The following is a 61,064-nucleotide window of genomic DNA, read 5'->3' as shown; positions in this document are numbered from 1 at the left end:
TCGGTAGTGAAATCGGTCGGCAGAAGCAAGATTGGAGATGGAATAAATTGATTTGAATTGAATTGAATTGTGTTGAAAATGATGTTCAGTTATTTTAAAATTGAAATACTTGCATTGTAATATTGTCTTGAAGTCTGATATCTCCTGTAAAATACATATTTTTTCTCTAGTGTTAATTAAAACGTTTTTTTATTGGATCAATTCTTCCGGGAATGACCAGAAGGCTGACGATGAAGAAGTACTCCACTACTTTTGATCTGGTACACACCAAACAACAAAAAAAAGAAGAAAAATAGCAAAAGTCACTTTTGAGCTTTATATGTATTTCACTTTTGAATGGAATAACATTATCGATACATTCGTCTAGCAACAAGATATATATACATACATTTCCAATCTCGATACAATTCTTTATATATTCTCAATCATTATTCTTTTTATTAGTATTATTTTAAATGTTTTTTTTTTTCTTTTTTTTGGCATAAATCGAAGATGTGTCTTGCGGGGTGATTTAGAGAGCACCCTTATCTCTTTTTTTTCTCTACCATTTAACATTCAAATGTTGAGTTTACTTTTGCATTTTTTTTTAATAATAATAGCCTAATTAGGAAAATAATTAGGAATAATGTGAAAAAGTTTACTGAAAAATTGTTCTTATTGATCAATGAAAAACATTTGTTTTTTTTTTTGTTGATATAGTTTCTGTAATTTTTTTAAATTTAAATTTTAATTCTAAAATGAGAGAATAACTGTGTGGTAAGGGGGATGTGGGGCACCTTTGAACGTGAGGAAGAAGTAGGAGAATTCCCTGTCCAGATCTAAGAATATCTAACAAAAAAACTTATAAGAATGTTGTCTTATAGTAATCTTATATCTGTAACAGCATGACAATATCATGACAAATTTAATTTTTTTTATTTAGTAAATTCGGAAAAAACTAATTAAAAATCCGATTTATATCAGTTACTGAAAGCTTCATATTTAGTACTACTTGAGACATGGGCGTACCCCAAGATGTTTCAAGTATAAGGTGGGCCAAATCGAAGTGCCAGTGACGTAGATACTTTTACCCGACTGGTACAATGTTGACAACTCAGATTTGTCAAACATTTGTAATAGAAAAATAAGAATCGAATAATTTTGCAGATTAATTAATTTTCTTCATAAATGAAAATCGGGGTTCAGCCGGGTTCAGGCAAGTACAAACATACACTTTTGTTGTGCTCCTGAGAATTTTATATTTTTCTTACCGAAATTTGTTTTAAGCCAAACTTGGCTGATATTCTAGGGTACAGGGAGTTCACGGACACACACCGAGCGTGAAGAACCCTATTTCCCGTGAACTCTTTGTGCTAAAAACGCATTTTTTCATTATGCCTGAGAACGAGTGGCCGTTGACACTCAATGACGAACCTTCATCGCTGAAGACAACTGTCAATCGGATGGAGGAGAATGTTGACTCTGGGTCACAATGGCAACAAGCAACTGGGAAAGGACACCGATCCAGCCCTCTGAGAAAGGGTGAGAAGCCATCGAAACAGACTAAACTGGGTGATTACTGGTTAGGAGTACCCACAGCTAACAAATTTAATGACCTGGAGGTTGAAGAAACCTCCGGCAAGCCTCCAGATGGAGAATCTTTGACTGGCTCAAAAAGCTCTGAGCCAAGACCCCCACCCATATTTGTGTACAATGTGGAACAAATTCAACCGTTGACAACTCTTTTGAATGAAATCGCCCCAAATAAGTACACTGTTAAAATTCTTGGCAATTTTCAAGTGAAATTGCAGTTACAAACTATTGAAGCATATAGATCTGTAATGAAGACCCTTCAAGACAGAAATACAGAACTTCATTCTTATCAAGTAAAAGGAGAGCGAACATTCACGGTTGTCCTTAGAAATTTGCACCACTCGTCTGACCACGATGAGCTAAAAAAGGAGCTACTCGAGAAGGGACACACGGCTGTAAATATTTTTAATGTGAAACACAGAGCTACCAAGCAACCCCTCTCTATGTTTTATGTCAACCTTGCACCTAAAGCAAACAATAAGGATATTTATAATATAACAAAACTGATGCATTATGTGGTAAAGTTCGAAGCCCCAAACAGTAAAAGAGAAATCCCTCAATGTACTAGATGTCAGAGTTTTCTGCATACAAAAGCTTTCTGTAGGAAAACCCCTAGATGTGTTAAATGTCTTGCTAGTCATCTCACCAAAGATTGTAGCAGAACTGATAGAAATGACGCTGTAAGGTGTACAAATTGTGGGCAAAACCATCCAGCTAACTATAGGGGATGCCAAATATATAAAGAACTACAAAAGAAGCTCCACTCTAGGCTCAGGCATAGAGGAAACCAAGATTCCAATAACTTGGAACCCACGCATATCACAAGGGGCTCTACTAGAACTCAAATCAGTTATGCTGATGCTGTGACCGGATCAGAAAGAGATCGCACGAATCTTAACACTGGACTCCCAAGAGTTTCTACATCTACAGACAATGTCTCTAGCGATATGCATGAGCTAAAAGAAATGATGAAGCAGCTGATGGGTCAAATGTCAACCATGTTAAATCTTTTAACAACTGTCGTGTCCAAGTTAAAGTAATGTTGATTGAAACTCTCAAAATTGCTTCTTGGAATGCCAACGGCTTGTGTAATCATACACAAGAAGTTAAAACTTTTCTGTCTCTTCATGATCTTGATGTGCTATTAGTTTCAGAAACACACTTTACCAGTAAAAGTTATTTTAAAGTTCCACATTACAATCTGTATTTTACAAATCACCCTAGTGGACGTGGTCATGGAGGAACGGCAATTTTAATCAGAAGCTCTATACGACACTTTGAGAATCAGAAATATGCTAAAGAAAATATTCAGGCCACCTCTGTGACAATAAGCGACTACGCAGGAAGACTGACAGTGAACGCTGTCTATTGTCCCCCTAGACATAACAACAAGGCCGAGCACTATTCAGATCTCTTTGCTTCCCTTGGGAATAGATTCATATGCGGGGGTGACTTTAATGCAAAACACACCTGTTGGGGTTCTAGACTGATCACTGCTAAGGGACGGGAACTTCTCAATGTTATGAATGATATGTGTCTTCAACCGCAGTCTACTGGCGAACCTACGTATTGGCCCTCTGATAGGGCAAAGATTCCAGATGTCATAGATATTTTTGTCACCAGGGGTATTGACCAAAAGCGTTGTGTATTGAAGTCCTGTTTAGATATGTCATCTGACCACACACCCATTATATTGTCCATCCACTCCTCGGTTCAACAAAACGCCCGGCCACCAGCTCTTTGTAGTTCTCGCACCAATTGGCAAACTTTCAGAGATATACTAAATGAGAAGGTATCACTTGATGTGTCTTTGAAAAATGAAGCTGAGTTGGAGGATGCTGTGGAGCAATTCACTTGTGCTGTCCAGAGTGCGGCGTGGAATGCCACCCCGCAATTCTTCACTAAGGAGAGTAAAAACCTGCCTCCTATAAGCGTAAGAGAGAAAATAGCTCTGAAACGTAAGCTCATAAGGCGATGGCAGAAAACCAGAAGTCCTGAAGACAAGCGGATATTAAACAAATGTACACAGGAACTTAAAGTGCTACTGAGGGAGGTCAGAAATGACTCTTTCCAAAGGTATCTGTCCGATTTGTCTCCGTCGAAGGACACCGACTACAGTCTTTGGAAGGCAACCAGGGGATTCAAACGACCTCAACAATGTAATGCTCCCATTAGAGACCGCAATGGCGCTTGGGCTAGAAGCAATGAAGAAAAAGCTAAAGTTTTTAGTGAACATCTAACGGAGGTCTTTCAACCATGGGATATGACTCAAGATGATGCATTTGTGGCCAAATTAGAGAATTCTCTCGACAATCCATTTCAAATGGAACTTCCGGTCTCAAACTTTAATATTTCTGAAATAATAGACGCTATCTTTGAAATCAATCCTAAAAAATCTCCTGGTTTTGACCTAATCACAGGAACAGTGCTTCGTGAGTTACCAGTGAAAAGTATCAAATTTCTTCGTCTTTTGATGAACGCTATCCTGCGCCTGCAGTATGTGCCAAGGCAATTGAAGGTTGCCCAAGTTGTGATGTGCTTAAAGCCTGGGAAAAGGCCCGAGGAGTACACGTCCTATAGACCTATAAGTCTTTTGCCTGTATTGTCAAAATTGTTTGAAAAGCTGCTTCTCATAAGATTGATTCCGATTCTGGAGAATAAAGCCGTCATACCAAATCACCAATTTGGTTTTAGAAGCCAGCATTCTACAGTGCAGCAGGTGCATAGAGTCGTCAGTAAAATCAGTGACGCCTTAGAAAATAAGATGTACTGCTCGGCACTCTCATTGGATGTGAGTCAAGCTGTCGATCGGGTTTGGCACTTGGGACTGTTTTACAAACTGAGGTGTATCTTCCCGCATCAGTTGTATTTAATACTTAGATCGTACCTTGAGGACAGATTCTTTTTTGTAAGAGTTCAGGATGAAGCTACTAGTCTTGGGCAAATTTACTCTGGAGTTCCGCAGGGTAGTGTGATTGACCCAGTGTTGTTTTCTGTCTATACTTCTGATATGCCGCGAGCAATGAGACTATGATTGCAACATATGCAGATGACACGATGCTTCTGGCATCGGATGTGTTGCCTGAGGTAGCTTCTGAGAAGCTTCAGAGGTGTGCTTCCGCGGTGGCGGATTGGATGCACATATGGAGGATCAAGATTAATGGGCTCAAGTCTGTGCATACAACATTTTCCACAAGAAGGGGTCATTGTCCCTCAGTAACCATAAACAATGAGGTTGTACCCTCAAATGACTCCATTAAATACCTGGGTTTCCACCTAGATAGACGCTTAACATGGAAGAAGCACTTGTGGACCAAAGGATTGCACCTAAGTGAGGTATTAAGGAAAATGTATTGGCTTATTGGCCGAAACTCACAACTTTCAACTGAGAGCAAGCTCTTGCTATACAAGACTATAATGAAGCCCAAGTGGCTCTATGGTATTCAGATTTGGGGTTCAGCAGCTCCATCAACAATTGATATTATACAGCGCTTCGAAAACAAGATGATGAGAATCATTGTCAACGCTCCATGGTACGTGCCCAATTCCGTCATTAGAGGGGACCTACAGCTGCCCACTGTCAGAGAGGAAATAGTACGCTACGTAATTAAGCATCGTGAGAAACTGTCAGAACATCCTAATACTTTGGCTACAAATTTGATTAAAGTTAGAGCCAGAAGGCGACTCAAAAGAGAAAGGATTTTAGATTTTGTTAATTTGTGAGATTTGTGTGTGAATCTAGTATTTAAGGGGACTAGCCACTGGGTAAATGCCTCTCATGTCTTTTTCTGCATTGGTCATAAAAATTACTTATTGTATTAGAATACAGATTGTAATAATAAAGGGAAGTCCAAAAAAAAAAAAAAAATGAAAATACATTTATTGTTCCTCGGCTAATGAACTTCAAATAAGTATAATATGATAAATTTTGATTAAAAAAAATACTTTTTTACTATATTTTTTATTTTTTGATGAAAAAATAAAAAATACCTTTTTACTTATATTACCACATTGGGTGTGATATTAAAATTGCCTAGGATAAAATATCGTCCATGTAGGGTAAGTGTGCCAAATTTCGGCCAACTTCTAATTTCGGCCATTTTGAGTGTAATTTCGGCCATGCAAATAAATTAATTAAAATTATGTATGTAATCTTCGAATAGTAAATGAATTAATTTTGCTTTTAAATATTTATTCATTTTAGGATGTATTAACACAAAAACAGTTAAATTTAAGGTATAATTTGAATTTAAATTGCGTTGTAAAAACTCAGTGTAGAAAGAGTCTTACAAAAAATGTGACAGATCGCTTGTGTTTCTAGCAGTCTTGTGATTTGTGGTGAAGTGCAAAAGGTTTTCCTTCGGTGTTTTTCATGAAAATTGATTAGTTTTCATTAAAGATTGTTTCTATTTATGTTAATAGTGAATCAATCTTTAAATTTCGGGTAAAATTTCCCAGCTGGATCCTGTATTTCGAGTAAAAAAAGTATATACTTTGTGAGCGTCTCTCCGGTGAGGTAGTGTTGCTAATTCCGGCAACATCTTTTGCTTTCCTAAATTTCTTATTCATTTTATGTTTTTTTTTTTCAATTTCTGAGTTCTACAATGTCCAGAGAAAAAAACCATCTCTTCTATGAAAAAGATGATGTGGAAAGGCCTTGGAAGAGTTCAGGAAGTGCAAATTGCTACGGGAATCTGCGCGTAAATTTGAGATGCTACTCTTCAGGTGTTTAGGACAAATTACAAAGAAGATCTCAGGGATTGTGAGTCATATAAACGTATTAAATTAAATATTAAACTCGTTCCGTTTGACGTTTTGAAATTTTCTATCCGTTCCGTCACAAAAGGTTGTCAGATAAAAGGTGGCCGGAATTTCACACAAAGTGGCCGAAATACTACCCAAAGCAATGTCCATATTTTTATTATTTTTTTTCAATATTTTAGGAAGTGATTAAAAAGAAAACAAAAATGATAAACTAGTCTTGAAGTTTCCACACAATCCTCCCGAAAAGGAAGTAACAAAAAATATCAATGTGAATTAAAAATATTGCATTTCAAACTTAGGACTTCGGTGCTTATATGCAACTATGCCGAAATTTGGCACACTTACCCTATATGCCATTAAACTCAATAATTTAGTTAAATCGATTTTGCATTGTTAAATTTTATAATTTGATCATATTTTGCAGCTAATATCTTTAAAGATTACATTCAAAATTGTACACTTGATAGTCAATTTTCAATTTTATTAAGTTTTTTTTTGAAAAATTATAGACTACACAGAAAAAAAATTTACAGCTTTCTAGGCAAGGCTAGCCATTACTGGCCAATCTAATAATAATAATAATAATAATAATTTTGGAGTATCACATTTGTCTTTTTGCGTCGCGTTTCCATTTCGATGAAATGGTTTTTCCAAAGGAAAAGTAACACTTCAGAAAAATTGAATTTGTTTTGATAGGTTGTTTCACTACAATGATAGTTCCAATTAGGTCTCAGGCTTATAAATAATACCTCATTTGATATTTCGACAGCAATATTTTCAGAAACTGTTCTAGATTCAGAGGCATGTACTTTCACATTTGAAGGCAAAATTGTACCATATGTCTTGGAACAAATCCAGATTGCTTTTTTATTTGTCTTGTAACAAAAAAATTAAGAACTTTTAATATTAAATGAGGTAGGCATTGGATCTTAATGAATTACAGATTTTATTTGTGTAGCAAAAAATTAAGGTTTATTTTCGATTTTCCCGGAAAAAGATGGTAAAGTCTGAACTGCAGAGAGCACTTTTCCCTTGTATAGAATATTTAATTAACTCTCTCTTGTGAAAAAATTATTTAATAACATTTTTATGATTTAAATAAAAAAAAATAATAGACCAAGAATCAGAATATTGGAATATCATTTTAAAGTGCGGTAAAGTGCCATAAAGTTCCACATTTTTTATACAGATTGTAACATCATAAATGAATTAACAATTGAATGGGTTTTACCACAATTAAGACTACGATTATCAAAAAAGGTCACGTTTCAATCCAGTATAGAAATTATGAGAATAACGCAATTGATTCTCAAAAATTCCGAATATCTTAAATATATTTATCTCTCAAGTATTTCAATATCCAAAAAAAAACTCGCTAAAGACGAGAAAATGCCAAAATTTGTTCTAATTAATTCCCCTCGTTGGCAAAACTTCATTAGGTGATGACAATTTATAGGTTTCGTAGCATGAAAATTGATTAAAAAACACAAAATAATTGTAAATGTAAAAATAATTAATAAAAATTAAGTAATATAAGATACAAAATAGTCGTAAAATAGTACTTAAAGAACCATAAGTTGAGAATACAAATATCATCTTAAATTTTTTTTCTGAATTGCTCTTGGCAGTTAAATAAAATTTTCTGAAAAAACTAATACCTGAGATAGATTTTTAGAAACTCATACCTGATAGATTTTGGAGGAAAGTATATTGGTATGTGTGATAGAATTCTCGCTACTCGTACTTGAAATTCCATGGAGAGCTATGATTCCAATGGAATTTCCTGCTCCAAATTCCATAGGGAAAACTTAGTGGAATTTTTGCGTCAAATTCCAGCGAATTTTGCAATTTGTACGCTAGTTTTTCACTGGAATTTCCGCGGAATTTTTGCTATGGGGCTGTATCAGTTACAGGAAAGCTGTCATATTGTTACCGAATTCCCTTATATGAACGCCTCTATTCAAAGGTACTCCACATCTTCCCCCTTACACTTAAATGACCTGCTTCAGGTTCTTCATTTTCTCACAGGAATACTAATAAAAATAGTCAAAAAATTTTAGGATAATGAGAGGATCTACGTGTCAATATCTTTTTTTGTAAAGTTTTTTTTTTGTGGCAGTGAAAGGGCTTAGGGTCCACAGCTGATGCATGATGGTCTTTTACTCATTCATAGCCATTTGATAGGCTATTTCGAAACATTGACCAATTGTTAGGATAATTTCTGTTGCAATATCCATTGATTGGGCACTAAAAACATGACATAGATGGCGTCCTTCGTTGGTGATAAAGGCAAAATGGGAAAAATCATCAGCATCTTGACATGCAAAAGCTATATCACGCATACTGTACTCATGAACACCATTTTGATCATCATCCGAATGTCTCTGTTCAATACCACGATGACTTATTGTTAGACAAATGGCACTACGTGGTGCCTCTTTGCGTTTTAGCGTGACAATTGATTCACGTGTCTGTGTAGCTGAATGGGTTGTATCAATTGGTGTAGCACCAAGATAGATGGCTCTGTAGGTAATAGCACTACTAACAAGTTTAATTGATTGATGACGCCATTTTGCACTACCAACAACACCAATTACTTCCCATGGATTCCGCATTTCCAGTGGTTTGACATCGCAACATTGACCATTTGCCACTAAAACCGGTTTAATGTGTTCCAATGACACTAAAATCCTCCGACGATGACCAATTTTGTCAATTTCCAGCAATGTCTGCAATTCACTTTCCCATATTCCACTAATACGTTCCCAATTCTTCACAAGATGGCGCTCAAATGTCTCAATATACCCAACAAGATGGATACTCTCTAACCATTTTCTCAAGTCAAATCCCACAGAATCACAATAAGTAAATGGCGATGTATCCTGTTTTGGTAGAATCCCCAGCAATTTCTCAAAATCCTCCTTAGCCATCGCAATATCATCCATTCTGAGAGTATCTTCAATAAATGGCAAACTATCGAAGCCATTGTCAATGAAACTATCTGTCAAATGACCCAAACCAATACTATTCAATATGGCTGACAATTCATTGTCATCATTTTGACATTCACATTCATCATCACCAAATAATTCAAGTGATTTTGACAAATCACGCCATTCTTTCTTCTCCATCATCCCAGCCAAATCCACAATGTCACCTCCAATTTCTTGTCTCGCGCCTCCACTATCCACTTCATGATTGTCATTTGTGACAGATGGCACCACTTCACTGGATCCCAGACGTTCACGGTCAATGACATCAAAACGCTGATGGATGATACATGTGCGGGATTTCTCATGATCACGCCGTGACGTACTGGTAAGGACAATTGTCCCGCGAAATAGTGTGTCACTGGTATCACTGTCACTGTCACTGTCACTGCTAGTGGCGCTGTAAGCTGAGTCAGGTGACGTAGCGACATCGCTAAAGGCCACACTGAGGGGGCGCATATGCAGATGAATGGTGGCTTCGGCAGTGGCTGCACTTGGGGGCGCATGTTCCGGTGTTGGTGGCTGAAGGTAATTCGTAGGGCTGAGGGGGCATCTAGCGGCGCTGCAATCAACAAGAGGAAAGGGGTTAATCAATTGATTTAGTTTTGGTCCAAATCGAGATTTTGAAAATTTCCTCAATGAAAATCAAGAAGTAGAACCCATTTAGGCTAATAGCTCACCCCATGGTGTAACGAACCATTGCCGCTCTGAATATGGATAGGGAAGTGAGCGTGTACACGCTCACTTCCCTATCCATATTCAGAGCGGCAATGAACGAACTAAGAAGGTGTGCTCACTATATAAATAGAGAGTGACAACACGATATCTTTTGTTTCTGTCTTCTGGTATTTGAATTCTGATTCTAACGACATTTTCCTGTTAATTTGAGTGGTGTGAGTTGAAACATTTTCGGCGGCGACAAAGCTAAATTGCGCCGGCTTTTTCAATAAAAATGATTTTTAAGGCATTGTGATTAAATTCTGTTATATTTGAACGTATTATCAGATGATTTCTCTTCGGTATTGCATAAACGAGCAGTAGAAAATAAAAATCTGCTTAGCAAAAATTCAAAATGGTCAGAAAAAAATAAAAAAAAAATGCTCACTAGAAGATTAAAAAAGGACAGCAAAAAGTTAAAATAAAAGGTAGTAAGAAATTAAATATGGCAGTAAAAATTTAAAAAATGCTATCAGTAAAAAATTAAACATGATCAGGAAAATATTGAAAATTGATGAGCAAAACAATTAAAAACGAGTAGTCAAATAAAATATTAAGAATGACCAGTAGAAATATTCAATTTAGGCAGTAAAAAGTTTAAAAGTGGTTAAAAATAAATTAAAAATTTGGAGAAAAAAATAAAACCTAAATGATAATAAAATTAAAAATGATCAGTAAAAGTATTCCAAATGAGCAATAAAAAATTAAAAAATGGTCACCAAAATTAGCAATATAAAATAAAATATGGTAAACAAAAAAAAATTAAAAATGAGCAGTAGAAATACTCAAGTTGATCAGTTAAAAATTATAAAAGAGATTGGCAAAAAATAAAATGTGAATACATAAAAATCTATCAGAAATTTTGGATTGTCTACAAAATTGTCTTCAAAAACTAACAAACAGACTAAAACCAATTTCAAATTTCAAAGATATTTTTTATGAAAATTTCATAATATTTTGCAAATTTCAAAAATTTTCATGAAATTATCCCTATTCATCGAAACTATATAAAAGTCTCAAAAAGAGAAAGTCATCCGAGAGATAGAAATCTCAATATCTACATACATTTAGAGCCTCCTTTAGGTTCGTAATATGTAAAATTTCATTTGAAAATGAGGAAAACTCGATGAGAAATACATTAAAATATTTGAAAAACTTTAAAGTCAAATTTTCTCTTAAACTATGGGAGATATAGGCATCATACTCAATAGGCTCGAGATGTGCGAAAGTTCATTTGAAAATTAGTAATATATCATGAGGAAACTTTGAAGTCGATTTTTTCACTTGTCTCGCAAATGAAATAACTTCAAAATGGAACCGGATTGAAAAAACTTAGTTGCACTAATTTGATCATTTTATACAAAAACTGAACTTGAATGATGAAACTTTTGGCCGATGAAAAACGGACAACTTTTGGAAGAAGCAAATGAAATAAGTGATATCGCTGAGGGGAGCGGGGCATTAAAATCCACTTTTTATCATCCGAATTATTAAATTTGTTTAAAACTGTAACCTATTACTAATTATATGAATTTTCGAATTATAAAATACAAAATTGTGGCTGCAAAATAAAACATGGAATTGTTTTTTGACATATATTATCAAACTCTCCTTCATGAGAACACATTTTGCAAATTTTGCGTCTATATTCAGGGAAAATTAAATCATTATATCATTATAATGAAGAGAATTTGTATTCTTATGACATAAAATAAATATTATTATCTATCTATCTATCTGAGCAGAATAAGCGAGAATATTCGGTATATCTTCTTTCGAAAACAATAAAAGTTTCTTGTGTGAAAATATATTTATATATGCCAATTGCGATATATTTGGAGGTAAACACGCAATTAAAGCATCTAAAATCATTTTTGAAGTAAAATTTAACAAAAAAATATGGAAATATTTCATAATTTTTAGCCGGCTGACAAAAATATATTTTTGAGAGCCGCTGCAGAGAGTTGTTAGACTCACACCCCCAAAGTGTCAAAATTGCTGAATTTCTTTGTTTTCGTTTTGTTTTTCTAATAAAATGATGTGATTTTGAGGTTTTATGTTGTAAATTGTGTTCTTAAAAGGTGTTTAAAATGTTTTAGAACCTTCACTATTGTCAAAATTTAAAATTCCGATGCGTGTTTGACGTTTTTTTGTGAAGGATTGCGGGATTCGGTGCCCCATTTCTCAGGTAATAATCTTTGGAAATTGTGCAGTTTTAAAGCAAAAAACTCACAAATTAAGGATTCATAAGTCATACTTGGAATAAATTATTGAATTTGAAAGGAAAATGAACCGTATTGAATCGAAATCTGAAGGTTTTAACAGTTTTTCAGAAGTGACCGTTAATTTTACAATTTCAAAAACCCCAATACTCCAGCCGCCATGTTGTGAGCACACCTTCTTAGTTCGTTACACCATGTACTAAACCTTTCTAAGAGTGTAAGGCAAGTCACTGGACTTTGTTCTTTTCAAGACATTTTATTCTTCATTGACAGAACATTTGCTTATTGCATAATTATACAGATTGCAATAAAGAAGTGCGTCACAAAAAAAAATTCTTAGTTCTTTTAGTATCAGAATTGAAGCCCTAAAAAAGTTCAAGGGAGCGTAAAGCGCGCATTTTTCAAGGGGAGAATTATTACGAGAAACATTTAAATATTATAGCCAGAATTTTGAAACCAAGATTTAAAGTAGAATCAAGAAATTAAAATATTAAGACTAACATATTAAATCTGTCAAATATCTTGAAATAGTGTTATACAAGAGATCAAGGACTATGTTACACCACTAATTGTGGTACCGTCGTTGTGGGTGACTTTGCACGTTTTTTCGCTGTTTTTCAACTTTGCCCTCTAAAAGTGGATAGTTAAAGTGAAAGGAGGGGGGTTTTTGAGTAAAATTATTTGTATTCAGTTGTTAATGAATGGATTTTGTGCCACTAGCATTAATTTTATAAAATTTTACTATGTTTAAAAAAATCAAGAAAAAAGGCTTGCACTGGGGATAAGGTGCAGGTGACTTTGCACTTTTTAATAAATACTAAAAAATCAAAAATTTCTGATAATAAACGACAATGAAGATCTTCACATCTAAGAGTAAGATGCACGAGATCTACAAGATGACATAATCGCCATCTTGATTTGACGTTTCTGTCCGCCATTTTGAATAACTGTCAAAATCTAAAACAGGTTCGATTGGGTTGAAATTTTAGTATGTTGTAGCTGAGATCAAGACCATTTCAGAACGTATCTATGTTCCGGTCTACGTCAAGTATTTACCTTGATACAGAGGCTCAAAGTTTAAAAATTTGAAATATTCATATTTTGGCGATCTTTATTTTTTAATCCTGAATTTTAAAACCTAAACGAAATGCCTCAGTAACCATTAGAAATGGTTGAAGCTTTTATTTTATATATTTTCTTACTCTTACATAATTAAAAAAATGAAAAGTGCATTTATTTATTTATTTTATTTTTTCATCTTTGCAAAAGTTTTTCATATCTTCAAATAATATGCTGTTATAAAGAAAAACATTACTTTTCTTTTTTTTTGTTATTTAAATCTCATCGCCTAACGATAGCACTGCCTTTTTTGTGATGGTTTCGATAAAAGAAGCTCTCCGTATTTCTGTATTCATGAAAATGTCAAAATTTAGATTTTATAGCACCAGTATCCAGACAATCGCTTGATCTAGGTCGGATTTTATATATGTTCTGAAAAGGTTTTGATATCAGGTAGAACATACTAAAATTTCAGCTCAATCGGATAAGTTTTTTGTTTTGACAGTTATTCAAAATGGCGGAAAAAATCGTCAAATCAAGATGGCGACCACACCATCTTGTAGATCTCGGTCATTTTATCTTAAGTTATAAAAAAAAATTGGATAATATTTATCCAAATACTTCTATAATAAAGCTTAAGAAAGTCCATTATATGCAATTTTATAATATAAATCATGCGTTCTTAGGAAGACTATAGTGAAAAAAAGGAATTTACTAAAAATAATGAACAAAATCGAAGTGGATTATTCTAGCCAGATAAATTTAGAATAGATTTGGGCAATTTACTACTCTGAAATCGATTTTGGAATTGTATCTTCAGATAACTTTTTCGCGGAGTCGTTTTTTGACAAAATATCTATACTAGGATTTCATTGACTATTACTGAAACTACAAGAATCTTTTGAGGATCATTGTACTTTACTTGGTACTTAACATATCCCTATATACTTTGACATGGTAGACCGGATCGGCGAAGACTATCAATAAGTGCTAGAATTGTTCAAAGTCTTACGAACAGCGGAGTGCAAAGTCACCCGCAACGACGGTACACTATATTTTCGGAGACCTTTTTTGAAAAACCAACTTTGCTATAGTCACAAATATTTAGAGACCGTGTAAGACCGTGTTCTGAATTTCAAGGTCAAGATACAGGTCATAAAATGTACTAAAATATGTAAATTGATTTTTTTAGATACAGTAGACTCTCTCAAATTCGGGCACACTGGGACCGAAATGTCAGCCGAATTAGAGAGAAATTCGGGCGACAAACTTTTTGAAATGCAACGATTTTTTATTCATTTGCATATAGACATTGAGTTTACACATTCATATATAACGTAAATTGAATGAATATCCCTCAATAATGCAAAATCACATCAAAACTTAGAGAAACCATGCCAAATTTGAGCATATTTGATTCATTTGATAATCACAAATCAAACTTGAAAAATGACAACAAACTTTTTTCAAATGTAACCGCTGCCCGAAATAAAAAGTAGCCCGATCTTAAAAGAGCCGAATTTGCGAGAGTCTACTGTAATTTAGCGCTTTTTGTAGAATTTACAAAGGCTTTGACGTCCAAATCTATCGATAAACCGGATGACATTTTGCCCCAAATGCCCATGTTTCATTTTTGACGTTTATTCGATTGCCCAACGGTTCTTGCCCGCCTCTGTTTTACTTACTTGATACAGTGTTCGATGAAGTGACTATGACGCCATCTTTTGAGCTTTCTGGTGGAATCATAGTTCCGCATGGCAATGTCAGCATCACGTTGATGTGCCACAAGATTCGTCGGTGATACACTGAGATTTCTCCTTGGGGGCTTCTTTGGGGCCGGAGCTGGGGCCGCACTTCGGGCCGGACTCCGTGGACTCGATGAACGTGGTCGACGACGCCATGGATCATGCTGAAAATTTGTTATGACATTGATGATGCGTCGTGTGACATGTGGCGGAAATTGTTCTAGAAGATCAATTGGCGTGCGTCCATGACTGTCAGTGGCACCTAAATCGGCACCAGATGACAGTAGAATGCGTACAACGGCATCTTTGCCACAGAGTGCTGCCTCATGGAGAGCAGAGCCACCTGGTGTCTGAACATTTACATCAATCCCGGCCGCCAGGAGAATCTCAACGACACGTGAGTGACCATTTCGAGCTGCCAAATGAAGTGGCGTGTGATGGTGTGTAGTACCATCTGTCAGTGGTCGCCGGAATGGTGCCATTAGGTCCGGATGAGCCCGTATCAGCATCTGAACGGCCTGTATTTTTGTGATTATTTGCAAAGTGACACAAGAAATCCCTCTCTATTAGAGCCCTGCATACCCAACCCGACCCGACCCGACCCGACTCGCGGGACATTTTTTTTAATTGATTAAGCTTTAGCGAAGTTTACAGAAACATAGAAAAATGATATGATAAATGAAAGAACATTTTATGTGATTTGAAGAGTTAGATGAATTTAAAGAAGTAATAAAGTGATCTGACGAAGACAAATAATATTTATACAAGATCCAGGAATTACGCACCTGATGGGATTATGCTATTGTGCTGATCATGCTCATACAATTATGAATGTTTGCCTAATATTGGATATCATTTTGTGAAACCATTGTTGAAACTTAAATTTCTTTAATTGAGTTAAAATTTTTGAATATTCTGACAAATTTCTTGAAGAACTCCGGGTAAAAACCAAAAAAGTCCTTCTTATAAATACAGCTCTTTTAGACTTAATCAAACGCAATCACTTCTAGATGCATAATGCCATTTCCCTAAATTTCTACGGGCGCCAAAATACGCTTATTTCCGGGATAAAGATAGCATGATAATTTTTCGAATTCCTTTTCAAGTCTACCACGATAGGACCTCTACCCCAAAATTATACTGTCTAAAATTTACTAAAGCGACAATATTATTTAGGATATTATGGATTCTTAGACTTGTTCAGGAGTACAATTCGTTAAATATATCCTTGAAACATTTTCTCATAATTGTATTGTATTGTATTATATTTATTTCTTCATTACCATCGACAATAACATGTGACTGATCCACCTTACCTTGCGGCCATCATAAAAATAAGCTCAAATTTACTTTTGTCTAAAAATATCTTCTCAATTATTAGAAAAACTGACTTTTATTTAAATAAAAAATTGATTTACTGATAAATATATTGTATAGTCCACTAATATCTGGCTATCAGGACTATCCAAATTGACCAATACTCATATTTTTGATAAAATTCAAAATGTTATGTCATTACAATTAAATTATTTTCGTTAAAATTGTGGTTAAAATACGCACAGATGAAGTATAAAACGGTTAGGATTGCGCTAAAAACACGCACAGTTAAATCATAACATGGCTAAAATTGTGCTAAAAACACGCACAGCTGAAACAAAAAAAAAAAACGGAGAAAATTACGATTAAAAACATGCACAGTTCAAACAAAAAGCGGATAAAATTGTGCTTACGCCCTGCTCATTATGAACATTTTTAGAATAATAATCACTTTTGTAAAAAAGTTATTGTAAAATACCTCACTAAAGATCCACGCGATTTAAATTTAATTAATTTGGAAAAATTGACAAAGTTTTAACGTTAATAGCTACTAAATTAATAGATTCTACATAAAATCATTGGTACTATATTATTTTTGTGAACTTTAAAAACTATAGCAGCAATATAAAAATCTTTTATAAATAATACTTTTTCTAATATTAAGCAAAAAAGTTGAGCTATTTTTATTTAAAAAATAGCACAACTATGACACGCAATTAAATCACTTTTAGGTCACTTTTTTCTAAATATAATCATATTAGGATCATTTTATGATCCTTTAAAAATACTTTACAATTTATTTTATGTCCTTACTAGTAGTTAAGAAGATATAAGTGTTGAAAATATATTGTTCAGTAATTTTAAAATTTGAACTGCCATGCTGTCACTGCATACTATGCATCTCTCTCTTGAAGTTTTTATCTCCTTGTGAAATACACGTTTCTTCTCTTAGTGTTAATTAAAGTGTTTTTATTGGATCAATCCGCACTCCACTCGATTAAATCAAATCTCAATAATAAGCATTTTTAAACTACTATGAAATATAGGTCATTTGACCAATGCAAAGTGCAATGCACTGAAAGTCGCGCTCAGCATTTTATTTGTTTACGCGAAAAAGACGCAAAGAAAGGATTTTTTTTTATTGACGTAAATTAATGAGACTTAGAATAAGCACATTTTGGTGATCTTTTTATCAATAAAATCAGTCTAGCAGAAAACAGAGTACATTGCGTGTCTTCAGAGTCATCTTCAAAAAGTAAGTGCCTAAATCTGTTTGCTCAGATCTCACCCTTAGCCAAAGGCAATTAAAAGCGAAATCTCTGCCAAATTTAATAGAGGCTAAGGAGCTTCTACTGCCAGTTAGGATTATTTCCTACCGAGGCTAGTAAGAGAAGGCCCCAGAAAGGTTTCTTTTTGGAGATTTGTGGTTCCAGAGACGTACCACAGCCAGGCTGCGGGGAATTTTTTTTTCCCTGAACTACCCCCAAGAGGCGATTATCTTGCCAAAATAGGTGGCGAAAGCCCAAGATCTGAGGTTGAAAAGCCAAATTACTAACTGCGCTAAGTCGCTGGGGGACAGCCTATCAATCACATATTTCTCCATAAATAGAAATCAGGAGCCATCTCAAAGAGCAGTGGCTTATCTCAAGCGTTTTGGGATAAGTCCTCCTCTTTGCCAAGTTTCCCAACTTGGTGGAAGCTTGGACACGCCCAGCTTAGTCGTAAAACTATTAAGATTGCGCTTAAAAATACGCACAGCTGAAACATAAAACGGTTAAGTTTGCGCTTAAAAATACGCACAGTTCAATCATAAAACGCTAAATGCGCTTGAAATCACGCACAGCTCAATGATAAATGGTTAAGAATGAAATTAAAATCACGCACAGTTGAGTTATAAATCGGTGAAAAAGGCGCTTTTTTAAGCGCAATCTTAATCGTTTTATGATTGAGTTGTGCGTATTTTTAAGTGTATTTACCGTTTTAACATTGGGCTGTGCGTGATTTTAATCGCATTCACCGTTTTATGATTGAACTCTTCGTGATTTTAAGCGCAATCTTAACTGTTTTATGGTTGAGCTGTGCGTGATTTTAAGCGGATTTACTGTTTTAAGATTAAGCTGTGCATATTTTTAAGCGCAATTTAAACCATTTTGTGTTTGAGCTGCGTGTGTTATTTTACATACAACATAGGTCGTTCTTGCTGAGGCACTTGGGATTTGATGTATATTTTATGCTTAAGGTGTGCGCGTCTTCTTAAATTAATCTGTCAAAATTTAATCTTAGGTGTTCTGTGTCTAAAACTAACTGGAAAAATTAATAAACAATTAATCCTGCAAAGCCTCTAAAATTAAGTCTTAAGTTTCTAAAATCAATCCAGAAAGTTTCTTGATTTGATTCTGTAAAATTTTTTATAAACAATCGTACAATTTCTAAAAATCAATCCCAAATGTACTAGAACACAGGTTGCACTTATAGATAGCCTTAAGTAATGCTTTCTTATATCAGGGAAAGATTTGGATAATAAAAATGTCATAAAATGTAAAACATCATTTGTCACATTTTACAAAGGAAGTGAACAATTAAAAAAGCATATTTTTTAATTTTAAATACTGAAATAAGATTGGTTGTTATTAAACGTTGTATTCAAGTACTTCAAAATTGACATACATTGTTTAATTTCTTTTTAAATCGTATTCAATAAATCGTCTGGTTTTAACTTTATCTATTATTGGTTCAAAATAAAAGGATACTAAATTTACTTTAAATAAATCCAAAATGCCATACTGCGTGTTCGATTTATCACAGCTGTAATTTTGTATATTTTTCAGAAATATTGCTTTTAGGCAATGAAATAGTACATTTTTAAAGAATACTACTATTAAGCAATTCAAAAAGTCTTATTGAGAAATACAATACTTGAAATGATTACTGGAGACAGATCCTAATGAAAAGTAAATTCCCAATAGTTAAAGGTTTTTATGTTAAAGTTCTAAAAAACACTCTTATTTGGATTAAAAAATAAATTAAATAAATGCATATTTTATGATTTTTCGTGCATTTTTACGTCGCATATTTCGAAGATTTTTTTTTTTTGCATATTCTGGCCAGCTCTATTGATCACTTTAATTCAATTATACCTTAAATTCAAATGCCGTGCGAGAATTTTGATTTAGTTAATTATTTTCGGGTTAGGGTGGAATCACCAGTTCTCGCCAGTGCCCTACTTCTCGCCACTTACATTGAAATCGCTATTTTTCGCAATTTATGAAATAAATGAGTCGCAATTTTTTTGTATTGTTTCTGCTTCTACGCATAATCGAAAAATAATAATTATTCGTTTTGGATTCACGATTTTGATCACTTTTTAGAGCAATATTTTAAGCAAGTGCATCGAATCCAACATCTCTTACCAAATGTACTAAGTGTCGTCAAATTTTCATCAGGCCAAAAATACCTATTTGGGTAAATAATTTGTCTATTGAATATTTAATTGCACTTGTGGAATACATAAAATTTGTATTTAGTCAATTAATATTTCATTTTATATTATTTTTTTTATAAAAATGAGGCATGGCGAGAAGTGGTAATATTCTGGAATTGATTTTACCACCTGTCGCCATATCTTTTCAATAGGCGACGCTAACTTCACTTCGTAGATTCTCAGTTGTCAAATCTGCATTGTTTACTTTCTGCAAAAGCCCCATAATTTGATTTCTCAAATAAAAGTGAAGAAAAATCATTTAAAGAGAGTAATAATAAAGTGATCACAAGGAAAGAGAAATGGTGAATGTATTCTTTTCATAGCATTGCCTAAAATAACCGAGTGTGGTTCTTTTCAAGTGGGTGGCGAGAAGTGGTTACAAATTTTACAAAACTGGCGAAAAATGGTAAAAAGTGGCGACGAAATGGTTATTTTTGCATTATTAATAAAAATCAGTTTTTTAAGTAGTCCAGCGTTATGTTCTAGGATTATTGTTTTCACGTATCTAGAGCCAATACATCTAAGTAACTTTGTGTCAAATTTGACTTATCTTGTTACAAGGATTCAAAAGTTATGATTAAATGAATTTAATTTTTTCCTAAACATGGCGATAGCCGGTTATTCCACCCTACTATTGCTCGAAACGGGTAAATTTATACACTGAGAAAAAGAGTGAATCTTAAAATTATATTTTTTGACGACTTAATTTTATTCTGCCAAAAAAGATTAAATTTTAGTATTTTCATTCATATCTCAAATTAATTTTTAGTACTTTTAGTCTTAAATTCAATTCTTTTTCGGAGACTTGTATTTATTCTTCGACTCTCTCTGTGAGAGAAAGAAACGAATATAGTGCACAGCAATGTGTCCGTGCTATGTGAGAGAGTGTGAAAAAGAATTGTGCGTCTGACGTGAGATAGTCAGCCATTTTGACAGTGAACGCCAAGCTGTTAGCACCAGAAGCAAATAATTTTCCTTCTTTATTTTCTTTTAACTAACTTGCGATGATTGTTTCAGGAAGATGGATAGCAAATAGCAACTGTGAAGACCATGAAGATATCTGTCAATTTGAGAATTCAATGGGATCTTAGGTTTGTGCGAGATTCAGGGGGGACCAAGTGAAAAGGGAAATTCCAGATGCTGGAGCCCTCTCCAAAGTGTTTAAATACGATCAGTTCATTGAAGACGTAATCCTCCTCAAACATCATCTGACGAAGTGGACGGAAGAGAATGCAGTAAGTGAAATATAAATGTCCAAACCGTCCTAACCTATCTTTCCCGTGGGGGCGTCCAGTGCATCCGGGGCGTCGACATAGATTTGTGTGTTACTACAAGACAAGCTAGTTTTTAGTGGAAATCTTTGTGAATTATCTTTTAAGATGGACTTTTGTGATTGCGAATCTTAAGCTTTAGTTGGTATTATAGGAACACTGAGAGAAAAAAGAAATCTTAAAATTATATTTTTTGACGACTTAATTTTATTCTGCAAAAATAGAATAAAATTTAATCTAAAAGAATAAATTTTAATCTTTTCCTTCATATCTTCGATTAGTTTTTAGTCGTTTTAGTTATAAATTCAAATCTTTTCTGGAGACTTATTTTTATTCTTCAGTCTCTCTGAGAGAAAGAAACCAATATAGCGCGCAGCAATGTGTCCGTGCTGTGTGAGAGAGTGAGAAAAAGAATTGAGCTTTTTTAGCGAGATGGTCGGCCATTTTGGCAGTGAGCGTCAAGCCGTTAGCACCAGAGGTAAACAATTTTCCTTTTTTATTTTCTTTTTGTAATTTGCCATATTTTTTTTTTTAGAAAAATGGATAGCAAATGGGACGACCATTATTGTGATGTGTGTAACGGTGTTATCACACTAGAAAATTTTCTCATTGAAAAGTTGCTAATTAAAACTTCTAGAACCACTCGAAATCGCTGATTTAGCCAGGACACATTGCTAGAATTGCTCAATGTCACGATGACATGTGGGTTGTCAGATGAGTGATTTTGTTTTTGAAGCATTTCAGTCGTTTGAGTAAAAATGTGTGATTTTAGTGAAGAAGAGGAAGTTCTCATCCTGTACACTGCTTTTGTGTCGTGCAAAAGGACCCGCCAAGCGAAAAGAAGGAGGGTGTGGGCGAGAGATTGGCTTTTAACGCGACCTTCACATGGTTTCGTTGAAAATCTTTATGACAACATCGCAAGTGGAGATTTTTTTGGACACAATGATTTTCTCCGGATGACTTCGGAGGAATTTGAAGAGCTTCTTCAAATCGTGTGGCCTTATCTACAAAAGAAGTCGATTTGTGACTCAATTTGTCGCAAACGGACTGAAAACCATCAGATCGGCTGCCTCTATTTTTGTATTCTTGACATTTGGTCGGTTGCGGCTACCTCTGTCGTATCTGCATTTGTTTTGTATCTGCATATGGTGCAAGCTACAATACAGACGTCCCATTTTGCGTGAAATGCTGACACAAAAGAAATGCTGATACGACAGAGGTAGACGCAACCGACGATTTGTAGTCCCAAATGACGGATTCTTGATGTACAGCCTCAATCAATTCCGCCACCATCTCATTTGACCACGAAATCCTAGAAGTTTATGAACTAATATAAAATGTAGATCGAACATATTTTTGTTTAGCTTTTTTCTTACTTATCCTCTTCATCGATCTTTTTCAATGCCTTTTGCCCTTTCTTCTCCATCTCATTTACGATAAATTGGCACTACTTTTAATCACAATTTCATCACTAATAAACTGGTGGGAAAGTTGTGGCGCAGAAACTACCCGAATGACTGCAATAAAGTAGTACCCGATGCAAATGTAATGAGCAAATTTTGCTCATTATTTGCTCATTAGTTATCAATCGTATTTATGCTATTTTAATCTATTTAAACCAATTTTTGTGACTTGAGTCTACTTTTTTATCACTAAATGAATCGATTTCTAAAAGTTCTTGAAGAAAATTGCACAATTGGGCATATATCAGCAACAATTGATGTGAATCACATGAAAATTTTCATGTGAAATTCTCTAGTGTGATACCACGGTAAAGCTGAGGAGGCAAATGAGATTGAAGATATTGTGCGAGAATTTGGAAATAGTGAGGAAAGTGTAAAGCGTCTGTCAGAATGCGACTTCATCAGGAAAAAAAAATTTGGAGATATTAGACGCTGAAGCCCTCTCCAAAGTGTTTATGATCAGTTCATTGGAGACGTAATCGTTCTTAAGTAAGGGAAGTGTACCACGGATCGGAATGTTAAGAGACATGCTCCATATTTAGTTGAATATATGAGTTCCAAAACACTATTTGGTAATTTTTTACATGCCAATTGATATATTAGTGATCCATTTAATCATTTTCGTGTATTGACACTTTTTCTAATTACGGAGATTAATAATATATAGGTGTAATTGTAAGGATGCAATGTGTTCCGCGGATCGGAAGGGACTTAATCAGGTGTTCCACGGATCGGAAGGGGGTGAGCCACGGATCGGCAGATGTTTTTGATGAGGATTCTCCTGCTTTCTTGGCATCTAAATCACTCTACAAGGCTTCTGAAGCTTCTTTGTCATCCTTACACTGTGCACTGTGTATTCACATGATACAACTTCTAAAATTGTTAAATTTAATGAAACTTTCACTGGTAAATTGTTCTATCACAACAAAAACATCTAATAATGGCTGTGAAGATGACAGCTGAGCGAGTTGAGCGCAATTTTCCACGAAAAAAATGTGGCGATTCGAGGAACAGATGAAAGAAAACGTACTTGTTCGCAAAAAATAATTTATTTTCAATATTCCTTACCGAAATAATTAAAAAGGTTTATTGATAGTGAAATTAGAGTCACTGAATATTTATTTTTTAATTAACACAGATTTGTAAATCATTTTAATCAAACCTAATTCCTCATATTCTTGCAGACAAATTCTCGCGTGAAATATTAAGAAAGTGATGAATGGCGGATTTTTTGCTAAGACTCTGATATAGTGATTCAATAAATTAGGTAAATAATAGCAATTTTGTTTGAAACTCGACGACAAAATTGGTTCTGTAGATTAAATATGAACTAACGTGATGCATCTTGCTAAAGAAAAATACTAAAATACAGTGAATAATTTTCAAAAGTACATTTTATTTTGGGGTGCCGATACGCGGGACAACCTTCCGATCCGAGGAACACTGACGATCGCTGGTACATTTACCTTATCACCCCAGGAAGTGGCGTGAAGAAAACTGGGTAAGTTCAATACAAATGTGCTAACCATCCTAACCTAACTTTTCCATGGGAGCATCCGGGACGTTGACAAAGATATATCCCGTGTCTTAATTTAAGATTACTGAGTTTTTAGTGGAAATCACTGTGAATTATTTTTTTAGCTGAACTTTTTTAGTTTCCGGATGCAAGTTGTGTCATTTTTGATAAAGAATCTGAGCCTTTAGTTGGAGCGTTTCAATGCCCGAATGCAAGTTGGATGATTTCTAATTGAGAATCTTAAGTTTCTATTGGTATTATATCGCTCCTTGGAAATTACAAGGGGCCATCTCACTTTTTGGAGATTTTGAGGTTTTAACACACACAGACAGAGAATTTAATAAAATTTCAGATGATATGAGTCAATAATTTTCGTTATTAGAAAAGTTTTTCAAAATTTTACTCTTTATGATTGCTTGCGTGGTTTTGCTTGAAGTCAAGGGGCACAAAATAGATTTATCGTTCAAATTTTTTGTGAAACAAGAGACTAACTCAAGCAAATTGATCCCTTGTCATTCTAATTTCATGAAAATTTGCGCATCATTTAGAATGACAAAGAGCTAACTCATAGAAAAAACATATTTTGAAAGGTAAAAATATGTATGTTTCGATATTTATAATAATCCTCATACAAATAGAAAATAATTAAATTGTTTTTATTAACATACATAAATGAGATAATTATTTATACAAAGTTTAATCTTTCATGCTCTCTCCTGAAAAATGGCTCAGATTGAGTTGGCCCCTTGTAATTTCCAAGGAGCGATATGAGTTTTTGTGTTCTTGAATGCAATATGATTGATGTTTTTTAGTAAATTTAACTATATTTATCGACGTAGCTGGATTTTTATGTATTTCCGGATACAAGTTAGGTAGAAATCTGTTTAGAAATCTTTTATTTTGTATTTTTGAAATATTAAATAACAGACTGATAATAGTTAGTGAAAGAAGATCAATAACTTTCAGTTTGTGTATATGTACGCAAGATGCGTTAAAAGGTCTAAGGGTAACAGGCATAGGATGTAGGACTTTTCCATGGAATAGAATAGGTTTTCTGAATATTTCTAGAATATTTACTCTTCCCTATATTTACCGCATTTCTGTTTCAATCAGAAATATTTTTATCAACTCATAATTTCTTACAAATTATCTTTTTAATACTAAACACACTTTTATTAGATATTTTTCATGAAGTTTCAACCATTTCAGATGATGGTTTTTAACACTGAAAACCCAAACGTCAGTGAAAGTGCATCATTTATAAGGAATTTTGCTCGGATTGTCACTAGGCTCCTGTCCAACATGGCGATTGATATTAAAGATAAATCCAGTAAGCGACTATTGAAGAAAATCTATGATCCCCTTTTAACAGAAGGTAATACAACGATCATTTTATTGTATTCTTTTATCCTAAAATTCAATTTCTTTTTATTTGTTTCAGACTCATACGCAAATTGTATCCTACTTCTTTTGCTGACTACTTCGATTTTTCAGACCGTGAGAAGTTCAAAAAGGAAATTTCAGGAGCTGTTACTCAGCGAGCGCAGTTAGCTAAAAAACTTAGCGTTTTCAGCATATCATTGTGCTTGCTGGATAGAATAAGTTAATTCTGAAAACAGTAACAGAGACTTATTTTTAATTTAAAAAAAAATCTTAAAATTATAACTTATTAGGTGAGATTCTTAACAATCTCACCTACTATAATCCTAACAAAATTTCATGTCGTCCGATCGAGCTCAAACTTGGCCAAAATGTGTTTCGCCACTTCCTGATCACGAATATATGGGGGGCTAAGTTACGTTCCCGGCCGGCCGCTCTTTGGAGCTTAATAGCTCCTAAACTAAAAAAGATATCGACTTGCGGTTTTCGGCAAAGGTTATATATCGGGTGAAAATTGCAACATGGTGCATTGACCCCCCACCCCCCACCCCTCCTTCCGCCATTTTGAAGACCCCCCTTTTTTTGTTTTCTCAATAGCTCCGGCCCTATAGCATCGAGCGGGCTCAAATTTTAGAATGTTATAGCTGGGCCTTAGAGCTTTCCATCAATACCAAACTTAAGGTCCCCCGACCCCCCTGACCCGAGCTATAAGGGTCCAAAAAAAAATTCTTAAAATGGCCATAACTCCGGTTCTAGTCGTCAGAATTTAAAAAATGAGGGCTTTTTGGAAAGCTCTCGTGAAATACCACTTCCTCTTCTAACATCGCAAGTTCATAAAACCACCGCTAGGGGCGCTATTATTAAAAAGAAAATTTTTAAATCTTAAAAGTTAAATAACTCAAAAATTCCATTGTGCATCGGGCTGAAAATTTAGTATGTTGTAGCCGTTGATTACACCTATCAAACAAAAAAACCTTAAGTCGATCTAAAACCCCTGACCCGAGCTATAAGGGGTCAAAGTTCGAACATTGACCGGCCTCTATCTCCGGTTCTAATTAACATAGCGACCTAAATTTTACCTTCTTGGTTTCGTCTCGATGAGCACTTTCAGATGGAAGTTCAAAAAGTCGCCACAGGTGGCGCTGTGATAGCGTCAAAATTCATCGAAATTCAAACTATTTTTTCTCAAAAACGGCATTGTGCAAGTTAATGAAATTTTAGTATGTTGTAGTCCAGTCTAGGACGTTTCCAAAATGGTGCGTAAGTGCGCTGTGGTTAAAACAGAACCGGAGATATGAGGGGTCAAAGTTCACAAAATTCAAAAAAATCATATCTCCGGTTCTATGTGACCGATTTTGATGAATGAGGTCTTAAACGAAAGATCTCACCAAATGCTACAACTTTCTAAAATATTTGAACTTCGTGGGACCAACACCAGGGGCGCCACATTCGAAAAACCAATTTCAATATCACATAACCTCAATTATCTCGACTGTCGCAGAACCGATTTTGATGATTACTTCGACATAATTGTAGAGGACATTTGTCTCTACATTTCGTCCATACATCATTTTCCACTCAGACTACGCTATCACTCCGATTTTGCCGTTTAAGTGTGAAAAAATTGATTTTTCCCATAATAACGCTTTGAAATCACTCAGATGCCAATTTGACTGCCTCTACTCCACAAAGACACTTAAAATAGGGTTTTAAATGGAAAGTCCCACAAAATACAACAATTCTTTGATTTAGTTGAAGTTCAACAAATGAACACTTGGGGCACTCTGGATGAAAAAACGAGTTAAGAAACAAAAAACCTCGCTTATCTCGGCTTCTGAGTAATCGATGAGTTCAAGTTCTCCGGCAAAATTATAGAGAACATTCTGGTCTACATTTCACCCATATAACACTTTTCTGTCAGTTCATCCAAATCCTTGACATTTTGGTTCAAATACAAAATTTGCATAATTTCACGAATTTGATTCAAGATAACTGAATGGCGTCCCCCAACTTCAGCTCTAAATCGAATTTGCACACACTCCGAGTTAGCTCACGTTAAGAATCTCACCTACATAATCCGGTTAGGATTATCTGTCCCTTTCTTTTACTGGTCGAACTCAAAGGTAAATAAATAAATAAATCGTCGCGTCGGTTGCGTCTACCTCTGTCGTATCTGCATTTCTTTTGTGTCAGCATTTCACGCAAGAGAGGACGTCTGTACTGTAGCTTGCACGGAATGCAGATACAAAACGAATGCAGATACGACAGAGGTAGACACAACCGACGAAATATAAATTCAGTTTTATTCAACTTGAAATCAAAATTCACATATCTTTCTTTCCTAAACATTTTGGATATGTCTGAGTGGCTGAATTTATTGTAATAAAATTAAATTTTTGACAAAATTTGATGTTTTCCTAATCATTTTTTTTACCGCTCTTTGTTTTATTTGCCATTCATGAATTAATTCAATCTGTAGTAAGTTGGTATGTATCATACCCTCATCTAAAATGAAAATATTCACGGAAATATCTATTTCGTTAGTTGAGAATTCTGCAAATCTAGGACGTTTTGTCATCCATTTTTGTGAAAATGAGTTTAGATATAGAATATGGTTTTTTCTTTTAAAATTTATTTTGATCTTAATATTCACAGGTGGGGACCGATATTTAACCTCCAGATGGAGTGCCATTCATACAAATTTAGGTAAGTTTACACAATAAAAATTCTACGAGCCATATGGTTGTAAAGATATAAGTATTGTTGAGTAAAACATCATAATGTTCTCTAATTTTTTTCGACAGACCGACAGATTTTTATTTAAGTTCTTAAGCATACAAAATTACAACATTTAAAAAATATATTCTAAAATTTTCAATTAAAAATCTTTAAAATTCAGCAATTAGGACCTGATTTTCAAAGATTTATTTTGAAAAAAGATGTTTTTCCGTGGGCAAGATTTCTTAGAATGTATTCATCAGAAATCAAAAAACTAATATTTCCTGTTGGTTGATGAGTTAATCTCGCAGTTGAACGATACAATTTTTTTAAAAATAAAATTTAGATTTTTGGTAGAATTTTACACAAAAAAATACAATTTTTGGCGTATTTTACACCACGTTTTGTCTTGTAAAATAAGTTGTGATCAATATAAAAAATGTAATTTCTCAATAACCTCCAAAAATCAGGTCCCGACATCTGAAATTTTAAAAATTTTGAAATAAAAATTTCAGAAAATATAGTTAAAATGTTGTACATTCATATGCTTAAGAGATCGAATTGTTTTTTGGTTTGTTATGTTGAAAAATTATGTCAGGGAAATATTCTTTTTTTTTCATAGAATGCGCGACCCACGTAACCTCTTAAAATTAGATTGTAATTTTAAAACTTAACTATAATGCTTGTTATTACACAAATTTTCCCATATCTTACTTTTTTATTTACAATTTTTATTCATTTTTAGACAAGGACATTCCGGAATACATTGTATTTATGCCCAGGCCGCTGATGCATACACAATGCTGTGAGAAGCGCTTTCAATGACTATTACGTCGTACAACACATTGAAAAATATCCTGTGATAGAGTGATAGAGAAATAATAAAAAAATATTTACTGTTATTCAAATTTGTTTTATTTATAATTTATAGAAAAGAAAGAAACCAAAAAAAAATCAACTAAGTAAGAGAAATCAACTAAATCGAATCAACTAAGCGAAATTAAACAGAAAAAAATTCAACTCGTTCGTTAAATTCAACTCGTTAAATTCAACTCTAAAAATATTAAACTAAAAATTTTCAACTTAGAAAAAAATTCAACGGCTTGAATTCAACTTAGAAAAATTCAGCGAAAATTACTACGAAAATCGATGCTCTCCCATTACACGCGATAATCGTAGTAATTATTTTTTACTGTGTAGTCAATCAATGAAAAATTCGATGGTGAAAAGGTTCACTTTTAATTTTTCTCAGAAATTAACAAATTAAAACTTATGTTAGATGATCGGTCAGTAGATTAATTTTTTGATAATAAGAAACACGGATTTGACCTAGATCCTTCTCCTCCTTTATTACTAGGACATAAGTAATAAAGGAGGAGAAGGATCTAGGTCAAATCCGTGTTTCTTAAAACTTATGATTATGAATGAATTTTTGCTTTATTTGGAGCAAAATCAACTAAGTAATGAAACTGTGGTATAGAAAATATATAAATATAATAATTTAGTACTGCATTTATCGTGAAAACAATGATGTTTCCATTTGAAGTAGCGAAGAGTTTCCATTTGGAGCAGGTTCTGAATTAGCTTAATTTACCCTATTTCTATTCTTCTTTATTCTTGAAATTAATCTTTAAATTTAATCTGCTAGCTTCTAAGAAAAAAAGATTTAAAGTTATTCGAAAAAAATCTTTTTTTTCAGTTCCGACTTGATTTTATTCTTTATAGGACTAATATTAAGAATAAAAAAATCTTAATATTTTTTAAGCCCTAAAAAGACATGAAATTATGAAGAAAAGAATAAATTTTAATCTCTTTTTTTCTTTCAGTCAGTGTACATTTCTTCCGGGTCGGGTACGGATCAAATCCATTGCGGATACGGATTGGAAAAAACCCCAAAAACCCGACCAGTGCAGGGCTCTACTTCTCTCTTAATTGATTCTAACCTGAAAACGTCCATATTGTGCTGCTAGGTCAAATGGTGTCTCACCGCGAATGTTTGTGAGTGTAGGATCTGCCCCGTAGGCCAGGAGTGTCGTCAGGGCACCAGTGTGACCATGTTGGGCAGCACAGTGCAATGGGGTATCAGCATCAGCTGTCAGGAGATTTGCATCAGCTGGTCGATGATTGTGAGCCAGAAGTAATTTAACAATATCATGGTGTCCAGCCCATGCAGCCAGATGCAATGGTCCAGATCCTCGTGTATCCTGAATATTGGGATTAGCATCACCAATCAATAGCAACTGTACCACTTCAGTATGACCATTTAGGGCAGCATAGTGCAAGGCTGAGTAGCCATTGGAGTCCTGTACATTTGTTGTTGGGGTACGTCTGAGACTGGCAAGGGGTCCGGAACGCTTTGAGCGCTGATACAGGTACTTTTCCACCGTACTCACATTCCCAGTTCGGGCAGCTTCAAGAAATTCATTCTCCTTGCCCATCACACAAACCAAATAGCAACAACAACAACAAAAAACAACAAAAAAAACAGAAATAACCACAAAAAGGACTTTTTCACCAAATATTGTCACCCACTTTGTACATTTTCACCCCAATTTTATGCATTTTCCTTTCATTTTCCTTTTTCTTTTCTTGCCCAAAAAAAATCTCTCTTTTTCTTTCAGTAGTTTCAAAATAGAATGCCTAAATGTTGGCAAATTTATATGGGACACTACCCAGCGCCTGCGCTATTGAGACTACCAGAGGGGCCGTATCCTCCAGATGTGAGAGTTTGATTTTGTGGGAAAAACCAACTCTCCGTGTGAAACTCGCCTATTCGGTATCCACGAAATTTTCTATTGGAAATTTTCTCATGAAAAACCAGAGAGAATTCTCGAGTGGTATTCCCGGTGAGAGTTTGATTAGTTTACATAGAAAATAAGAAAATAAATTAAAATATCGCGTTTTTTAAAGTTTTAAATGGTTTTTAAATGATTATTTCACTTAATAAATACAATTTCCTTATATTTATAATAAATTTCAATGAAGTTTTTTCTTTAAAAAAAAAACTGTGCAGGAATTTCGAACTTTTTTCTTATTAACTCTTATTAATTTTCTAATTGTTTGATTTTGATATCAATCACTTTCCAAATTGTTTATTATTTTAATATTATTTTGTTTCAGCTCTCGTAAATAAGAAAACGGTTGTGGCCATTGAATGGTTAGATATTTAATTAACCTATTTGTATTCTTTCGGTGTACGCACCGAACGCATCGTCAGAGTACCCAACTTTCCTAGATGAAGTGGAGGAAGTCCTGTAAGGCATCTTCTGAAGCGGATTCAGTTGTGTTGTTTGGGGATTCCAATGCCCATGTTGGTGTTAACTCTGAGACATGGAGGGGTGTGATTGGGAAGAACGGGGATAAGAGTGAGAACCCGAACCGTGTAAACAGACGGAATTTCCACGGGAATTCCCACGAGCAAATGGTAAATTTGCTATACAAGCGCCCTCTGCAAAAGTGCACGAAACTGCCCGAATGTCTTGAAATATTTTGAATTTCAAATGGAAATTTTCCGTTGGAGGGTGAAATATTCAATTTTCTAAAATGGAAAAAAGCTATCTCGCTCGAGATAGCTTTTTGCTTCCGGAGAATTCCGAAAATTTAATTTGGAGTGGTTTTAAGCAAATAATATATGAAAAAACATGTAAAATCTCCTGTAGTGATCAAAACATTGATTTTAAAAGCAAATTTGAAATCGAATAATAATACTATAATAATTTTGAAAGGATTAGTGTTTCTGGATTAAATTAAATATTCATCAATAACATTTCAGAAGAGGTTTAAATGATTGGAAAGGCAGATTCAAAATTTATCTTTTTCAATAAATCCCATTATTAAAAAAAAATGTAAAGAATATAATAATGTAGATAAGGAAATACAAAGAATAGTAAGAACTATCGAAGTTCACTGATGAAAATTATAGCCAGAAACCATATAAACTGCCTTTTCGGATATAAAATATTACTTCAATATTTTTTATTGTTTACTTTTTTATTGAAAATAAAATTTTAAAATATTTTATAGTCTTCTTGTTCTTTTAAAACAATTTGTATTCAATTATTATACAATTAACTAATTTTTGTAAACATCTCTGTTCCGAATGAATTGACTGCTTGGTCACCCAGGGATATTTTATACATTTTCTTCCAACACTTTATAAAATTTTAAATTATCAGCACTACAATTAAACGAAAATTAATCAATAGGTCCTATCAGCAAAGATATCCAAAGCCTGTCGTTGATTTATCCACTTTAATTGGGGGTTTTTGACAAGATATTTACGCTATAACAACATTTCTAATCATTTCTCGAGAAATTTTAAAAGATTTTCCATGAAATGTATTAATAGATAATATTACTAATATCCTTGTGGTATAATAAAGCCACTTTAATAAAATAAAGTATACGTAAAATATCTTCTAAATACACATTCCGTTATTTATATTCGGAAAAAACAAAATTTGAAATTCAAATCTTCGGAGCATTTTTGTGTTGCGCTTGAAGTCCACCAGAGGCGCATAGAGCGGATGGTAAAAATTTGACAGTTCAATATGGGAATTTCCATCCGGAATTCCCATCCGGAATGGAAAATCTCATGGGAATTCCCGTGGGAATTCCGTCTGTTTACACGGGTACAAGGAGATTCATAAATACACCTGGGAAGACACAAAACGAGGACTTAAGTCAATAACACTGTGCAACAATTTCAAACTTTTTTTTTGTCCCTGGGTTCTTATGCTATTTTTTCTATTGCTAGGGTCAAATGATTTACGAAAATACTTATCATTTTGATTTCATTTGGATTTTGCGCCTGGTATTTACAAAAAACGGTTTTTTTTCCGTTTTTTGATACTTGGGTGCCTATATCTCCGAATCTGCTGAACCGATTTATTTCTCACTAAGGAATAATTTGTTCTCCTTTACATGCCCGATAAATCCTCTGAACAGATGAAATTCGTACAACTGACACCAGCGGCGCTGTAGTCACAAATATATCAGAAAACATGGAAAAATCGAACTTTTTAGCAACTTTGATCAAAAATATCTCGAAAACTAGGACTGTCCCTAACAATCTGTTTTGTGGGTTTGATAGAGAATTTAATCAGCTACATTTTCGTTCATGTACAACTTTTCTCTCAGATTATTTTTTAACCTCGATATTGAGGTTCAAACGAAAAACGAGCACTCAGCCAACTAAAGAAAAACTTAACTATTTCGCAAATTTTGACTTTTTCTTTTCAAGTTTAGATAACCCAGAGTATTATTTTCACTTTTCTTACAGTTGTAGGACTTTATTAATACTTATTGCATTATAAAATGTGTTTAGATATAATACAAGGTAATAACTCAAACAATATCTTCAGTAAGATTTCAGTGTTATTTCAATCTCAAAAGACTGTTACAAAAAAGGCATATTAACTGCATATTGCAAAATTTTAAATATTTCAAAGAATATTTCTTGTTAAATTGACGTTTTAGAATCAATAAGTATCTATTTTACCTTTTACATACCAATTACATATGGAAAACTTTGCAAAAAATCCTTTTTCTAAATTCATTTCTTTTTATAATTCTTTAAAAAAATTTCCTACATTTATCCACAATCCTACAATTTTAACCTCATAATTACGTGATTTTCGTCGAAATAAATCCAAAACTAGTTTTTGAACTTGTAATTGTTACTTTATGTATATCACATATGTTAAAGTTTTATACAAGTTTCCAAGTAATAAAATAATATTTAAAAATTTAAAATGTCATATAAAAATCATCATAATATCGATATTTAAGTATTAAATAATATAATAAAAGCTTGTACTGCCTAATTGCGAGGAAAGAAAGCAATAACACTCGAAATTGTGAAGGATTTATTAAGTTGGCTGAATGCTCATTTTTCGTTTGAACCTCAATTTCGAGGTTAAACAATAATCTGAGCAAAAAGTTGTATATAAACAAAAATGTAGCTAATAAAATTCTCTATCAAACCCATAAATCAGATTGTTAAGGACAGTTTTAGTTTTCGAGATATTCTTGATCAAATTTGCTACAAATTTCGATTTTTACATGTTTTCTGACATTTATGGGACTACAGCGCCGCTGGTGTCGGTTGTACGAACTCCATCTGTTCAGAGGATTTATCGGGCATCTAAAGGAGAACAAATTATTTCTTAGTGAGAAATAAATCGGTTCAGCAGATTCGGAGATATAGGCACCCAAGTATCAAAAAACGGAAAACACCGTTTTTCGTAAATACCAGGCGCAAAATCCAAATGAAATCAAAATGATAAGTATTTTCGTAAATCATTTGACCCTAGCAATAGAAAAAATAGCATAAGAACCCAGGGACAAAATCATCGTTGCACAGTGTAATTGACTTTGTCCTGGTTCCCGGTGTTGATAGAAGAATTGTCCAAGACGTTCGAGTTTTTAACAGTGCTGAACTGTCAACTGATCACCACCTGCTCTTTGCAAAAATTAACCTCAACCCGCTCTACCTAAGGGTAAGAGCAAAGTGCTTAAATGCATTAGGTGGGAGAGTCTCAAGAAGAAAGACGTTGAGGAAAAATTTGTGAAGGGCATACAAGAAAGGTTTGAACAAATTCCACAATCTCCTTCTGACATTGAGGCTGAATGGGCCTGTTTCCAAACAGCCATTTTGGCCTCGGCTACAGAAGCTTGTGGCGTTAAGCGCATTAATGTGACGAACAACGTGAAACGGTCATCTTGGTGGGGAACACCGGGAGTAAAAGAAGCCGTTTCAGAGAAAAAGAAGGCTTATAAGCTGTACATACAGCGTAAGGATTCTGAGTCTCGTGATCGTTACGTTGAAGCGCGAAGGCCTGCAAAGCTCGCAGTTAAAGCCGCTAGAGAGGAGGCGTGGAAAAAGTTCGGTGAAAAGCTGGAGCTTGACTATAGGACGGCAAACAAAACTTTCCGGCAAACAGTCCGAAGACTCCGAGGGAAGAAGAGCAATTCCATCCAAGGAGTAACATCCAAGGAAGGGAATCTTCTGACCAAAGAGGAAGAGGTATTAAATCGCTGGCAAGAGTACTTCTCAGAATTGCTCAATCCTCAGCAAGGCACTGATGATGACATACCCACGAGTAAAGGCAGGAAGGAAAGTAGTCCTTCAGAGAGTGAAGTCCTGTATGCGATTAGTAAATTGAAGGATGGAAAAGCTGCAGGAATTGACGAAATACGTCCCGAAATGCTAAAACTCATGGGTATAGTGGGTGTTAATTGGCTCACGCGTGTCATTAAGGTGGCTTGGCAAAGTGGGAGAGCACCAAAGGACTGGCAAGTTGGGGTCATTATACCCATATTCAAGAAGAGAAACAAGAAAGATTGCTCCAATTATAGGGGAATTTCCCTTCTGAGTTTGCCTGGCAAAGTGTATGCCAAAGTCCTTGAGAGAAGATGCCGAGAAATAGTCGAACCCAGACTGGGTGAGGAACAATGCGGTTTCAGACCTGGTAGAAGCACCACGGATCAGCTTTTTACCCTGAGGATGATTGTCGAAAAGGCTTGGGAGTATGCAATTCCACTCTATGCTTGTTTCATAGATTTGGAAAAGGCATATGACCGAGTTCCGAGAGAACAACTTTGGGATGTACTGCACGAGTACGGAGGTACGGACTGGATGAAGAATTGGTAGGAGCCATTCAGTCATTGTACAGAGACTGTAGTAGCTGTGTTCGTGTAAACGGATCCAAATCGGAAGGTTTTCAAGTGGGTGTTGGACTGCACCAGGGATGTGTTCTATCACCATTGTTGTTCATAATATACATGGACAAGATTATGGAACGCGGTCGGGGGCGGAATGCGATTCGTATTGGGGATTTCAGGGTGAGCCATCTCCTCTATGCAGATGATTTGGTTCTTTTTGGATCTTCCGAAGAAGAGCTTCAGCGCACACTTGACCGATTTGTAAATGTTTGTGCCGAAACAGGTATGAAGGTGAACGTGGGTAAGTCGGAAGTAATGGTGATTTCCCGACAATCTGTGGAATGCACTCTACATGTTAGTGGAGACTCATTGACACAGGTGGAGAAGTTCAAGTATCTCGGGGTGTTATTCACGAGTGATGGTAGGATGGAGGCAGAACTCTCGTCGCGAATCGGTCAGGCTTCTGCAGTAATGAGGGAGCTTGGCAGAAGCGTGCTGAGGAAGGTCGAGCTTAGTCGATCGGCTAAATTATCGGTCTTTAAAGCTGTGTTCATTCCTATTCTCACCTATGGTCATGAGATTTGGGTAATGACCGAAAGGGTAAGATCGCGAGTACAAGCTGCCGAGATGAGGTACCTCCGGGCGGTTAAGGGAATCACTCGTAGAGATCGAGTGAGGAATGTGGCCGTTCGTGAGGAACTAAAAGTCGAGGGGCTGCTTCTTCGGGTTGAGAGATCACAACTTCGATGGTATTGACATGTTCAACGCATGAATGAAGAAAGATTCCCCAGAAAAGCTATGCAAGCCATTGTGAGGAGACCTCGGCCTCGAGGCAGACCTAGGACAAGGTGGCTGAATCAAATTCAGAATCTTGCCTTGGAACGCCTCGGGATCGAACCCGAACATCTTCCTGAAGTGGCGGAGGATCGACAAGCGTGGGCTGCTAATTTGGATGTCATGGGCCCGCGACCCCAATAGGGATAAGCGGTTGAAAATGAATGAATGAATGAATGTACATTTTTTAGTTTATTGAATTATTACAACAATTCTAATTAATGCACTTATTTTCTTCCATGTGGTTATTTCCTCTCCATATCTTCCTTCCTGTGAAATTCTGGGGTCCTGTGCCTAGTGTCGATTCCAAACTTCTGCTCTGTTTTGAGGAACTTGGGGGGCTCGGTACCAGTTTGAGGATTCTTTGAGTCTGAATATGAATAAATTTGTCGAGAAACCGATAAGTCAAGAACTTCATCAGCATCTCTATTATCTTCATCCTTGTCTCCTGTGACACCTCATCTTCTTCATTGCTCTCTTGGACCACTACTTCATCTTGTCGACAAACCATGACATAGCATCATTTTGGGATTGGTTTTCGAATCATCGCATCTTGCGGAAGGATTTTTGGTGCTATGATCCCTTGTGAAATAGCGGCTGTGGAATTCACTGTCATTGAAAGTAGTCGAGGCAACTGGTGGTTCCGGGTTATCCCCCAACGCCTCCAACACTGTGGAAGAGACTGACGAGGAAGCGGTATTCCAAAGGCTGAAGCGTCCTTAATTCTCAGCCTGCCTTGGAGAATTTCCTAGAGCTGCCTGCATGGCTGCCTCATCGATAGTGCTGCGTCTTCTGCCTTTTATTTGTTTTTCTCCAATTCTGCATAAATTAATGAAATAGAATGTTTTTTTTTATCTCGTAAACTAATTACAATAAACTTACCTTACTTTGTAGCACTATATTTTACAACTTTTTACGGACAATCTTTTTTCTTTGACGCGAAAAACAATAACATAAAAGTGAGGTTATGTAGACAATACTCAAAAATCAGTTGTATGCTGTAGGAGTTTATGAACGATGTGATTCTTTCAGTGCATATGCGGTTTGTACACACAAAAGAATTGTTTTTATGCAAAAATTATGCGAATTTGCTTTCATAATTACTCAACTGATGTCTAATAGAATCAGATTACTTTTGTTAATCGACTTTAAGTGTTTTACTTAGTAATTTCTAGTTGTCGATAAAATTGAAGAATTACAATAGATGTGATTATTAAAGAATCACATCTAATGATAGAGTTGCCACATATAAATTATCATTCATGGACCTTTCTTAAAATACAGGATGGACACAGATAGAATTTATGAATTTGACATCACCCACAAAACAGTGTCCACCAAGTAAAAATATTTTTACATAAATATCAATACTGATGAACCCTCTATGTGCCTATGATAGTAGATTTCCTGAACAGTGACATTAATTAAGAAAAAACTTATGAAATATCATGTATCGAAATTACAGTTTTGGGCCTATTTTTGATTTTTGTTTCCTGAAGCTAGAAAAAAAGAGCTAGGATCCTAATTTTTTAAGGAAATGTGTGGCTTAGGACCAGATACTCAAATATATTGCCATAAGTCACAATTATTGATTAACGTAGGAAAGAATTAGTTATTATCAAGCTTGGATCGTATCAAGCATGGTCACTTTCCCCTATATATTATCCTTTTTTATTCGACGTAATTTAAGAAAAATTGTAACTTCTCCTATTGAAAAACTATTTACAATGCTCGAAACGCTTTTCTTTAGGTTAATAAAGTCTTGATTTGAGAAAATTCCTTCAAATTACTCCACGTAAAATAGAAAAGGAAACGGATAATGTCTAAAATTTTTCGCGAAAAACATATCAATTTTAAATTTTACTCAAGAGTAACTGTAGGTATCAGTATATTCTCTAAATTTAAAATTTTCAATGATCTTTGTATTTTTCTTAAATTGAATATAGTTCGTATATGCATTCTTATAGAGATAAAACCGGATTCTGAAAGGGAATAAAATTCTATATCTCATTTTGTAATAATCGAAAAATCAAAAAATCCCTAAAGTGACATTAAAATAGCGGAAGTGCGAATTGTTTATCAAAATATTGCAAAAATATCATAAATATTTGTCAAGGTTCTCAAGTATTGAAAAAATTTTACAAAAATACTCGTTAAATCCGAAAAAAAATACCAAATTAAGTGACTTAGGAAACTTTTCTTGGCGAAAACTCGGTAATTTCTTAATATTTAATATACCTCGTCGCTTGACAATTGGTTCGAAAAATCACAAAAAAATACAGGAAAATGCGAAAATATTGAAAAGAATAAATAATAAGAATTGTTGCAGGATAATATTGTAGAGAGAAATAAGGTGAAAATTAACTTTACATCTTTTGTTTTTTTCTTTTCCGAATTCCTTTTAGAATTTTACTTATTATTTTCAAAAAAAATTATAAATGAGAATTTTTAAATTTTACAGGAAAATATATATTGATATGAATCCAATAATCCTTATCAAATTGATTAAAAATTGAAAAATTCAATGGAAATTGGTTTTTTTGTTACAAAAATCTCTGAAAATTCACTTTAGCATTATATTTGAAATTTTTCGGAAGATTTATACAAAAACTACAAGAAAATAAGAATATTTATACGTATAAATACGTATTTATAATCGAATTAGTGCAAATCTAAAGTTTTTTTTTTAATTTTTTTTCTGTAGTAAAATATTAAAAACAGAAATTTGGCAAAAATTCCGTTGCAGTTATTTAAGTGTTAAGAGGAGTCCCGACGAATAAATTAAAGCTTATAACAATGTTATTTAATTGTTTATTCATTCATTGAATTTATAATTACTTCAGTATTCAGTTTTTTTGCGACCATAAACCACCGCGCGGAATGTCAAAAAACGATTTCCACAAAAAGTTCCACACGAAAATCTCACCTGATTCTCTCCGATATTCGTGGATACGGAGAGCAGGCAGGTGGGAAAAATAGGAGAAAACGTCACGGAGAGAAGCTCACGTAAAATCTTCTCTCACAAAGTGGAGGATACGGGCCTAGGTCAACACTTTGTTAAATGGAGAATTTTACGCGGGAGAATACAAATCCTGACATTATGCAGCTAACTTCAGCACTATCAATACTCTAACATTGGAATACAGTAGACTCTTCGATATCCGGCTGACTGGGGGACAAAATGACATGTAGGTATTTTGAATGATCAACGGTTTTTCTATTTTGTGCTGTGTGAATTTATTTTCTGTCTGACAAAGAAAAAGAGAATTTTCTTCATGGTGTGCTTATCGCAGGGCCGGATTTAGTAATGTGGAGGCCCAATGCCCATTTGTGGGGGCCCCAAAACTTTTACGTTTTTCAACAGAGCCATTGCTTTAAAATTTTATACAATATAATACTTTCCATTCTACAGGTAAATTTAACACTTTAACGTTCAATTTTTAAATATGCAAAAAACAGTAGTATCATAATTTTTTCCAGGCTCATTAGGGTCCAATAAACTCAAAAAATACCATCCGTTTTTTTATTATCTCTTTTAGTTTAGGCGCTAGCTGAGAAAATAAAAAAAAAATCGAAACCCTTTTTGCTTTTCAAACTTACATTTAATTTTTTCATTGTTTTTTTTTAAATTAAAATTTATAAAGTAGAACGACATATCTTTGAGTAAAAAATAAATTTATTTTAGGCCGATTATTTTAAATCGGTATTTTTCTTCAAATTATAAATGCAATTTTTTACACAAAAAATTTTCCTACTTTTTCTTTGACCTGTCACACAAAACTAGGGATAACAACTAAACAAAGAGTCAAATTAAATTTGAACTTTCAGTAAGACTATTACCAAGGATAGGGGAGACGGGGCAAAGTCACAAATCGAAAAATTCAAAATTCAATATCTTCTAAGATAAAAAAGATAGCGGATTAAAATGTTTTCTATAAATAGCCCCCGTAGACCTTCTGCAATGTCATAAGTTTCTTATGAATTCGAACAAGGAATTTAGAAAATAAAAAAAATATTGAAATTTTTAGGCCTGTTTTTGAAATATTTTCCTTACAAGAGATATCAATTATTACCTACTTATTTACCAAAATTGATGCACTTGGGATTTTTTCCTAAATGATTTGGATTCCCTGAGTACGAATCCACTATCCGTTTTAGCATTTTCCAAATATTCTTCTCTCCAGAAATCCTTTTATTAAAAATGGCCACTTGGGGTAAAAAGTAACAAAAGGTATAGAGCTAAAAGTAACACGAAGCGAAGCAATTTCAGATGTCTCACGGGGAAAAGAAATGTCATTACCATGTCTTGCCGTTTGTTGGTTGCATTGGTCAAACGATTTGTAATCTTTTGTGTATTTTTTCTAAAATAGCTTGAAAAACGGTTTTCTCGTTCAGAAAGAGAAAACGGTGTTTTACAAAGGTGTAGATGAATAAATTTTTTATGAAAATATGTCCTTTAGGTATTTTTTCAAATTTACGGAAACCCATAATGAAGCGAATCAAAATATGATAATACCCAATGTCTGATACTATTTGACCCAACATTTTTGAGAATGGTCACAAGATTACCTTTTAGAAATCGGCTCAATAAACGTATTTTCTTATAAAATAGAGCAAAAATTACTTTCACAAAGTTGTAGAGCGGTAAATTTCTTATAAAACTGCGCTAATTAGAAATTTCTGAAGCGCTCGAGTAGCTTGTAAAAAAATAAAATATACGTTTTGTGACTTTTTGCCCCAGTCTCCCCTATTATAACACTTTTAAATAAATAAAACCTTTATTGTCGCTGTATATATTATTTTTGTGATGCTACCCTGGAGTGACTCTTAGGGCCCATTTATAGCTATGCAAAACACCGGCGTAATACCGAGAAAACAGTATAATTAATTAATTTTTTGCCTATCAATTAGACAAGTTCAGTGAAATTATATCATTGAAATTTTGAGTGATTCGAACTCTGATTCAATTCATTTAAATAAATTTAACAGGTGGATACAAAAAAAACGCAAAACAAGAAATTTTACTAAATTCTCAGACTCGAAAGCACAATAATTTTTTCCATAAGTTAGACCAATAAAGAACTTTCAAAATTTGGGTAAATTATGCGAAGGTACTTTTCGGACTGAGCACATTGTTTTATTTTATTTTTTCTTGTTGTTAGTCAATTTTTTACGATTCTTAATAAAATTGAACTTGTCCATAATGCCTACGCAGCTCAACTCTCTCAAAATATCTGTTTCTGAACTAAAAATTATCCGCTAATTGTTGGTAGGGAATTTATTGTGGCTGAAATGAGTTTTTTTCTTGTTGATTGTTGATTGATTATTCATTCTTAAAGTCGTCTAAATTATTTCGCGCCTAATATTTGAATGTTAACGAATTCATCATGTGCCCAGATACATTTGTGGAGGCCTCAATAGGAAAAAGGAAACAAAATGTTGCAAAAGGAATATTTTAAATAAATAAATGACTCTGTGAGGACTCAGTAGGAGGACAGAAAACGCAAAGTAGTAGAAAAATGCTTAATAAATAAAATAAATAATTTTGAGTGGAGACCTCAGCACAAAAAAAATGAAACATTTTCCAAAGTGCAAGCCACTTCAACCTTTTTTATATTGTTGGATATTAAATGCTCTTATAAGCTAATAGCAATTTAATTTGCAATTTTTTTCGTAGTAACTTTCATTTTGAGACCATTGTAACCATAGTAAACTTTTTAAATGGGGAGGCCCCTAAAATGTGGAGGCCCGGTTCCTTGGCCTCAGGGAACCCACCTAAATCCGGGCACTGTGCTTATGTTTCATTTTTTATCACAATTATGTATTAAAAACTTCGATACAATGTTAATAATACTTTAATTCACTCTGGACAAACTTCATGTTTAGTGAAAATAATTTTGAATATATCAACCGCCAGTGTTTGGCAGCTGTCACCCGGATATCGAAGTGCTGGATATCGAAGAGTCTACTGTAGCCCGAACCTAAAAGAGCCGAATTTGCGAGAGTCTACTGTATATTCCCAAGGAAATTCCCATGGATTTATAGGATTTTTTTTCTGTTGAATACTTCCATGGAAATGTTTCAATCTGATGTCCTCCGATCGGGCTTAAACTTTGCCAAAGTTTTCGGCAAAGGAAATCGGGTAAAAATTGAAACTTGAATACCCTCCTTTTTTGTTTTCTCAATAGCTCCGCTCCTATGGCATCGATCGGGCTCAAATTTTAGTTACCCGAGCTATAAGGATCCAAAAAAAAATACTTAAAATACCCGCAACATCCGGTTCTAAACTGTCAGAATTTAAAAAGTGAGTTTAAACTACCGCTAGGAGCGCTACTATTAAAAAGAAAATGTTGTCAATTTTCAAAGTTAAATAACTCAAAAATTCCTTTGTTCATCGACCTGAAATTTTAGTATGTTGTAGCTGCTGATTATACCTATCAAGGAAAAAAATGCCTAAGTCGATCGATAGTCCCTGACCCGAGCTATAAGGGGTCAAAGTTCGAATATTGACCGGCCTCTATCTCCAGTTCTAATTAACATAGCGACCTAAATTTTACCTTTTTGGTTTCGTATCGATGAGCACTTTCAGATGGAAGTTCAAAAAGTCACCACAGGTGGTGCTGTGATAGCGTGAAAATTCATCGAAATTCAAATGGCAATTTTTCATATCGGTATGAAAATACCTTCAAATGATTTTTTTGATTTTTTTTCCAAAAAAAAATTTTTTTTATTTCAAAGTTTTTCCAGTATGAAAAAGTGGAGCTATGATTATTGCCAGCAGTGTACGAGACTGAAACGTACATTAAGAGTCACTTAAGTATTTCTATTTTTTTTACTTTTGTTTCTTATAAAAAAAAAATACCAAGTATACAAGGCCTGAGATGTCTGAGATGAGCACTTCTTTTATCATCTGCATGGTTGCAATAACTTTTCCTTTTGGCTTTTCCAGATAATGGTTCTTTATGGACAAATAATGGTCCTTTATTCACCCATAACCCACCATTTTTAGATGTCCTGGGTACCCTGTCGTGTCTTCTGGTTAGGGGGAGTTCTGCCAGAGTTCGAGGACTCATGGTACCTAAAATTCAAAATGACTGGCTCTATCGTTTGCTTATTGTAAAAGGCGTCATTCTGTTTAATTCTCTTCCGAGTGATTCTTAATTCTGAATTCTTGTCATTCTCTACCTTTTTTATGTTCCTCTTTTTCTGATCTTTTTTTAATATCACAATTGTAAAAGGGATAACCCTATTCTTGTGATTAAATAAAGTAATAATAATAATAATAATAATAATAAAGTTTGAAGAAGTCTTTCTATTTTTCTTCACATAACCTCAAATTTTACACTTTGAACTCAACCGTCATCTTTCAAATTTGAGTAATTTGACTGTTAATTTAAGAGGTCGCCACCATCAAATCTGTCATTTTGCTGCCGGGTGCGAATGTCAATTATTTGTCAAAATTTGACATTTAAAAATATGGACACACATGAAGTTGTCACACTCAAATGTAACACACTCAAAATGGCTTCCGTCAAAGATACAGCATCATTTTTCGCCAATGGTAATTCCAAACAATTCGAATATGTGCTCAAATTGTATCCTCAAGTGTTAAAATTGAAAGCTGAAAAGCGCCACAAACGACCAGAAGAACTCATCAGGCTGGATGATTGGTAAATATTGTAGAAAATTTATTGTGTTTCCTCCTGGGTTTCTTCTTCGTTCTTCTTTTTTTTTTGGGTTAGAGAGAAGTGAAAAAAAAGGCATTTTCACATTCATACACACAGAGAAAAAAAAAAGAAACTTCACACACGAAGAAGAGAGACAGGAGGGAGATTTTGCGTATAGAAACGTGGCCCATTTGGAATGTATATGTCCTCTGTGGGGGCGCTTCTATCGAGTCGAGGAATCCCTGGAAGTGCATCCATGGTTTTTTTTTTGATACAATGGTAGTGGTAGTGAGTGCTTCTCATTTATAAATCACTCAGAGAGAGAGACAGATGCGACGGTGTGTGTGTGTATTGGAATCACACGTGTGTGTGGCCTCATTCTCTTTTTTTTTGTTGCTTTTTTTTGTCGTTGTGTATGGGGGCCCTCTGACTTTTTGAGACGCTTCGCTGACGTCGGCAGGCAATGTCCAAAGCAGAAATCCTTCTGTGACGCCAACAAAAAAAAACAAGCAACAAAAAAAGGAAAAGCTACCTTCCGGACAGAAGGGTAATGGAGACAGAAGCACAACAAGGTCCATACGATACCCAAGGATCTGACACACTTCAATGGAATTTCCATTAACAGCTGTCACAAGTCCCAATAGAGACCAAACAGCTCGAGATAGTGATTTGAAAGTTTTAGTGGACCCTCCTAAAGGGACTACTAAAAACAAATATAGGGGAAAGTACTCTCCCTTCGAACGTTCATGCCTTCGAATAATGTGAATAATCCAAGGGGTTACTCAAGTATGGAATATCGATACATTTTTCCGCTAGAATCCATGGAATTCATGGAATCACTGATCAGATTTTGATAGAATCTCAAATGGAATCCATATAGAATCACTAGAATCAATTGGAATCACTGGAATCAATTGGAATCACAGAATTCCTCATTTACGATTTCTATGAAAATACCAATTAATGATAACTTCTACTTTGTTGAAATTATCCCGGCCAACACAGTGTTAACAACTAGCTGCTAGTTGTTAACAGAAATAGTAACAGAGCTGTTAATGTGCCGAACAAACATCACCAACTTTAACACGAAAATGTCATAGGAGCAGCACTCATGGTGGATGATAGATGAACTACCTAACAGAATTCTAACAGCGCTGTTACCATTCTGTTAATGTTTTTCTACTTTCCATTGACCCATTTTTTCTTAATTTTATTTAAAAAAAAACATGAATTCACTGTAAAAAAAATTATTTTATTTAAATATTTAAATATTATAATGGCGTTATATTTAAAAAGTAACTTCTTTAGTATTTAATCGTTTAATTACTTTTGATACTGACTGCTACGCAAAAAATGACATGGATTTCATGAATTATTTATGAATTACAAAAAAAAAAACAAACAAGAATTAAAAAAAAAACAACAAATTAAACTTAACTTTGGAAATTACATTAAGCCTTAGAATGAGATCGCTACTTTAACGCCCTCGAGACTCGGTGATTATAGGGGATACAGTGGCAGCTTCAGAAGTTGTAGCGGACTCTTATTTAAATTCTTTTTGCAGGATTTTATTGTGAGTTCTAATGTTGTCAGGAACCTTGTTGGTTGATCCTCCTTGTGCAAGAACATTCTTGAAAATTCTGGAGCAGTATCTTTGGGAATGCCCACTGGTTTCTTGAACACCATATCTGTTCCAAAGAAAAAAAAAAGATTGTAAGAGATGAGGGCGTAAATAGAAGAGTAATGAGATCTTCCCAAGTCTCTTGACCAGGATTCTTGTTAAACAGCAAAAAAAAAGTTTTAAATCACGATTTAGAACTCTTCTTCTCTTGGTCTTGACCAAAAACTTGTCAAACGAGACGAATTCGAAATTTTTGAGGTTTCTTGAGATCAAACTTCCTAGACAAACATTACTGAAAAAGAAAGAACATTCCTGATGAAGAATTTTCAAAACAGAGTAAAACGGAGTACCATAGATTTTCCCTATTTTCCAAGGTTGCAGACTAAACTTCCTGGACAAACGTATCTGAAACAGGAGGAATTGTAGTACAAAGGAATAATTGAGGCTAAAGTCCACATCCAGATGGTCTCCTGACCAAGAATTTGGAGAATTTATTTTCTTAATTATTTGAGGTGTCAGTCCAGATTTCCTGGACAAATGTTTCTGGAAGAGTAGGAGATGTTGAATAGAGGGTTAATTAAGAAAAAAATCCACTCCCGGTGGTCTTTTGACCAGGAATTTTTCAAAAAACAAGAAAGAAATTTTATATCGCCGGGATTCCAGGACTTTCTTCAATTTTTTGAGATTCCAGTCCAAACTTCCTAGAAATACGTTACTGGGAGAGTAGGAAATGTTGAAGACAGGGATAACTCAGACTAAAATTCACTCCCGGGGGTCTTCTGATCAAGAATTTGTCAAAGAACAAGAGGAAAACAATGAACTGCAGGATTCCACAGATTGTCCTGAATTTTTTTTGAGGTTTCACCTTAAAGTTCTTGGAAAAACGCTACTGTATGAGGAGGAGCTATTGTGGACAGGGATAATTGAGACTAACATCCATTCCCGGTGATGTTCTAACCAGGAATTTGTCAAAAGCAAGAGTAAAGCTTTAAATCATGGAAGTTCACAGATTTTTCTCAATTTTATGAGATTTCAGTCCAAATTTTTCTGACAAACGTTAGTGGAAGAGTAGGTAATATAAAAGACAGGAATAACTCACATTAAAATCCACTCCCGGTGATCTTCTGACCTGGAATTTGTCAAAAACAGAAGGAAGACTTTGACTCGCGGAAGTTCACAGATTTTCCCCAATTTTCCGAGGTTTCAGTCCATTTTTCCTAGGCAAACTGATTCAGGTGTAATTCTGAGGAGTATAACGAAGACGTGAAGCCTGTTCAGTTGACTCTGGCCAGGATTGTGGCAGTCAAATGAATCTTGGAAGTTTCCTCATTTTCAGCAAATACAAGTGTACTTTAATGTAACCTTATACTTTTCCTGTTCTCTAACACAATTACCTATTTCTTGGGTACTCACCTCATTATTTATTTCGCAGAAAATTTAGATCTGGACACAGTTTTACACTTTTTCACAAATTTCACATTCACCGCATTAAAGACAAAATGTCAAAAACAAAGTATTTGCGATCGACCGCTTTTTAGCGCTAAAATAACTGAAAAACCTAACAGCACTGGCATGAAATTCATGCCAACCGTCACCTACTTTCCACTTGCATGAAATTGGTAACAGCGGCTGTTAACATTCTGTTACTTTTCGCTGTTGGTTGTTAGAAATTCCTAGCCGGGTATATAGCTTTTTGTTTCAAAAAGTTTTTGCTTAAAAAAAATCGTCTCCTCAAAATGCAAGTGTTCTAACTCACATATTGGTCGATTTTGAGTTATTGCCATAGTGGTACTATATTAACCCAATACTATCGGAAAATGCACAAAATTTTCCCCGAAAACCATTTGTTTTTCTCATATGATTAAATGAAATTGTTCTATGTGCATGAATTCACTAAATTTTTCTGTAAAATTGTTCTATGTCGCTGCGACACTGTACTTAAAACAATTTCATATGAATTTTGAACGAACAAAAAAGTTGCGATGAAATTGTTCTATGTGACGACGATTCACACATTTACGTTGTGAAAAGGGCAAATAAATTTCAATTGCGTACATAATATATACTTTAATATAAGTTTTAAGGAACCGGAGAAAGATCAATGTGATTGCTAAAATACATCATAGGCTTTTGATAAGCCTTGAACCTACAATGCAGTTAAATTACTAATTGGATTCAATAGATTTTTTTTAATATACATAGACGATAAAGACAAAAATAGCCCAAGAATTTAAGGTTATCTTTGTTCTGACAAAACCAATGAATGATAATATTCATTCTAATGAAAAATATTATGTATTAGTATTGTGTTCTTTTCACAAAAGGCTATTGCTTAAAAAAATTGGATATTATATACAAAAAATAAATAAAATTCAATTGTCAATCTGAAAATTTAAAAATTACTGACTCTTGAGCTTAAGTGATTTTAGATAAATAATAAATGATAAACTATGGAGTAAATAGTTTGAGGAGTTGGAGATTTGCAAAAAATATTCTAGATTCCTGTAACTTTCTACTTTGCGATTACGTAAAAATCAGGGAAAAATAACTTTAGATATTCAGAAAAAATTCTTTATAGATCACCGTTGAACCAATTGTCCTTAAAAGGTTAAAATATCAAAGGGCATAAAAGGGTTTTAAAAGGTAGAATGAGAGAGGTTCAGAGGTTTAAAAAAAGAATCTTTAAAGAAATTTCTCTTTTGAATTATTTATTCCTTTTTATAATTATTTTAATTGATAAAATTAAAACGTTTTTAAGGTTTTAACCCAATTATCCAGAAAATAAAGTAACTTAAATAATATAGACTAAATTTTTTTTCTTCCTCTGTTAAAAAACAAACAATTCTGTGATTTTCAAAAACTTATATTTTTGAATAGGGTAAGGGCTCATAATTTTGGACAGTCTGCTTATAAGCATCGAAGTTCTAAGTTTGAAGTGCGATATTTTCTATACTAATTGACATTTCTTGTTACTCTCTTTTCAGAAGGGTTGTTTAGAAACTTAGCAAGCTATTTATCGTCTTATTTTTCTTAAAATTAGTTTAAATACGTTTAAAAATGAATTGATACGTAGAGGAGACTTTGGCTCTTATTTTGGACAACTTGTTTATTAATTTGTCCAACTTGGCTGTAAATTTGGACAGCTAATCCGCCTCAATAGGATGCCCATTGTTCTTCATTTGATGAAGCAATCTTACCAAGTCCTCTTCCTGTTCATGTAAGGGAATCGTAGAATGTCACAGAAGCCCGGAAACTTTCCATATCATTCATTAAAGTGAGTTGACTTCGATACTCCAAGTACGTGCGGATTCGCTCATTCCCTGACCTTTCCGGGAGCCTTTCAAGGCTTTTCTTGCTACATCTCTTTCGTAGAGATGATGCTCCTTTGTTTCTCCAGGAATTTGTCCAACCTAGTTATCACAAAAGCTAAAACTTCACGAAATTTCGTGAGAAAAACACCTGTCCAAAATAAGAATCATCACCTCACTGGTGAATGTCTTAAAAAATTTCCCATTTTTCACACGAAAAATATAATTCACAAGGCAAATCTCACTTCAGGTCAAATGTACAAATCATCAGTAACGTGAATCAACACAATATTCAATGAATATTCAATAATATCACTCAAAAACAGCGAACAAACTTTGTTAGTACTTCACCAAAACTAAATAAGACTGAAGTAAGCCACGAAGTTCTGTCATATTTCTCGTAAGCAATTGCTCACACTGAATTTTCAACAAAGCAATTTCAACTCAAATCATATTCAAATTTTAACGTATTTAGTGTTAAAATCTTCCAAAAAGAACAAATATTTAGATAGAATTCATTATTCATCAAATATTGGAATAAAAATCCATCATTTTAATCAATTTATTTTTAGTGTCCAATGTTATCCTCAAGGTGTCCAAAATAAGAAACTGGACAAAATTATGAGCATTTCCCCTATCACTGATCTCGTTTTGAGTTCGAGCAGTAAATATAGAAATATAAAAAATAAAATTCGATAATTAATGGGAAAAATTAAATTTAAAAAAAAAAAAAAAAATGAAAACATTATTGTAGGATTTGGGAAAGGAGGATATTGAGGGAAAAGACTCTTCCTTTTATTTAATAAATGATTTAATTGAGAAGAATGTAACTTCAACGTCTGCTTCCTATGAACAATCGAATGAGAATAATATTATTTCAAACTGGACTACTATTTTTCATCCAATTCCCACACGGCCCTTCCTGACATCAAGTTTCCCCCTGGACAACTTCCTTGCCAGTATTTCATTAAGTCAATCCTCATTAAACTTTTATCATCATCAAGAGCAATCATCGAGTCTCCAGCGTTGCATGGTGTTACAGCAATTCCCAAGCATGAAAAGATCACTCCCCACTTCTTCTTCTTTCGTCTTCTGTCCATTTTGGTAATATTTAACGGTCTTGTGTCCTTTTGGTAGATTACTTGTCTTGTGTCCTTCTTTCTTGAAATATTCAAAGTTTCTCCATTCTTTCGCTGTTTCGTCTTCAGCTGTATCTTCTTTGAGATGTCCTTACGCTCGCATCTTCTTTTTCTTGATCTCGTCTTCTTTGGTGAACATGAGGCGATCTCGTCTTCAACATCTGTATGTAATTTTTCCACTACTTCAGACTCATATTCTTCTCATGGAATCAGTTTGATCCAATTCTCATCTTCAGAGTCATCTTTTTTCGTCATTTCCGTCTTATTAGTTTCATCTTCACACTCGTCGTAGACATCTTTAGCTTCATCTTCATCAACCAATTTCTCCTTATCATTCACATATTCGTCACATCGAATCTGCATAATCCAATTGTCATCATCAAAGATTTCTTCCTTCGTATTTTCCATATTTGGAGTTTCGTCTTCATCCTTGTCCTGAACCAACATTTGAAGCATCCTTGGGACACCCTTTTCTTTATTGATCAGTTCACTCTTCTGGAAATCAATTAAAGCTTCATCATGTTGTACAATGCGCAATGCAAGCTCTTCTTCTTTTCCATGACAAGACAAATTTCTCTTCACGCATTGATTGATAAGTCCTTTCTTCGTCAAAAAGTCCAATAATTCGTCGTATTGCACAATTCGTCGTGCAAGATCCTTTTTCTTCCCATTGCAAGGCAAATTTCTCTTCTCACATTCTTTCACAAGTCCACACTTGGTAAGGCAAGCAATCAATTCCTTAAAGCTTCTCATCTTTCGTCATTCGTTCTACAGTTATCGTCTTTCGTGTTCTTGTAACTCTTTTGCCGTTACTATCCTTCGTCTTCTTGTACCTCTTCAGTATTTATTTATTTATTTATTTATTTATTAATAAAATGAGTGCTATTGAGAAAAGTTCTCTTGAAAGCACAAAGAGTTATAAACGGTTTAAAATAAGGTTAGCGTCCACCGCCGTCTTAGTGTTGGTGACCAACCTCCAGAGCCAAACGGTGGAAATGCTCCTTCGTAGGTTGTATAAGCCATCTGAGCAAAACAAGACAGTAGATACCGTCTTTCGTCTTCTTGCAACTCTTTAGCAGTTACCGTCTTTCGTCTTCTTGTAACTCTTCAGCAGTTGCCGTCTCTCGTCTTCGTAACTCTTCCGCAGTTACGGTCTTTCGTCTTCTTGTAACTCTTCAGCAGTTACTATCCTTCGTCTTCTTGTACCTCTTCAGTAGATACCGTCTTTCGTCTTCTTGCAACTCTTTAGCAGTTACCGTCTTTCGTCTTCTTGTAACTCTTCAGCAGTTGCCGTCTCTCGTCTTCGTAACTCTTCCGCAGTTACGGTCTTTCGTCTTCTTGTAACTCTTCAGCAGTTACTATCCTTCGTCTTCTTGTACCTCTTCAGTAGATACCGTCTTTCGTCTTCTTGCAACTCTTTAGCAGTTACCGTCTTTCGTCTTCTTGTAACTCTTCAGCAGTTGCCGTCTCTCGTCTTCGTAACTCTTCCGCAGTTACCGTCTTTCGTCTTCTTGTAACTCTTCAGCAGTTACTATCCTTCGTCTTCTTGTACCTCTTCAGTAGATACCGTCTTTCGTCTTCTTGCAACTCTTTAGCAGTTACCGTCTTTCGTCTTCTTGTAACTCTTCAGCAGTTGCCGTCTCTCGTCTTCGTAACTCTTCCGCAGTTATGGTCTTTCGTCTTCTTGTAACTCTTCGTTCTCACTTCTTGTGCTTTTGCACCGTCTTTTCACCTATAATTGTTCTTTTTACGTCTTCTACTTCATATCACGTCTTTTCATTAATTTTTCATCGTTTTTCTCCACTCATTTTTTTTATCGGCCTCCTCAAAATTCCACGTCTTTTTTATTTTTCCTTCCTGAAAAGACTCTTCCTTTTATTTAATAAATGATTTAATTGAGAAGAATGTAACTTCAACGTCTGCTTCCTATGAACAATCGAATGAGAATAATATTATTTCAAACTGGACTACTATTTTTCATCCAATTCCCACATTATCATTACTACAGAATCAGTGTTAGCAAGAAGAGACTGATTCTCTTCATGAAAACATTATTTTCTGGGATGTGATGTCTTGGACAAGGTATATAACAAGTCAAAAAAATTGTTGTAAAGAATTAAGAAATAAATCTTAATTTGAATGATTTTCACAATATTAATGATTAACGGAAACCACAGAGCAATTGGAAAACTCCCTGAACGTAGGTTAAAAAAATTATGTGTCATTTATATGGTTTATATTTGTTCAACCGGACAAAAGAAAATTTGAACTGGGGTTGCCAGTAAATTTCACCATGCATTTTCGACGACAAGTTTTACGGCAAAAAGTCGAAAAATATTTTACAGATTACAAAGAAATCTTTGATTGGGGGAAAAACAAAAATTTACATTTGAAATTTGATGCATATAAATCAATTTTAGATTTTTTACATTTTAACTTTACATGTTAAAAATGTAGCACATGTTAAAAGTTTTTTTTACTATGTAAAAAATGATGTAAAATGTAAAAAATTCGCCCAACCCTGGCCATAGGTTATCGTTCTTTCCAATCGTGATCAGCGTGAATCCTCTCCATTTCATCAGGACGACCCTTTCCGAGCTTCTGGTCCTGGTACTCTGGAATGGTCTGACTCCAGCAATTTATCATTTGTTTTTTTTTTTATTCATTTTCCTTGAAAGGTATCAAAATGAACTACCGAAGCGAATAAAGCAACGTGGAAAGGATGCCCATATGGTGCATGAAGAATTGGTGCAGACGATGAAATGGAAACAGACACGTGGAAAATACTATCCACAATTATCGTATCTGGTTAAGGTAAATACCCCGCGTGCCGTGATGCAGGAAACAAAGAAAGCCTTCCGGAAGTTGCCGAATATAGAACAAGCTATAACGGCATTGTCAAATTTAAAAGGGGTAGGAACAACAATGGCTAGTGCCCTTTTGGCAGCAGCAGCACCAGAAAATGCACCATTTATGGCTGATGAATGCCTAATGGCTATACCAGAAATTGAAGGTATTGATTATACTACCAAGGAGTATCTCAATTTTGTAACACACATCCAGACAACAGTTAGGCGTCTTAATTCGGAAAATGAGACCAGTGCCTTCTGGTCACCGCACAGGTGAGACGACTGAATGGGTTTCTTTCTTTTTTTGTGCGACGAAGGACCTATTTCTAATTGATTCCTTTGGCGATTTCAGAGTGGAACTAGCTCTGTGGACACATTATGTGGCATCGGAACTTCAACCTGAATTGCTGAAAGAGATACCAGGCGGAGGAGGAGGAGGAGGAGGAGGTGAAATAACAAAGAATCATGTGGCAAATGGTATCAATGCCACATCACTCGAACCATCAGATGACAGCAATCTCGAACCTGCGGCTTCAAATGGTACAACAAGTAAGTTTTTTTTTGTTTTTGTTTTTAATGATGATTTTTCATTCCCAGTATCATAAAATTGGAAATTATTGAAATTTTGCAGGAGGACTCGATAGTCTGGATGAGAGTACACGCTCAGAAGATAGCCTGGAGAAGCCAATAACGCCGATTCTCACTAATGACGAGACGAATGGCAGCGATTCGCAAAGCAGTATCAAGAGGTATGTATCAAGAAGTACTCTTCCTAATCCATGACAAACTTCGTAGTTCTGTCACTTTTTGGCACACTTCAAATGTCTTTTCGAAAAAAACAAAACTATTCCAAGTTTTAGAGGATTTATCAGGGTTAATATTTACCGTGAAAATCTTTTGCTCAAAGGAATTTGTTTAAAGGGAATGGAGGAAAATTCACAAAGTAACCATTTTTGCAATTCGGGAAAATTGAATTTTGCAGCTTCGTAGAAAGACATCTGTCACAATTATTGACGCACCGAATTTGAGAATTTCTCTGACAGCCTTTTATAAAATAGCAGAAGAAGAAGAGAATTCCTTACTCGGTCAAATCATTGCTCTACCTGCCGATTGTATTCTGAGGTTTTTTGAATTGTAACGGTATATTCTAGTACATTACAATCTGTAGATTTTCTACGCATTTTCGGCAGAAATTCTTCCGAAAATCTGCAGATTCTCGGTAGAATTTCTCCCTAGAAAGTCTGCATAGTCTCCATTGTCTCAACAAAAATATTGTTGATTTATGAAGAAACTGTAGAAGTTTCTTCATCAAGAATCTTTTTTACCGCATTCTTTTTGTAAAAGGAGTTGCATTATATAATTCCCTTCCCCGTGAGGCACGTAGCTCTCAACGGGCGATTCAGAAACATTTCCAAACTGGGCTTAACTGATTACTTTACATTCTTTTTTTTTGCTTTCTTTTTTCTCTTTTTCCTATTATTTATTGTTTTCTTTCCTTTTTCCTTTTTTCTGTTTTTTTTTCATTTTTTTAATTCTTTTTTTCTCGCCACGCAATTGTAAGAGGGTTGTACCCTATTTGTTGTGGATTTTTGAAATAAATTAAATTAAAAAAAAAAATTAAACTTCCTCTTGTAGTAAAAAGTGCTGACAAAACTCTTAGGTAGTGGAATAGTATTTTGCAGGTCAAATGAGATAACAGCAGTCTGCGGATCAATTTTTCTGTCACGGTTTCGCTCCTCCTTTGCTTGCGCATTATTGCTAAGATGCTTTTGCGAATCCTCAGCTGATATCCTTCCCAATTGTGACAAATTACATGTAGGACACATGTCCTTCTTGGGCTTGTGGAATGAAAGGTTGAAATTAAATTGAAACACGTTTCTGTAAACTTTCTCTGTAATTTTGGAATCGGGATACTTGTGCCTGAAGAGTCGGTACATCTTAGAAACATTGAGATGTGACTCCAAGTATTTTTCTCGAAGAATCCGCTCTGCAATAGTGTGATTCTATGCAGGGGAAACTTGCAATGTGTTCACGCACACAAGCCAGATCTGTTTCTAAGTAATTGGGGCCACGATTCCTCCTTCTTTTGACATTGTCAGGGACACCCTCTGGAGTTTGAGTGTTCTCGAAGTAATAATACACCTTAGTGCTGCTAATGTTTAAGGTGTTTAGAAAAAACTTCTTACACACTTGTTGTGTGATGTTATTTCTGTCCAGGTAATATAGGTAAGTGAACGTGCGTCGAAAGGGACCCTCAATTAGGTGAGATTCTTAACAATCTCACCTACTATAATCCTAACAAAATTTCATGTCGTCCGATCGACCTCAAACTTAGCCAAAATGTGTTTCGCCACTTCCTGATCACGAATATATATGTGGCTATTTTACGTTCCCGGCCGGCCGGCCGGCCGCTCTTTGGAGCTTAATAGCTCCTAAACTAAAAAAGATATCGACTTGCGGTTTTCGGCAAAGGTTATATATCGTATGAAAATTGCAACTTGGTGCATTGACCCCCCACCCCTCCTTCCGCCATTTTGAATACCCGCCTTTTTTTGTTTTCTCAATAGCTCCGCCCCTATGGCATCGAGCGGGCTCAAATTTTAGTATGTTATAGCTGGGCCTTAGAGCTTTCCATCAATACCAAACTTAAGGTCCCCCGACCCCCCTGACCCGAGCTATAAGGGTCCAAAAAAAATTTCTTAAAATGGCCATAACTCCGGTTCTAATTGTCAGAATTTAAAAAATGGGGGCTTTTTGGAAAGCTCTCGTGAAATGCCACTTCCCCTTCTAACATCGCAAGTTCGTAAAACTACCGCTAGGGGCGCTATTATTAAAAAGAAAATTTTTAAATCTTAAAAGTTAAATAACTCAAAAATTCCTTATACTATGTTGTAGTATGTTGTAGCCGTTGATTATACCTATCAAACAAAAAAAACCTTAAGTCGATCCATAACCCCTGACCCGAGCTATAAGGGGTCAAAGTTCGAATATTGACCGGCCTCTATCTCCGGTTCTAACTAACATAGCGAACTAAATTTTACCCTTTTGGTTTCGTCTCGATGAGCACTTTCAAATGGAAGTTCAAAAAGTCCCCATAGGTGGCGCTGCGATAGCGTCAAAATTCATCGAAATTCAAAATCATTTTTCTCAAAAATTCCTTTGTGCAAGTTAATGAAATTTTAGTATGTTGTAGTCCAGTCTAGGACGTTTCCAAAATGGTGCGTAAGTGCGCTGTGGTTTCAATAGAACCGGAGATATGAGAGGTCAAAGTTCACGAAATTCAAAAAATCATATCTCCAGTTCTATTTGACCGATTTTGATGAGTGAGGGCTTAAACGAAACACCTCTGTAAATGCTACAACATACTGGAACATTTGAATTTCGTGGGACCAACACCAGGGGCGCCACAGTCGAAAAACCAATTTCAATATCACATAACCTCAATTATCTCGACTGTCGCTGAACCGATTTTGATGATTACTTCGACATAATTGTAGAGGATATTTGTCTCTACATTTCGTCCATACATCATTTTCCACTCAAACTACGCTATCACTCCGATTTTGCCGTTTAAGTGTGAAAAAATTGATTTTTCCCATAATAACGCTTTGAAATCACTCAGATGCCAATTTGACTGCCTCTACTCCACAAAGACACTTAAAATAGAGTTTTAAATGGAAAATCTCACAAAATACAACAATTCTTTGATATAGTTGAAGTTCAACAAAAGAACACTTGGGGAACTCTGGATGAAAAAACAAGTTAAGAAACAAAAAACCTCGATTATCTTGGCTTCTGAGTAATCGATGAGATCATGTTCTATGGAAAAATTATAGAGAACAGTCTGGTCTACATTTCATCCATATAACACTTTTCTGTCAGTTCATCCAAATCCTTGATATTTTGGTTTAAATACAAAATTTGTATAATTTCACGAATTTGATTCAAGATAACTGAATGGCGACTCACAATTTCAGCTCTAAATCGAATTTGCATGCATTCCGAGTTAGCTCACGTTAAGAATCTCACCTACATAAGCCGGTTAGGATTATCTGTCCCTTCTCACATTCAGTTGGCAAAACATCTCCAATGGAAATTTCGGCTCCAGCGGGACCAATCAGGGAATCTTGTGACAAAGTAATCATAACATTATCCGAAAGATTTGGCTCATTTTCTTCGGCATCAGGCTGGGCAGAAGGACCTGGTTCACTCATTAACATCACTTCTGAATCATCAATTACATTGATGAGAGCTAGGGGGTGACATTAGCTGTTATCAGTGCGACTACTTTTGATATAATGTACTCTCTCCCATTTATTTTCTGTCTCTTTCACGTCGATTCTAATTATTTCGTGCAACAAAAAGTAATTACTCGAAAAAATTTTAGCAAAGTACACTGAAAAAGAAACGGAATGGTAAAACACAGTAGGATATGAAAAAAATCGTCGTAAATATTATCTACTGATTAGTTTATGAGAAATTCATAGTTTTTTCAATACTGGTGTAAAAGTAAACGCATAGAGATTAAAATGGTACTAGTGGTAAAAAAAACAAACTTATTCAACCAATGTATTTTGATTTTATTGTGTTAAAAAAGGTGTTGTACTTCAGAATATATAAGGGAAATGTACCAGAGATCGTCAGTCTTCTTCGGATAGGAAGGTTGTTCCGCGTATCGGAACCCCAAAATAAAATGTATTTTTGTAAATTATTCGCTGTATTTTAGCAATGCCTTTTAGCTAAATGGATTATATTGGTTCACATTCAATCTATAGAAACGATTTTCGCGTTGAGTTTCTATCAAAATTGTTATTATTTACCTCATTTTTGAATCACTGTATCAACGTCTTAGCCAGACAACCGCCATTCATCACTTTCTTAAAATTTTACACGAGAATTTGTCTGACAGAATATGAGGAATTATGACGGATTAAAATGATTTACAAATCTATGTTAATTGAAAAATGAATACTCACTGATTCTAATTTCAATATCGATGCACTATTTTAATTGTTTCGACAAGAAATATTTAAAATAAATTATTTTTTGCAAACAAGTACATTCTGCTTCACTTGTTTCTCAGATCGGCACACTTGTTTTCGTGGAAAATTGCGCTCAGCTGTCATCGTCACGGCCATTATAGGATGTTTTTGTTGTGAAAAGACACTTTACCAGTGAAAGTGTTACAGTAGACTCTCTCAAATTTGGGCATTTGGGACCAAAAGGTCACCCGAATTAGAGAGAAATTCGGGCGACAAACTTTTTGAAATACAGCATTTTAAATTCATCTGCCTACACAGTAAAAAATTGTGTGAGAAATAAAGTTGTGTATTTGAAAAGTTGTGTAAATTCACAAGCAATATGGTTGTAAATTGTAAAATTACTATCATAGTGGTGGTACGATACTAACATAATGCTAGTAAAATTATGTATTGTGTAAGGAAATTTGTGTATTGGAAAATTTGTGTGAGAACTGTCAAAATTCCATTGTTTACTATTGCAATTTTTCTAAGATTTCAGATAGATTTTGCATTTTTAACTGCCTAATTGTCTTCTGGAATCATTCATTGGATTCTTAAAATGTGCCTCAGTCGTGAAAAATTAGGAATAATTATGTAATAACAGAAAACAGAGGAAGCATAATGTAAATTAGAAAAATTGACGACGCAACTCTTGGCCATTTGCTGAAGAGAAGTAAGCAAGTCGGTAGCGCAGGTAGAAAACACGAGACCATCAACGCAAAGATTATGGGTTCAAGTCTCAGACTCTCTCTTATTTTTTTTCCTTTTTTTATTCTTTTTTTCTTTTTTTCTTAGTTTAATACCGAGACATATCACAGATAATACAAATAAACCGAACAAAATTGCTCTACAATCAAAATTATAGACAGGAAGCCATTTTATAAAATTGAAAATACACAACTTTGTCAATACACAACATTTCCAATACACAAAATTTACAACCATAGCGCTCGTGCAAAAATTACCAATCGTAGTGGTTGTAATTTTTTTACTGTGTAGTTTAATAGAGAAAATTCAATAATATCAAAATATGCAAAAAGCTGAAAATCGCAAAAATGCAGTTAGCACAGTTGCTGAGGCAACCGACGATTTATGTAATTCTCTTCAGAAAAAAATATGAACTTAATGTTTTGAATCTTCTGTCAAAGTTAAAGCATTTGGAAATGGTTCTGAATTAGGGCATTTACCCTAATTCGCGGGCTTTTTTTCAGTCTCAAAACAAAAAAAAAAACTTTCCCTCTTTCTTACCCTCTTACTTTGCCTTTTTTTATCTTGTAGATTCGCAGACTGCGACAGCTCCGAAGAACAGACTGAATCGAGTGAGCCGGAAAGGAAGAGATCAAAGAACAGCGAGAAGGAGTGAGTAGGGTGTCGCGCCACCAAGCGGAATTTTTTTTTCTACGAAAAATTTTTTCAAAAAAAAAAACAACAACAACACAGATGGCGGTTACAAAACAACAACAACAACAAAAGAAAAGTTTACACAGGATTTCTATTATTATTATTATTATTATTATTATTAATATTATTATTTTATTTTTTTTTTTCATTACGAATTTCTACAGCATCAACTTCCTTTTCTCTATTTACCATTTTTTCAGCACAGAGTTTTAGAAGAAAAAAAAAGCCTTTTGCTGTTTCTTTTTTTTGTGTCCTTTATTTAATTTTTTTTTAGTAAAAAAGAAATTTTTTTAGAAAAAAACCCTGAAATCCTTATCCAAAAAAAAAAATAAGATTCCCCTTTAAAGTTTTCCCTGGCATTTTCTTTTTCTTTTTCCTTTTCTTTTTTTTTGATATGAGAGCAAACCAGATATAGATAAAATTTAGTGGTGTAGAGAGAGAGAGAGAGAGAGCGAGAGAGAAGGTACGATGATTATTTAATAATTAAAGAGAAAAAAATGAGAAAAAAAGAGATTTAAGAAGAAAATGAAGAAAAAAATATAACAAAAAATGAAAAAAAAAACAATAAGAGTATAGTTAGAATGTGGACGAGAATTTTGTGGTCTTGTCAACATGACATTTGTACTAAAAAAAAAAAGCAAAAACAAAAAAAAAAGAATCGTGGAGAAGACCAAAATTTGGGATATGTCATTTGTTTAGCCACGCCCATTTTATTAATAATCGTTCATCCTTACACAAAAAAAAACACACAATTCTGTATACTTAAAAAAAAACAACAACAAAAAATACAAATGATCATCCCAAAAAAAAGGACGAAGATTGAGAAAAAAATTCAAAAAAAAAGATTTAAAAAAATAAATAAATAAATTGAGAGAGAGAGAGGCCAGAAATTCTCAGTGAATGTGTGGATTGACTTTTTTTTTAAGAAAAAGAAAAAAAAATAGGCGCTAAGTATTTCTGTAATTTATAAGTAGCTCAAAATGAGATAGAAATGGGATTTAAAAAAAAAAGATAAACAAAAACAACACACACACAAATAGAGAAAAACAAAAACGTAAAAGAAAAAGAAACAAAAAAAAATAAACATTTTGTTTCTATTTCTTTTTAAATTTTAAATTTACAAAAAAAATATCATTTCCCTCTGACAAAGTGTTTTCCCAAAAAAAAAAAAAGAAAATTAATAATTAATTTTTTAAATGAATTTTTTTTTTGGAGCAGGGGAATGCCTTTTTCGGAATGGAGTATTTTGGAATCAATTTTCCGTTTTTTTTTTTTTTGCTAGTTTTCAAAGTTACTTAAGCGGCGCGATAACCGTCAAAGAAGTTAATGGGGGGGGCGGTACTT

The 61,064-nt window shown here is 34.4% G+C and overlaps 3 protein-coding genes across 3 annotated transcripts; 2 read left to right on the top strand and 1 right to left on the bottom strand.

Moving 5' to 3' along the window:
* Positions 1-5,784: 5,784 nt before the first annotated feature.
* LOC129808824 (ankyrin repeat and sterile alpha motif domain-containing protein 1B-like) lies at positions 5,785-30,918 on the bottom strand. Its single transcript, XM_055858723.1, has 3 exons — positions 30,159-30,918; positions 15,010-15,587; positions 5,785-9,888 (listed from the first exon to the last, which is right to left on the bottom strand). Exons 1-3 carry the CDS (start codon positions 30,651-30,653, stop codon positions 8,496-8,498), a joined length of 2,466 nt encoding a protein of 821 aa, XP_055714698.1. The 5' UTR covers positions 30,654-30,918; the 3' UTR covers positions 5,785-8,495.
* Positions 30,919-31,450: 532 nt separating this feature from the next.
* LOC129808679 (uncharacterized) lies at positions 31,451-37,437 on the top strand. The gene is made up of 3 exons (XM_055858450.1): positions 31,451-31,580; positions 34,866-35,515; positions 37,309-37,437. The coding sequence occupies exons 1-3, from the start codon at positions 31,451-31,453 to the stop codon at positions 37,435-37,437; spliced, it is 909 nt and encodes a 302-aa protein (XP_055714425.1).
* Positions 37,438-44,189: 6,752 nt separating this feature from the next.
* On the top strand, positions 44,190-60,291 carry LOC129808822 (uncharacterized). Its single transcript, XM_055858722.1, has 5 exons — positions 44,190-44,384; positions 53,128-53,571; positions 53,651-53,847; positions 53,930-54,047; positions 59,598-60,291. Exons 1-5 carry the CDS (start codon positions 44,191-44,193, stop codon positions 59,680-59,682), a joined length of 1,038 nt encoding a protein of 345 aa, XP_055714697.1. The 5' UTR covers position 44,190; the 3' UTR covers positions 59,683-60,291.
* Positions 60,292-61,064: the final 773 nt, after the last annotated feature.

The sequence above is a fragment of the Phlebotomus papatasi genome, chromosome 5 (genome assembly GCF_024763615.1).
Source record: "Phlebotomus papatasi isolate M1 chromosome 5, Ppap_2.1, whole genome shotgun sequence".
NCBI classification, from domain to species: domain Eukaryota; kingdom Metazoa; phylum Arthropoda; class Insecta; order Diptera; family Psychodidae; genus Phlebotomus; species Phlebotomus papatasi.
Note: the sequence above shows the minus strand (reverse complement) of the source record. Positions and strands in the feature narration are given on the sequence as shown.

Coding starts and splice junctions, on each gene's coding strand:
- LOC129808824 (XM_055858723.1), bottom strand. CDS start 30,653: ATGGGCAAGGAGAATGAATTTCTTGAAGCTGCCCGAACTGGGAATGTG. Junction 15,588..30,158: donor CACAATATGGACGTTTTCAG/GTTAGAATCAAT, acceptor ACAAAAATACAG/GCCGTTCAGATGCTGATACG. Junction 9,889..15,009: donor TTCATCGAACACTGTATCAA/GTAAGTAAAACA, acceptor TGTTGATTGCAG/CGCCGCTAGATGCCCCCTCA.
- LOC129808679 (XM_055858450.1), top strand. CDS start 31,451: ATGAAGTGGAGGAAGTCCTGTAAGGCATCTTCTGAAGCGGATTCAGTT. Junction 31,581..34,865: donor TGGGAAGAACGGGGATAAGA/GTGAGAACCCGA, acceptor GTTTCCAAACAG/CCATTTTGGCCTCGGCTACA. Junction 35,516..37,308: donor GAGCACCAAAGGACTGGCAA/GTTGGGGTCATT, acceptor CTTGTGAAATAG/CGGCTGTGGAATTCACTGTC.
- LOC129808822 (XM_055858722.1), top strand. CDS start 44,191: ATGGACACACATGAAGTTGTCACACTCAAATGTAACACACTCAAAATG. Junction 44,385..53,127: donor CTCATCAGGCTGGATGATTG/GTAAATATTGTA, acceptor TTTCCTTGAAAG/GTATCAAAATGAACTACCGA. Junction 54,048..59,597: donor TCGCAAAGCAGTATCAAGAG/GTATGTATCAAG, acceptor TTTATCTTGTAG/ATTCGCAGACTGCGACAGCT.